We start from the raw sequence: 53,542 nt of genomic DNA, 5'->3' as shown, positions 1-53,542 counted from the left end.
TTTAATTTTAGATATTCCTTATTAGGACAAATATTAGCGGATACGCTATATATAATTTAGACACGGCAACAAAATGAGCCGTGTGGTCCCGGTATAGAATGGTCCCTTCCTTTCCCGTGGGCGTCGTAAGAGGCGATTAAGGGAACTTAATGGTCGAGGGATGTACAGCAGCGTCCTTCTTGAAATATCACCAAAATCCTAATTGCGGTTGCTAATATGCATGCTAAACGTGGCAAAATCCCCCTTTGGCTTTGGCCCCTTTAGGCCTCTACCAGTCCTAAGTTCAACAGTCGGCAGTTAACAGTTGATGACGGTAAAAAATATATAAAAAAAATACAACCGATTTGAGAACCTCTTTCTTATTGAAGTCGGTTGAAAATTATATCAAAAAATTACAAAATTTTAACTTCCCTGATAACTTTTACCACAGATAATATAATATTTTACTAGAACTATTTATAAATTTTATTTTACTTATCAGGGTACAGAGGAATAACACCTGAGTACTCAGGAATGGCAACGCATGGGAGGTATCATGGGCGAAACAGTACACTTTGTTATGTCCATGTTAGTGCTCATGTCTATAGGCGACGGTTACCACTTTCCATCAGGTGGGCCGTCAGCTTGTTCGCCATTCTAAGTAGCATAAAAAAAAAGAAGCTAGAAATTTATCATCTATAAGGTCTTGTAATTTATTTACAGCCCATTATTTGTTTAGGGAAATTATTCACATTCTAAGGAAATTCTCGTTCGTTTCACTGGTGAGAATCTTTCTTAAAATGATTTTGATTTCCTTTTCACTCTGTATAATGCATTATAAAAAAATCTTTAAAAATAATAACAAATTTAATATTATAACACATTAGAATAGATGTATGTAATTTATAAGGATAGCGTGTATTGTACAAGGCCATCTGCACAAAACTAATCAAATTTCCACGCGAGCAAACAACGAACACAATACTATACGAAACATTAATGCCTAACGAACAATGCGATAATCGGACGCGTTAAAAATCGAGCGAAAAAACTGACGATCGAGTAAATATCGATTGTTGTGCAAACTTGCGATTCGATGCGGTTAATGGGGCGGCAGTAAACGGCACGTCATTTGCCCGGCAGCGTGTACCGCGCGTAATGATAGAGGAACACGTTCCATTTTCGAATTCTGTGTTCTATTCCAAAATCAAAAAGTGCCTTTTCGGCCATTATTCGTTTCAACATCAGGGCTGTGCATTAAGAGAAAAATGGATGTATTAAAAGAAAAATGGGACCGGTTATTGTTAGCAATAAATGATAATCGACCGTTTACCTAATTTATGATTTTTTTTTTTTATAAATACAACGACGCTTTTGAGATTTTACGTTATTGATCGGGCGGTACTTTTGCGTAAGTCAACTCATGCGCACTCAAGTGAGGTAGTTTTGTGTTATGAAATGTTATAATAGTTTTCGGATATGATATTTCCGTTTTGAAAGAATCATAATATAAGTGGCGGCTTCTTTATTTGCCAGTGTGTACTTCCTTATTGTCGGTATGAATATATATTTGTAAAAAAAATTATAATAGGCACTTGTATGAGCTATTATGTATCCATACATACAATTTTGTGTAATATACACATCAATCCCTAATATACGATTCAAAAACTTCCTCATTGTTGGTGTAATTTAAAAAAAGTATATGTTCATAATAGGTAATTACATTAATACAGAAGAATAACAATACAGAGGAATAACACCTGAGTCCTCAAAAATGCAACGCATGGTAGGTATCACGGATGAAACAGTATACTCTGTTATGTCCATGGTACTGCTCATGTCTATAGACGACGGTTACCACTTTCCATCAGGTGGGCCGTCAACTTGTTTGCCATTCTAAGTTGCATAATTATAAACAATTAACAAACCAAATAAGTTTAATAAAAAATTTAAATACTATCTTATTCCCATTCTATTCCGTCGGTGTGTTAAGAACCGACTAAGGAAATGAGAGGGATGGGTAGCAGCGTCCTTCTTCAAAGATCTCTATATCTAAAAAGTCTGATTGCGGTTGCCAATCCGCCTGCCAAGCATGGCAACTACTGGCAAAAATCCCCTAGGGGAGGCTTATGTTCAGCAGCGGACAATTGAATGCTGATATGATGATGGTGTTGTGAATTATTATCCACATATATATATATATATATATATATATATATATATATATATATATATATATATATATATATATATATATATTTGAAATATGCAATATATAGACATTAAATAAATGAGAACACAATGATGACAATTTTGTAATCAATAATTGAAGTAAGCGGACGAAAGCACCTAGATACCAGATAGCTTGAACCCTTCGACTCAGTAAAACGACCATCGACAGGGAGTTCACCCTCATGCCCTAGAGACTAGATGGTCGCGTACAATGCGGTTTTAGAGATGTTTTCTCCACGAACACTCAAGAGACTACGGGATGGGGTTCTTCAAAAGGGGGGTAAAGAGGTTCCTTCAGGGTCGACAACGCGCGCGTAATACTTCTGGTATTGCAGGTGTTCATAGGCTACGGTAACTACTTACCATCAGGTGGGCCGTATGCTTGTTTGCCACCTCAGTGGTATAAAAACAAGTAATAATCAAGCGACATTGGAAAAATAATTTTATTTTTCTCTTGAGGAAATCGATAGAGAAAGAGAAACATATAATTGGATATAAGGAAATAATTTTTACTAGCAAAAGAATAAAAAAAAAATGCTTACAATTAATTTGATTAATACTAAGCAAAAACGAAATAATCAATATTATAATTAATAGTTAACACAGTAACAGCACTATAAAATAAAAAAATAAAAAAAAAAACAAAATGGCGGCGGCTTTTAATTACCCAAAGAAACTATAAAAGAAAAACAACATCTATAAAGCCGTCTATTAAGAAATTTCAAAACACCTTTTTATTGAGATACGATCAATCTAGTCATAGATATATTATATCTCGATACATATTAATCAAACGGAATGCGCCGCGGCACGTCCGAGTTGAAAAAACATATGTATCTAACAAACAAAAACAAAATGGTATTAAGTAGACAGCAAAAAAAAAGTTCATTGAGTAAGCCTCAGTTTGGACAGCCCTGGCTTTCGAGGAAGAACATAACGCTGATCAACTGCCAAGCCAAATTCATCACTATTAATCTGCATATAGAGTTCAAAATTGGAATTGTGGTTTTGGTGATTTAATACAATTTAGAATTGTGAGCAGTTAAGGAGCGGCAACACCAAGGCTTTTCTTACACCTGTTAAGGACGGTTGGTTCTTTAAATCCTTTAGATATTTTTGTACTGCATTCTTACGGACACATTCTTCTTGTTTATTTTAAATATGATTTTCGAACGTGATATCTAAGGCTGTGTTCATAGCATGAACGATGAGTGGGCGAAATTAAAATAATAAATATTCTCAACATTATATAAATAGAAGAGGAAATGGATATGAAAAACGAAAGAGATAGAAAATGTATCGACAATGTAGGATTTAATTTTTTTTTCTGTAATTATTACATATGTATTGAAATTATTATTGGAAGAAGATATTGCTTCGAACTGTACCATCTTCATTTATATAATTAGACTTAATATTCGATTTTTAAAAAGTCCACAAAATACGATAATTAATTATTTTTTCTATAACAAATTAACGGCGACTGTATAAATGTAGCCTTATAGTGAGAGAAAGAAATTAAATTTGATTAAAATGATGCAGCGATTTCATTACAATGAATGCAGGAGAAGTGCTTCCGACCGTACTAGAGTACGAGTGGTACAGTCAACGGCAATATTAACTAACCATATGAACAACTGATACTATTGGACATCGTCTATATCTTCTATACTTATCATAAATCTATAGAGAGGTCAATTCTGTACACGAAATATATTTCCAAAATAACTATCAGGGGGTGATTAGTGATCGATACTGATGCCAAAAATGCAATTAGTAAATTTTCTGCCTGTCTGTCTGTATGTTCGTTATAGAAACAAAAACTACTCGACGGATTTTAACGAAACTTGTTTTTTTTTTTACAACACGGGGAGCAAACGAGCATGCGGGTCACCTGATGGTAAGTGACTACCGCCACCCATGATCACCCACAACACTAACGGCATTGCAGGTATACTGCCGGCCTTTTAAAAAGGAATATACTCTTTTCTTGAAGGTTATGTTGTCGTATCGGTTCGGAAATACTGCTGCTGGAAGTTGATTCCAAAGAGTGGTTGTGCGCGGGAGAAAGTGTCTTGAAAAACGCATATTGTACGGTACATTGTAAATGATATTATTATTTTTAGCTATTAAGAATCCGTACTAATTTTTTAATTTAATAATGGATAATTTAATATATTAAATAACAAATATATTAAATATAATAATAATAGTATTAAAACAAGGTCATTTGTAAAAGCAAACTATACCAGAAATATTGAAAAATGGCGTTTTTTATACTCGCTCCAAAAATGGTACAGCAGCGTGCATTGGCGTCGGTGTGTCTGGCTTGATAGAGTTAAACTGGTTTTATAATACACAATACAATTTCTATTGCTTATGGCTGCTTTTAATAGCCATTTTGAATTTTTTTTCTTTCATTATTTCCTATTTTGAAAATCCGGAATTTTAGGTTGCACAAAAAAAGATAAAAAAAAACCTAGTTTAGACATAATACACAGACCAATGCATCGTCATTTACTCTCTTTGTTACGTACGGTAGCGTTGACTGGTAGGGGGGAGGGGGAGGGGCAGAAAGAGATTGTTAACAATGGAGTTTGACTGCCCCATTGCTAGCAATATGCCCTATTAGGTCGACCTCCACGTGGTTCCCCCTGGAAACCATCGTGAACAATTCTTGTTGAATTCGTCACGATAGTTTAACTGACCTGCTTCATCCTCACTTATCATCCTTCACTGGTGCTCTGCCGGTGTATACCGTTAGCACGGGTGGGGGTTACCATTCCATTATCACCCATTAAAAAAAACGGTTGACTGGTAGAGAATGCCACCAGGCATTAAGTCCACCCTGTTGACATATTTTAATGTGTCCAAAAATATAAATAAATAAATACTTTCATAAGAATTATTAATAATTATATATCATATATTTATATAATATTCATAAGAAATATCATAAAATTTTATACTAAATTTATATAAGACTATGGGGTCAATTCTGATGCGCCATTTCTCTAAACCTATCCCTTTTTTTTTTTTATCGAGGGGAAAATCTTCAGAAAGAGACCCACCGCCAGCGGGATGACGATGGATACTGTGGGATTCTTACCCACTAAAAACCACCTCGGTATTCCTCCCAGCGCCGTGTGCCGATGACGAGGGCTCGCGATTTGCAGTCGTCCGCGTCACCCTTGACGGGGCCTCTCCGAGTGGTGCGCCGGGAATACGCAGCGCACCGACTCTAAGATCTCCTGTCTCTCGGGGGCTTTGGATGATTCCAAACCTATCCCTTAAGCTAACATTTTAATTTGATAATCCTACCTCCTAAAATCTTTATTCTCTGATTGTTATTTTTTTTTCCTATCTTAGTGATTGATTATTGATCACCTTGCCTTTGTTTGCTAATTTATATCCAATTTGACTGATTGTTATTTAAACTTTTAAATATTATATAACTATGTGTGTATATGTATTTTCATGTGTTCGTATTGCAACTTTTGTGTTCTCCGTTTGTATGTATTATCATAAAATGTTTCATGCCAAGCAGGGGTCCTGGTGCCTTGTGATACGGGTTCTTTGGATACCCAGTTCAGGCTCCAGTTCTCTACAACTTTGATGTATCTATGGTATTATTTTAAATGTTTCATTGTACTCAAAAAAGTTGTGAGATAAATAAATAAATAAACATTAAACATAATTTACCGAAATTACTATTTTATGGACCATCACAAACGCTAAAATTATTATAATTTTTACATGAATCTATTAGAAAATTAATTTATATTGGTCCTTACGGTAAAGATGTCGCTGTGATATCAAATTTAAATTTAAATTGTAGAAATAAATTTAAAATTTTGCACTATAGAAACTATTACTACTGTAATTTTTTTTTTGTGAGTGGTAAAATTACATACATACATACATACATATCTGTCACGCCTGTCTCCCATTAGGGTAGGCAGAAACAATGGAACGCCAAATGCTTCGATTCAAACAAACCTCTTTCGCTTTAAAATTATTATTATTATTATGTCATTTTAAATAAATTGGCCATAATTATGTACATAATTTGTCTGCTAAAAACAAGTTAAAAGTTAAAACAATAAAATACAGTCGATTACTGTATGTTGTATTAATTAAAGGATTATAGGTAAGTATATAAAAATGTAGTGTCGTATCAAGAGGTGAAGAGACTAGCTGAAAATCGTAGTGAGTGGCAAGAGCTCCGCCGACAAGAGCGCAGCTCCTGAATAGGATAGATAGATAGATAGATATATAAAAATGCCATGTGGTCCCGGCATAAAATAGGCTAGCCTTTCCTTTCCCGTGGGTGTCGTAAGAGGCGACTAAGAGAACTTAATGGTCAAGGGATGAGCAGCAGCGTTCCAGTTAAAACATCTCCACAGCCTAATTGCGGTTACCAGTTCGCCTGCCAAGCGTGGCAACTACTGGCAAAAACCCCCAAGGGAGAGGCTTATATTCAATATTGGACAAATAACGGCTAATACAACAATATGAAATTTATAAAGAGTGGCTTATAAAATATTAGAAGAGCAGATTCCGAAAATATTTGATAGTTCTTATTTCTCAAATTATGTATGTATATAATAATCATACAATAATAGATAATGCACATATTTTTAATTAAAATGTGTTAATTAAAATTCAAAATCCTATCTTTGACTTTTGAAAAAATAACATATAAACAAAAAAAACCGTTAAGAACGTATTCAAATAGACACTTGATAAAAACTCTTTACAAATCAACTGTAATAGTGTTTTATTAATAAAAAAAAATAAAATAAATAAACAAAACGTCCTATTACGCCTTCGTGCAGTGACGAAACACAAATTAAAATGCCATCCAAATAAACAGTAGGTAACAGTGCAGTAATTATAAAAGGTGAATCCGAACAACCGATTTCGAGGTCGACAATTTATCTGACACTCTAACAGTTGAATTTAAATAACGAATCTTTCATCACTACCATTACAAATTTATCAATTGCGTTTAATAATTTCTTATATTTAGTTAATAAGGTTCAATTTTGCTTATATTTGAGTTACACCAACTTTGTACAGCCACTGTACACGTCAAGCGTCTTTTAAATGTAAGACCATTAAATTGTAATAAGTAGAAGAAGTGGTTCCTTATAAAACCACGTGCCACTCAAAATGAATGTGTAACTACCGGTTGTAATACAATTATTAGAAATAATTCTACAATTAATGTCCGAAATTGTATGTTGAGTACGTTTCGCTTTGATGGCACTTGAAACGGTCTTGTGATTGGGAGTCAAGATATTTTTTGTTATTAGAAATCATAGTTTTAAGAGCCTCTTAACTTGAAGTTTTAGAATGTAGTGGATGAAATAATTAACTTTTGAAAATCGATGAACGAGTTAATATTATTTCAAAAAATATCTAATCTACATCGTCATTTCAGCCATTCACTGCTTACTGCTGAATGCAGTGAATAGGCCTAAAACAAAAAGAATATCTTAAGCTACAAGCATTGTTCGACATTCTGCAACATATTTAAGATGATATTGTCTTGAGAGAGTTTCCTTTAGGCGCTTACCCAATACTCGATGGTCGAGGGATGGGCAGCAGCGTCTCTCAGCATCACCAAAAGCATAACTACGTTTGCCAATCTGCCTGCAGAGCACGTCAACTATTGGCAAATCCCCCTTTATGGCAGCAAGTCTACGTTTAGCAGAGGACAGTTAACAGTAGATATGATGATGATGATTTACCTATATAATACCTTAAAACTACGATACTAAGGTTATATTTACAATGAAAAATTCTGAACTCTCTAAAAGATCTTCCTATAAAAATTGTCAGTATATATGTACCCATTGTTGTACATAAAACTTTGAATGCTTGTCGCAGAACAAAATTCTATAGTAGCTAATTTCACAGCCAGATTGAAACCGTCAAAGGCGAATTAAAATCCTATTCTTATCTGACCACAATCGCGTAAGACAAGAGTGTCTAATTCTATAAAAGCAAAGGGTGATTTACAATAGATAAACAATACACGGCCCGCAAGTTTTTACTGTTGTTCAAATAGGAAGTTAAACGATAATATACTCTATGTCGTTAAGAATTAGAAGTTTAATTTCTGTATCTTAAAACTCGATATTTAGTATAGCAGTAACGTCAGTTAATTTTTCTGCTCTAATGCCTTTTCTGTACGGAGTAATACAATTTCAATTTGGGGTTCCTGATTTGGGATTACCTCGTTCTCACGCTTGAAGGACATAAATTTCGATTCTCGATATGTGAGAATCGATTGAAGGTCATATATTAGAATCGAAGCAATCAAATTATCATTATTCAAATTTCAACAGTTTCGTGGGATTATTAGTTGAATAAATGAGCGACAACTAAAATAAGTTATAACATTCTTCTTGATTCTATGTAACTATTTTATTTATGATATAATGAACACAAATATTATTAACATATTTGTCTTTTGCTGAATTTATTTCCTTTAATATAATCGTATGCAAAATAAAAGTCATTAGATATTTTTTTTATTTCTAATTCACTAGATGGAGCAATGACCTCAAATATTTTGCAGTAAGTCAGTGAATCAGATATGAGTCAGAAGTTTAATCTTGAATAAGGTTTATATTCAACAGGAAGGGAGGATATCATAATCATTTTGAATTGCAAAGAAAGAATAATTTCATGACAAAAATAATATCCAGAGTAAACTGTGATTGCAACGGGATTCACGTGATTTTATATCAGGCTTTCTTAAAGTGGGGTCCACGGATGGCTTCGGAGTCCATAGCATGTGTATCAGATGTTCGTAGTAGGTCAGTTAACTGTAAAAATATTTATTAGAAAATTGTCTAGTAAATTCGACGAGACGCATCGTCGTCGTCAGGCGACCATTTCATTACAATCTATTGAAACTACCAATAAAAGGTTTTTAATAAAAAAATCTTTTTTTATTCCTAAATTTAAGACCTAACTAAAATGATATTTGACGGGGGTTTGTGGAATTGTTTAAATTGTGAAAGTGGTCCGTGACTGCAAAAAGTTTAAGTTTTGTGCGAATAAAGTCATATAAAATTATATGAATTAAATCCTATTTCCATCTTCTTTCATCTCTTTAGAAAATTATAGGCTTCACCCAAAAGTTTTTTGCTTGAAATTAGTGTAGACTATTCTTTAGGTTTAAAGTTGTTTAAAAGTTTATATTTGGCTTTGGTTTTTAGGTCTTAATTGGAAATTAATTACAGTAATTTTTTTTATATTACTATGTGTGTGTGTGTGTGTGTGTGTGTGACTAGTCTGATGGTAAACGAGGTTACCGTTGCCTATAGATGCGTAACACCTTCAGAAACTTTATTGAAGTATCCCATTCACTGTGCGTAACTATTTCGGTTCTAGGGTTCTCGTTGACAAAAGGTGGTTATAGGAATCAAATATGAAAGAGTTCTTCAGAACATAATCTGTTATACAGGCGATAGAACACGCATAGCGAAGCAGTCTCGCTTTGAACTAAAGGGTTCAAGACTACCTGTTAACTTGACATCATATACAATTCTCATAGCATACCACTGAATTATGTCAAGACGTCTAAACTGAACTCTTGCCCATAAGTGAGAACAGTACTCCATACCATATGTGGTCGGTCTTGTGACTTATAATAGCAGTCCAAATAATTGTCGATATGAACCGTAATTACTTCATCTTATTGATTGATTAATGAATAAAATTGATTAAATTAATAAATACTATTTGTTAATAATTTTTTATTCACTGTCAAGAAATTTAAAAATAGATTTTACCTATACAATTAGTATAATAGGTACAATTTTTAAACTATTTGACTTTGAACAATTTCCTGAATGGAACTAAAGGACATGTAGGCATCTCCGTACATGTTTAATGTTGGCCTGAGTATAATACATGATGTTTGCGTAACAGAAGCCAATCACCAATATACAGAAGCCGACAAGCACGTTAAACAAATAAGAGCCAGAATTCTTACTCGTCTACAAAGACCCAGGGTATTCAAGTGGCTGCACCGACCAGATAAATAACAATGGTGGGCACAAACCAATTATCACGCACAGCTTGAGTCGGACTTGCATAGCGAACAATAGAATATGTGGCCAATGGCAATGTGGACCGTAATGGTCAAGCTTTGTTTCAATATGCAGGCAATAATACTACACAATTAGTCCATGTACTTTCTTTAACAGCAACAGCTGTAGCAAAGAAACAACTGCTTTATTAAGATTCTTTAAAAGATGTTGTATGTGTACCAGATGGATTATTATTGTCCAGTGCCCCGGGCGACGTTCGTTAACGCACCAATTTAGAGACAATTCCTGTTTGGCGAATTCTGATGCACAATACCTCATAACAATTGATTCAGATAACAATGGTGTTATTGTCATAAATAGCCAATAGGTATGAAAATGACGGGTTGCAAACGGCTTTGTCGAGGCCGAACTTTTAGCCTTTATGAACAGTTCTTTGTTCGTTGTATCCTCGGGGAGACGAGACAACATCCCAATGCCACCGTGGAACTTATAAACGTTATGATATGAATGGATAATATGCGAGCCATCATTGTGGCCATTGTGGGATAACAATGCCAACAAAACGAGGCCTTGAAATTGTACAATTAAGAGATTAGATACTTGGCCAGCGAGCTTGTAGATTTGGATATGAACAGAACTTATAAAGTTTTTTCGGTGATAGGACAAAATTAATTGGGCAGTTTGAGTTTAGGTTTTAACTTTATAAATCTACAGTTGATTAAATAAAATTAAGAGTGTTCGAAGTCAGCAAAACAAATAACTAAAACCTGTGAATAGTATGAGTAAAACTGTTTTTATTTATAAAGAATAATAATACTGTATTGAATCTTACAAAATTTAAACCAAAATTGACTAATGTTAAAATTTCAACCAAAACAATCAAGAGACAGTAATAAATTGTACAATAATTGCATCTGAAAAGTCTATTAAGGATGCATAAAACAGACGCTAAAAACAAGGTATCTACCAAACATTTTAGTTGAAACGCCGCGAGCCCAGCTTGCCGCCATTGTACAATGAACAGAATAAAAGACAAAAAAAAAAGGAAGAAAAAAATGTGTCGTTTTCTGTTTGAACAATGTGGCATGTCACCGGCAGCCATGTTGAATTCTGAGACGCGTGAGTCCAGTGATCTTTGAAATCCACTTTGAGAAATATAATTGCTGACTTTTTATGAATCGCGCAGACAATTTAAAGTTTGTTGTAACATCACATTAACAGTTAAAAGTACCTATTAAGATTAGAAAAAAATGTAATTATCATAGTAAGCAAGACTGCACAAAAGTCGATTGCTTGGGTACCTCTGTCCCATTCGTGTTTCAACCGTGAAGCAGTTGTGTTTGCATGGCTGCGTTTCGATTTGAAGGGTGGGGATATGGCGTGAATTTACTGGGTACAGAGGAATAACGTCTGAGTCCTCAGGAATGGCAACGCATGAGGGGTATCATGGGCGAAACAGTATACTCTGTTATGTCCATGGTACTGCTCATGTCTATAGGCGACGGTTACCACTTTCCATCAGGTGGGCCGTCAGCTTGTTTGCCATTCTAAGTTGTATAAAAAAAAACATTCAATATATCAATTCTAGAAGTTTAGAAGTAGAAGAAGAAGTTTCCGACAAATGTCTAAACTTCATCTAAATGTTTTCTTCAGTGTGAGTATCATACTTGTGTGCTTTAATTCTCATTGTCTAATCTAGATATGTTTTGGGATATCTAAATATCCTAAAACATGTCTTTATGTAACAAAGAGTAGATCCCACTTTCATTTAAATTTCAAAATTCTTATTTACAAATTTCACAATGTAATCATACATAATAAAGGTATCCATAAGTTACAATGACCGTTTACCATCAGACTGGCTTTTTGCTTGTTTGCCACCTTTGTGGTATAAAAAAAATAAGGATGTTATTATAGACTCAGTATTCTTTAAAGCAAGTAAAAGTGAAACATCAACAATTTTATCTGGTTTACATAGTTCTGTCTCGTTTAGAATTTTATGACTATCACCAGAGACTGTCATTTATATCACCCAATTCATTTGTTCTATCCGATTAATCGACGAACCGTATATAATCCGATGTATTCGCTCCAAATCGAATGACTCGTGAATTTTCCACCTAATCTACCGATTTCGCAGACAGCATTGATCGTTTCTTACGTTTACATTCGTGGAAATAGGACTTCTGTTTCGATGTTGATCTGTAGCGATTTACACGGGAGACTGGCGAAGTGTACGTAGAAAGTCAGAAATCACAATATTTTTTTTTTATATCAATTAATTTTATTCATTTGGGAATAACTTCTGGAATGAAACAGTAATATGGATCTGAGTACATGTTCTATCTATACTTATAATAAATGTATAGAGAGGTCAATTCTGTACATGAAATATATTAACTTCCGTCGCGTGTGCAGCTAATGGCCACTTTTTTAAATGTAAAAATGTACACCTGTGCGACGCCGGGACGGGCTAGTCTGAAATAAGATAAGTCCTTACTAATATCATAAATAGGAAAGTGCGTTTGTGTGTTGTGGTAATTGTTGTAAATTTTAGAATACAAGTACTATTTGGGATAGAGAAGGACAGGGGCTACGATTTATATTTATCCTGATTAATCGATAGTCCGCTTAAATAGACGTAGTCGCGTGTAAATCTTATTATATTATAAATAAATCGATTTCAGATTTATTACAAAACAAGTACACATATATAAAAAGATGTAATTCGTATATGGTATATATGTTTTTTTAAAGAAGATATTGTATGAATTTAGATCTAATGGAACTATGTATTATATATATATATATATATATATATATATATATATATATATATATATATATATATATATATATATATATATATATATTATTTTAAACTGTTTTAACCGCTACTCGATATATTTCCAATTAATCAAACAATAGGTACAATGAATGTAAAACTCGAGATGGCGGTAGCTTCTTTACCTAGAATAACATTCTGTATTGTGTCGCCATATTGAATTCTTGGATTGCGTACGCGATCTTTTGTGATACATTTTTTTCTTTGCTTATTTTTTCTTTCAATGACAAAGAGATTTGATACGTTGACGGATTCCTTTTGTGAATGGGTTTTATTTTAGAATTTTTAACACCTGAATCTCGTATCCCTTTTGGGCTGAATGGTAAACGGCTGATTGATTTTGTTCTATTGTTGTGCGTTCTTCAAGAGGTAAGATAGCCCGGATGTGAGTTTTTATTACATTTTTTATTACGCCTAAATATAATATTTAATGATATTTAGGTAGTCAGCAAATAATATCAATAGTAACATTAATCAAATATTAGACGGGCGTTTCTATATTCTATATACGAATAAGCCGTATGGTTCCAGCATAGAACGAGCCACTCCTTCTTCTGCCGTGGGTGGTGTAAAAGGTGACTCGGGGAACTTAAAGGGCAAGGGATGGACAGCAGCGCCCATTTAAAAACTTCATTAAAGTCTGCGGTTGCCAATCCGCCTGCCTAGCATGGTAATAAGGATAGGTCTATTTTCAGTGGGTAGATAACAGCTGATGTAATGATGATGATCATACGCTGGTCTCTCTCTCTTTTCATTCAAGAGTTTCCTCTTGTCGGTGCAACTAATTCATGCATCTTCTTCGAGCCAGTTCTATCGCAGGCTATATCCCTGGTCATCGTGCTTTAATTCTTAGTAAATTTGTCACGATGAGCTAATTAATCTACATCCTCACCTCTCATCCTATTGGGGTTTTGTCAGTAGTGTCATGCTTGGCAAGCAGGTTGGCAATCGCAATTAGGCTTTGGTGATGTTAAAAGAGCACTGCTGCTCAATCCTTGCAAATTAAGTACCTTAAGTCGTCTTTTACGACACTCACTGGAAAAGGAGTGGTTTACTCTATGCAAGAACATTATGAACAATTACTGTAGTTATTCGACCGTAAACACTATGTAATCAGGGCTTTACAATGTTTCGTAATCCAACCGCTCAATCATCGCGGTTTAGTGCCATTTTTAATTATGATTCCAATCGGATGCTTTCGTGTTCATCGAAACCTAATTAATAATAATAATAGATAATTAATTATGTGCACATCCTAAGCATTACTGAATGTAAACTAAGAAAGAATTAATGAATTTTATACTAATAGCTCGACTGGTTTCATAAGACTTCGCATTATCTATATACCTACTCTTCTTGCATCTTCTGGTTTCATAAGGCTTCGCATTATTTATTTACTTACTCTTCTTGCATCTTCTAGTTTCATAAGACTTCGCATTATATATATACTTACTCTTCTTGCATCTTCTAGTTTCATAAGACTTCGCATTATATATATACTTACTCTTCTTGCATCTTCTAGTTTCATAAGACTTCGCATTATATATATACTTACTCTTCTTGCATCTTCTGGTTTTATAAGACTTCGCATTATCTCTATCCTTATTCTTCTTGCATCTTCTGGTTTCATAAGACTTCGCATTATATATATACTTACTCTTCTTGCATCTTCTGGTTTCATAAGACTTCGCATTATACATATACTTACCTACTCTTCTTGCATCTTCTAGTCTCATAAGAATTCGCATTTTCCATGTACTTACTCTTCTTGCATCTCCTGGTTTTATAAGACTTCGCATTATCTATATCCTTACTCTTCTTGCATCTTCTGGTTTCATAAGATTCGCATTATCTAAATTGTTTACTTACTCTTGTATCTTCTTTTTTTTTCATTGCTAACTCTTTGAAAATATTTTTTCTGTCGTAAGAGGTAACTAAGGGAGGGCGAAGGATGGGCAGCAGTGCACCTTGTAAAACATCTCTAAAAGCCTAACTGCGTTTGCCAACCCGTCTGCTAAGCGTGACCACTTCTGGCAATACTTCCCTTATGGGAAAGGTTTCTGTCCAGCGGTGGACAGTTAATGGCTGAAATAATAATAATAAATATAATCTAAAAAAATACTTCTCATAAATAAGTACATGCCACCCCTTAATTTAGAAGAGATTAAAAAAACTTAAAATTCTAAATTTTAACGCCCATTTCCTACAAAATTCTTGGTTACGCCCATTTTTCTCATGATTACACATATTGTTTTGTATTTAACTCGATACACGGTCTCGTCGCGAATTATCACAGCGTGACGGTACTACTGAGGGTTGTCACCTATCGACAGCGTCAAACCAGCACTCGGCAAGTGTTGAGGGGTGGCGGACTCCCGCTGGTAAGAGCTCAGTGAGAAATTGTGATACATTAATACATGTATTGAGAATTAGTTTACTGTAATAAATGACTAATGAATACGATTTAATTTCAATATAATATATAATAATAACGAGAGGGTATTTTGGCTTAGAGGTTAATACTGACATGTGGAAATAAGATCGCGCATTTGATCTTAGTTGATATTAAAACGTATGTAATTTTTAAATTTATATGCTTTAGAAAAAGTCTATACTTGACTTTGATTTGAATCAAACAGAACTTTTACATAGACCTGAGGTTACACTTTTTTTTATTGTTAGGGAGGTAAACGATCAGTCGCTTCACAGTGTGCAAAGTGGCTACCGTCGCCTATGTACACTTGCAATACGAGAGGAGTTGATTTTGCGTTGCCGATCTTTTAAATGTTTGTAGGCACGTTTTTTTTTAAATTCCTCATATTAAATGGTAAAAGGAAAACTGAAGACAGGAGTTTATTCCACAATCTAGGTATACGAGATAGATATGAACTGAGTGAATGGACAGCAGTAAAATGCCATGCACCCAAGTAATTCCAAATTATTTTTAATTTATACAGTACACTAAACTTACCAGAGGGAGACTTTATACAAAAGTCGATTGCTTGGGCACCTCTGTCCCATTCGCGTTTCAACCGTGAAGCAGCTGTGTTTGCATGGCTGTGTTTCGGTTTGAAGGGTGGGATATGGCATGAATTTACTAGGTACAGAGGAATAACACCTGAGTCCTCAGGAATGGCAACGCATGGGAGGTATCATGGGTGAAACAGTATACTCTGTTATGTCCATGGTACTGCTCATGTCTATAGGTGATGGTTACCATTTTATATCAGGTGGACCGTCAGCTTGTTTGCCATTCTAAGTTGTATAAAAAAAAAATCACCTGCAATTTCTTCAGTGTTGCGGATGTGTATGGTCAGTGGTAGTCATTTATCATTAGGCGAGCCGTATGCTGATATGCCTGCTATGTTATAAAACGGTCTTTAATTTGATGGATGTGATGATATGGGAGTTATTATTATCATTCCAATATGTCTGCAAAACATCTCATTGTCTATTGGTGCACGTATTTTTTTTATATATTAAGAGTGTAATTTATACGTAAATATTATGTTAGTATAATTTTAAAAATAACAATATTTTTTATTCAAATAAATTACAGGTATTTCTGTGGATGTAGATGGCTCAGGAATGTTCCTTATAGCAGTCTATTCAGCAATGGACAGTAATTGGCTGAAATGATAATAGAAAAACTTGACAACAATAATTTTTGAAGTCACTTGTTTCCTCCTATAGTTATACATAGATTCAAATAGTCTCACATTGAGAATTAATTATACATTTGCATCTATTGCGTGGTTATTTAGCTAGCATAGCTCCGCGTGTTGAAGACATAACACTCACACCCGAGTAATTTAATAATTATCATTTCCTAAATTGACCTGATCGAGAATTGAACCTGGAACCTCGTTTACGTCAAACACTTAGCCATTGTAGAAGAGTGTAAATTGTTATTATTTTTATACACATTTATTCAAACTTATTTCCCCAGATTACTGCACTGATGAGCCACACCCCTTAGCACCAGGGCGCCGCCTGAGACCTGACCTGGTGAGAGCTAGTCGAAGGCGGAGCGACCCTGCTGAGTTCACCGCCCACTTACCTTCGGGAATCGTAAGAACTTGAATTCACACGATTCGTTTCAAATGTGTTCCTTTCTCAAAGAGCTCAGGAGCAATAAAATGGGTGTAACTTTGCATTTGCAAACTCAATGTTATTGTATTTATTAATTCTAAATAAGTAGGCACCGAAATATTTTTATCATGTGAAGCAAATTTTGAATATTTTGGTTGAGTTATTTTAATATATCAACAATTTTGATATAGTTCCCATTTTATTCTAAAATAAAATTTGTAAAATAAAACTTTTTTTATACAACTTAGAATGCCAAACAAGCTGACGGCCCACCTGATGGAAAGTAGTAACCGTCGCCTATAGACATAACCAGTACCATGGAAATAACAGAGTCTACTGTTTCGCCCATGATACCCCCCATAGGTTACTTAATTATCCTTAGGTTCTAATATTGTACATTAGTGTACACGTACGCACGTTGTTATGTAGTCCTGGCATAGAATGGACGATCCCTTTCTTTTCCGTGATTATTGCAGACTAAGGTAATTTAATGGTCAAGCGATGGGCAGCAGCATCCCTTTGGAAACATCACCAAAAGCCTGACTACCAAGAACGCGACTATTGGCAAATCCCCCTTATGGATGAAGCCTGTGTTCAGCGGTGGTGATGACAACACACCTACTTACAGTATTATGTTCTGTATATTGTATATTATGTACTGTGTATTGTGGTAGAAAATGACTTAATCTAATTTTTATCCTGATCCAAAGTGAACCAAATTACAGATAAAAATTTTAATTTTAGTTTATTTGTTTTCAAGTCATCATCATCACCATCATTTTAACAGACTTTAACTGTCCACTGCTGAAAATAAGCTTCCCTCTTGGGAGATTTTGTCAGTCGTTGCCACGCTTGACAGGCGAATTGACAACTGCGGCTAGTTATTAGAGATGTTTTAAGACGAACGCTGCTCGCACTCTTTTAGTTGCATTTTACGACCCCCACGGGAATGGAAGGGGTGACCTATTCTATGCCGGGACCACACGGCCAACGACTAACATAGGCTATATATTATTAAAAAAAAATCTATTTACCTACACAAAGCCGGGTAACTAATATGTAATAAAGTGACAATTCATGTTTGAAATTACTTCATTACCACAGAACACTTTATTTTGTTTTCACAATAAAAATACCATAACAAAAATAATCTCTCAACAAATGTTACTATAATCTCTTCACTACGAAATATAGTCAGCAACAAGAATAATCCTCTCTAAACCCATCAAACTGACACATTAAAAGTCCCATACACTCCCGAAATGGACGTAACATTAAAATTATACACCCTTTTATAATAAAAAAAAAAACATATTTCAGTCATAAAATTAGCATAAAGCATAATTAGGTGTATTATAAAATAGTTTGCACGGTGGGCACTATTTCAATTCAAGATGCCATAGACAAAATACCGCGCAGGGCCATAGACACCCCACTTATGGACAATACATCATGTTTACATTGTGCATGAATGTATAATTAATTGAGAAATATTGCTGCGGTCATGAGAAAATGTGACCGGTTGGGAATACATTTTTAGAAGTTGCAATTGTAAGAAAGATTTTATTATTATGTTTTATTTCCTTTTTAGTGAAAGAAAAAATATAGTTTTTTTTTTTTTAAATCTACCATACCAGATTTTAAGATAATTATAATATCAGCAAGCTTAAGTAGCAATGGGCTGGTCACATAGCTCAAAGAACAGACAACCGATAAGGAAGAAAGGTTCTTGAGTGGCAACCCCGGGCAGACGCAGTGTAGGACAAGACATGTAGGAGTGACGACCTCAAATGCATTGCAGGGAGTCAGTGGAAGCAGGTGACTCAGGCCCTCTAGACAAGTAGCAAGAGAATTCATACATGGAATCGACATCGCTATCGAGTCCGTGAGATAGAATGAGATAGCAATGTCGGATGTCAACTCATGGCTAGCGAGGGGAAAGGGATTGTTAGTTATGGAGACTGAGAATCCCATTGCTAGCAATATACCCAACCAGGTCGACCTACTCGCGGTTCCCCCTGGAAACTATCATGGTTAATTCCTGATGAATTCATCATGATGGGCTAACTGGCCTGTTTTCATTCTCACCTATCACCCTTCACTGGTGCTCCGCCAGCGTATCCCGTTAGCGCAGGCGGGGTTACCATACCATTTTTACCCATCAAAAAAATGTCATGGCTAGCTATGTCCATTCCATCGACGGATTCGTTTGCCATTTATTATTTTGTCTAGAGGCCCAGGAATGTTCCTTATTGCAGTCTATAAGGGAGGCCTATGTCCAGCAGTGGACGGATAATGGCTGAAATGATGATGAAGGTATGGTATAGTATTGAAGTAATGCTATTGAAAGACGATACTCTGAGAACGCGAACTAAAAAGCGCACGCCATAACACGACCACTCGATAAATAACAAGAGCGATCGCAATCAAAACACAACAACGGCCACAAATCGTACATTACAATTGCGCGATCATACCAATACGTCACACCTTCACGGTTCGCTGGATGGGTCCAAACAGCGCGACGAAATCCTGAGTTACGGGCCGGCCGTCCTCTACATTACAAAGGACAATCAATAACAATTTCAGAGGACACACGATCCCGTCGTAATGGGGACTTAAGGACTAGATCTTGGCGTTTTTAAACGATCGGACAGTCGCTCGACTTGATATATGAAATGATATTATGTTATACAGAAAATTGATTGATAGTGTTTTATTTATATAATTTATTTGTTGAACTTTAATACACTTAGATAAATTATGAAAAAAATTGGACACGATATCGTTTCGGAGCGTTATGTATCAGACTGTGGACAGAAGTAACAGAAGATATAAACTGTGTAATGTTATAAGCAAATGAATGATAAAAAAATGAATAATAGTTCATCACCATCTTCATCATCATATCAGCCGTTGTCTGTCCACTGCTGAACATAGTCCTCCCCCATAGACTGCCATAAAAATGTATATGACAAAAGAAGTGCCTGAGCCGTCAGCATCCATTGATTTCCTGCAATGTCTTTGAGGTCGTTACTCTATTCAGCGGGAGGTCGTCCTACACTGTGTTTGCCCATATGGGGTCGCCCTATCAACCATTTACTGTCCACTGCTGTAGATATGCCACCGCAAAAGGATTTTGCCAGTAGTTGCTACGCTTAGCAGGCGGGTTGGCAACCGCAGTTAGGTTTTGGTGATGTTTTAAGAGGGACGCTGTTGCCGATTTCTCGACCATTAAATTTTCTTAGTCGCCTCTTATGATACTTACGAGAAATAATAACTAGCAGGTACATTATTAAAAAAAAAAGTAAAAACTGTCCTACAATTAATATTGATCTGAACGACAACAAGTAGGTTTTGTCCACAAAAAAATATATTAACTTTAATCCTGACAAATTTAATATGGAACTAACACGGGCCAGAATCATGTCGATTGCAAATGAATTATTAAAATCGGTTAAGAATTGAAGTATAAAAACACAATAAGAGTAAACCAGAGGGAGACTTTGTACAAAAGTCGATTGCTCGGGTACCTCTGTCCCATTCGTGTTTCAACCGTGAAACAGTTGTGTTTGCATGGCTGTGTTTCGGTTTGAAGGGTGGGATATGGCGTGAATTTACTTGGTACTGAGGAATAACACCTGAGTTCTCAGGAATGGCAACGCATGGGGGGTATCATGGGCGAAACAGTATACTTTGTTATGTTCATGGTACTGCTCATGTCTATAGGCGACGGTTACCCCTTTCCATCAGGTGGGCCGTCAGCTTGTTTGCCATTCTAAGTTGTATAAAAAAATCATTGAAAGTCCTCTTTGGCCTTTACTTTATTTATTGTAAAAATAGATCAAGCTTTCAAAAATTGTATATCTTAAAATTTCAATAAATCATTTATATTCTCAGCGTATTTTGATAAAATGAACTGTGGCATTATGATAATGTATACACTCCTTTATAAATTGAAATTTAATTCTATAAACGTGAACTATAATCCGCTAATGTTAAGGACAGTTTCACATTGGAAAATTTATTAGTTTTAAAGCATAGTGCACACCAGTAAGTTTGATTTGGATTAGTGTTTTAGTCGATCATGCACGGGCTTTAATGACCATGTAATTTTAAACATAGAACATTTAAATAAATACACATAACGCTAACAGAGATTTAAAAGAGTAATTGTTGAGTTTCTTACAGGCTCTTCTCAACAGATAACAACTTTACGAACCCTGCATTAGATTTTAAAAAATAAAGATTTAAAAGTGCTTTGAATTTAATTTGTGATCTACGAAATAATAGAAATAATTTGTATTTGTCATTATTTATTAATAATTATGCAAAATGAAACATATGTATTTATTAATCTTTTTAAGGGCCTTTTATCGTATAAAGATCATACATTATATTATTAATGCCTTGACCTTTATCTACTTAGTTATTTTACATGCCAAGACGAAGGGAATCTTTGTCATAGTAACACAGAAATTAAAGATTTTGCAATTTTTGAATGTGAATCTGTGGGTATAATTAAAAACAAAATATGTTAACCAATATGTTGTGTTTAAATTATATATTTATACTTTATTGTACACAAAACATTACAAACATATTATATATATATATATATATATATATATATATATATATACAACAGTCAAGTTTAACTCTGTAAAAGTTCTCTTCCAGCAAATCCTGAGTGGAAAGGAGTATTAATTACCAATTATATTTCTGTTAAAGTTTTCCTTTCTATTTTATATATGTTACATTCGAATATTTGTTTGTCATTCCTTCAATTATTTCTTCATCACTTCATCTGGAAGTTTTGTTCAGGGGGCGTATAGTTCTTTGCATCACAGTGTCTTGCCTCACACGGTGTGATGCACGTAGAGCGTGTGAAGACGTCGGTACAGGCAGGGATGGGAGCGAAGATAAGTTTAAATTAATTACTGAATTAGTCAAGATGAGGTCATCATCATCATATGAGGTTTTAAGTGTGCACTGCTGAACATAAGCCTTTCCTTAAGGGAGTTTTACCAGTAGTTGCCATGCTTGGCAGGTGGATTGCCAACCGCACCTTTAGAGATGTTTTAAGAGGGACGCTTCTGCCTATCCCTCGCCCTCCCTTAGTCGCCTCTTACGACACCCACGAGAAAGGAAGGCCTATTCTTTGCCGGAACCACACGGGCAAAATGAAGTAGTAGAACAAATTTCCTAGTTAAGCAAGTTGCAAACAGCAGTAAACTTTAAACTAGAGGGAGACTTTGTACAAAAGTCGTTTGCTTGCGTACCTCTGTGTCATTCGTGTTTCAACCGTGAAGTAGTTGTGTTTGCATAGCTATATTTCGGTTTGAAAGGTGAGATATGGCAGTGAATTTACAGGGTACAGAGGAATAACACTTGAGTCCTCAGGAATGGCAATGCATGAGGGGTATCTTAGGCAAAACAGTATACTCTGTTATGTCCATGGTATTGCACATGTCTATAGGCGACGGTTACCACTTTCTATCAGGTGGGTCAGCTTGTTTGCCATTCTAAATTGTATATAAAAAAATCACCACTATGTTAAGGGAAAACTAAATTAGACATGGAACTGAGCTTGAATGAAACTATCTTTATACCTTAATGACTCTATTAATTATCGTAAGAATTAGCATATATACATAGTATTTTAACATTAAGAACCTGAGTAAACGTAATCAGAAGAAAACCTAGTCGCATGCATAATTTGAAATTACAACCACAGCATGTTATCCATACAGTCGGTGTATATCTATCGGTTCAACACGTACAATATGGACATCCCTGTAGCACAGCACAGCACCCCAGGTACCTCTGTAAATCAGGATTAGCCGCGGAGGCCAACGATACTCATTTGTGGGTTATTTATAAAGTAAATCCGTACGCCGGCTCGAGGTCACACCGTATGGAAAAACGACGATTTGTTAAGAATTTTTATCATTTTTACGACAGTGTCCTTTGAACGGTGCACATTTTTGTTTTTATAGCTTCACGGATGATAGTAATATATGTTTCAGACAGTGGTAATAATATAATGACTTAAGCCTTGGTATTGTATGTGTTATTGATTAGAATTGATGGTTATATAAATAATTTGTAATATATATATATATATATATATATATATATATATATATATATATATATATATATATATATATATATATATATATATATATATATATATATATATATCCTATACTAATAGTCCAAAGGAACAATATGTCAACATATTTAATAATTTTAAACGGCATGTATTATGTAATATTAACATCAAATTTCTGTTTCGTTCGTCCCCGGAATTTCGGAAATTATTTCATGGTAGGCCCTCTGTTCAGTCACATCGTAACAATTTCATTAAGAATTCACTACGATAGTTTCCAGAGAGAAATGCGTGGAAGTCGACCCGATAAGATATATTGCAAATAATAGAGGCAACATCTCTATTACTGTAACCGTTAAATGTTATTTATAAACACAAAAAGCAACATGAGCGTCGCAGTAAAATGTACAAAAAAGAAGTAAGAAAATATAATAATGATATTTATACTATTGTTATATTTAAATACAATTAAAGTAGTTATAGAGAAAAAACTTTACCAATCTTAACATTCACAATATACCAACAGAAGTAGCCTGAAGGGGGAATTACAGAGACAATAAGAGACATATGGTCGAACAGTTATCAGCAGCGGTCTATTGTGCTTTAAATGTGAAAATTACACATTACCTCATACTTTGTAAAACACATGGAACAAGTTAAAAGCGAACTGTTTCTTCGCCCCATATAAATAGTCGCATTACGCCATCGTACATTTATTATTTCAAGATATTTCTAACTGATATGACCTTATCCTAGCGCAGGCGGCGTCAAAATTCCATTTATATTTATGTAAAAAAAATGGCTGTATGCAAAATGATAAAAAATATATTATCACTTGGACCACCCCGTGCCCTGAAGCCGTACACATGACTCCATGTTCAGACCAACCATTTCCAATTCATTTCACAGACAGTCAGTTGAGAATGTATTGTGGAATGTGTAAAAATTACGCATCTTATTGTCATAATTGTAATAATGAAATTATTGTAACTATAGTAATCTATTTATTGTAATGCTATTGATTTAATTTTTAAATAGAATTACCATTAAATGATAATTTACAGTTATTAAAGTGGTTGGTCACTGAACAAAATTGGACACGAAATACTAGGTGGCGCTAGAATCGAGTCTTGTGGTTATTGTTGATTATTTTGTAATTAAAGATAAAATGAGGCTAAATTTATAAATTGGCGAGTGATTTTATATATTTTTTACTGATATAATAATAATTTATAACAATTTTTGTCTTTATTCTCTTATATTGTACAACTTTGTAAAAAACACATACTGGCACGGCTTATAATGGAGCTGTCAGACCCCATTACTAACAATCCCTTTCTCTCCATTTGTTTCCCCTTGGGATCTTAATGGTTCAAACAATCGTTACAAAATTTGGTATACATAGGATGGAGAAGGTACTATTTAAGTGGACGTCATGGGATCTCGCGGTAGATCACCAACGCGATGGACTGACCTCATCAAAACGGCCACACAGCAGTCTATTGTGGAATGTTCCCGTTCGGCTGTGAGCAGAAGTAGATGGAGACGCATTACGAGGACCTCGATCGCGAAGGAGGGCCTCGTCGACGATCCACTATCATCATAAAAACCACGACCACTCTGTCAAGAGTGTACGACTGAAGAGAGAGAATGGGATCTAATAGCAAATGGGATTTAAAAATCCCTTTCCCTCCGTAGGTAAAGAGTTGGCTTTATGTCTGGGAGAATCGACGACTGAACAAAATAAGTTCTCAACTGGCAACCACGTATAGACAAATGCGGCGTAGGGAGAGCCTCCAATTTTTTTTATATAACATGAAATGGAAAGTGTAATTATCAACTTCCAGCAGCAGTTTTTCTGAACCGATACGACAACATAACCTTCAAGAAAAGAGCATATTCCTTTTTGAAAGGCCGGCAGCACACCTGCAATGCCATTGGTATTATGGGTGATCATGGGCGGCGGTAGTTACCATCTTGCAAACAAACTTGCACCATGCAAACAAGCATGCAGCTTACCATCAGGTGAGCTGCATGCTTGTTTGCCCCCTGTGTTATAAAAAAAAATATTAGGTGAAGTAACAACCTCAAACCTAACAAATATCCTAGCAGATTGACCTCCAAGCGGTTGTCCCTGGAAACAACCTCAACATGTGTTGCGGGATGCAGGTGGCTCACGACCATTCCTTATGAGGGTAATCCAGGGGTCGGCAACCTTTTGAGTCGGAAGAGTAAAAAATTACAATTTTCAAAATTTAAAAATTTGTAACGAGCCACGATATTTTTTCTTGCCAACCATAAATAGTACTTGCATACAGGGTGGGATATGGCGTGAATTTACTGGGTACAGAGGAATAACACCTGAGTCCTCAGGAATGGCAACGCATGGGGGTATCATGGGTGAAACAGTATACCCTGTTATGTCCATGGTACTGCTCATGTTTATAGGCGACGGTTACTACCTTCCATCAGGTGGGCCGTTAGCTTGATTGCCATTCTAAATTGTATAAAAAAAAACTTGCATAAATAAAGTTTGATGCCTAATCCATGTTAATCGATTCAGAAATATATATATTTTTTTATAAAATAAATAATAATTGCGTATGGAACTAAAGAACTAGAGCTTCGCATACAAAGAGTCGCATGTGGCTTGCGAGCCGCAGGTTGCCGACCCCTGGAAAAATATATTGAATTAAACAGTGTGTTTGTACAGCATTAGAAAATTAACAGTTGAAACATTAATGAAGATAATTTCATTAATAAATTTGAACAAAATGAAGTTTTTTGCGAAAGTCACAACCATTGTGCGACTAATGTCCATTCGGGCCCACATTTTGCGCATGTCTGCCCCCATTTCGTCCCGTTGAGTTGGCGGCCGAGGCGGCGTTTCGCTCGAATCGCTCCATTGTCGCACGACAAGTAGTTTCAGAAAAATATACCACCCTGTTACTGGTACTAATTTGGACAGGGACGTATTCGAAATTTATTTTATGTTACTCAGTACACATAGTCAATTAAACCTCACCATTTTGGTTTCTAATAGGATTTGACCACATCAAATAGTCGAGATTTACGTTCACCACAACAGCAACAGTTCGCCGAGTTCCCGACAAAGTATGGGTCACCCCCTTCCTTTTCTGTGAGTGTCGTAAGAAGTGATTCAATTAAAAACATTAAATATAGCTCATTCTCTTTTCGGAATAGGTCATAGATTTGGACTACATATTATTACAGAGTAAACCTTGAATATTTTTCATTGGTATATACTATACTTAAAAAAAATTGCTATTTTTTGTTTTATTAAATGGCCACAATAATAATCTTATTACCTAAATACGACCCTGCATCTCAAGGTGCAACCCGTTGCAAAAACTGCTAGAAATTGTCCAAAAATTTCTAAACGTGATCAGCGCATTGTGCACGCACACCCGCCACAATGGCCAACAATGCGCCCATCCTTAGCTACTCTTTTATTTGTAACAATACTACTTTGCTAGACAACAATACTGTTGCCATATTTCCAGTAAGACTTCAAACCATCTCAACACATAATGAAATTACACTTTATGTCAATACTTTAAGATTTAAAATAAAAGAACTACATTTGTGCACTTGTGTCGTTGCATTGGCAGAATATAAAATTGGCATCTCGTATGTTTGGCATAGTGTCATTGTTACCTATACCTATTGTGGTTATTGTTCCCGTTCATTGTTGGACAGGATCAATGCGTAACATTTTAATATTATACGAAATTATAAATGTTTTTCGTGTATTTTTCAACTTAACTGCACATAAATTGTGTAGAGTAGCAGCAATTTTTATTTTTTTCTAATCTTAAATTATTTTTGATAGAAATAATCATAAAACAAATTGAGATACTCACTTACCATTGTATATACGTTATCTATGTGTTGACTCTTTGATAGATAAGTTCGACTTTGCTCACATCGTTTCCAATTGTTTTTATTACAGTAAGTTTAAGTACAATGAAGAATATTTAATATTGCAATAAAAGTTTAAAATATATTTGATATTGTTCCAAAAAAATATTAATTCACTCTTGCACTACCTACCCACTTTTATCTATTCTCAATTAACCAAAGGTTGTTTGTAAGAGATTGCCCTAGCGTTAAAAACACCTTTTGTATCTTAATGTATGTATATATTTTAATCTGTACTTTATGGTACTGTATTTCACTTGAATTTTCTAATTGTCATTGTATATTTTTATGGTGTTGGTGCAATAAAGAATTAAATAAATAAAATTTATAATTTACTCTCTTATTAATAAAAACAGAAACAAACAAACCTATTCTAGCTATTGAAGTACTTTGTCGTTGACTTTCAAATTGAGAATTTGGCGCAAAAAAGAAATAATATACTTCATTAGTTGAAATAGGTTTATAAGACGTTTGATGTTTTTACGAATAAAGGGGTGATTTTTTAATATGAATTTAATTTTAATATGAATTATTAAACTAGACAGATGCCTAGGATGCACCTAGATGTCTGACTACGTAAGTAAACAGTGCCTAAATAAAGTTAGAAATTTTATAAATACGAAAGTTTGCGGTGATGACTGTACGTTTATGATTTATAAAGATAGAATAGTTCCTTTAATTCTTATATAATTGTTAAGACAGAGGTATGTACCAAACAAATAAAGTCACAGATTACAGCTAACTTAATATTATCTAGGCAAAAGCGGGATGATTTAAACTTGTACAAACATAATAAAAAAAAAGATATTTTTAAAATGAACAATTTAATAATAGGGACTCAATATATTTTCCTGTTCCACCTACAAATAAAATTTATTGCAATTCGACACTGTCTCCACATGCCTTTCATAATTTATCCGGGCATTCATACAAACAAATGCAAACTGTAGCGCGGCACGTCGTATCCGGCCAGTCTTCACAATCTTATCCATTTTATGGGACTTTTTGTCCCATCCCCGTATCACACCACTATCCCGCAAATTCGATTGTTTACTAACTTTTAGTGCAGTATTGAGTAGCAAGTCTGTTCTTGCATTTTGAAAGGAGAATCTTTTAATTTGTTCACATTTGCAGCAAAAGGTTTGTATCCGGTCAATTCGTGGATATTGTACAATTGAAATTATAGGATGTGAAGTGGAAGTAAAGGTGTCTACTAACGGACTTAGATACTTCAATAACAATTTGACAAAAGCTATTGAAGGAACGAGGTACATTTAAATTAATTCCTCAACATTTGAGGTACAATGTTGAAAAGATTGGACAGAGCTCATAATAGCTTAAATTTCATGCTATTAATATTTCATCTGTTGCCAATACTATAAAAAATTTTAACAGATTCGTGTAAACTTCGTATGAATTTTATATCTTTCTTTATTAATTGAATCTTTTATTAAGGTTGCCAGATATTTCTCTTTAACTCTTATATTTATATATAGCACTTATTTTATAAAATAAAATATTACTAAATTAAAAAATAATGTTTTTGAAAACTGATTTCAAATCGTCAATAAATTGTTTAATGTAAATAAGCAAAGAAGTAATATCTATTAAATTAGAATATACTAATATCGGTAGTACGTTAGGTTTCATAAATACAAAAGTGTTTAATATATATATATATATATATATATATATATATATATACAATGTATGATAATGAATAGTAATTAGTACCAAAATTAGGTTCCAAAAACATACGAACTATCAAAGTAATAAATAAACAACAAATATTGTGCACCGCACTACCCGCTGACTTTTTTTTTTTTAATGGATGATGAATGGAGTGGTAACCCCGCCTGCGCTAACGGTATACGCTGGCGGAGCACCAGTGAGGGATGATACTGAAAGTTACTGAGAATGAAAAAGGCAGGTCAGTCAGCCCATCGTGATGAATACACCTGGAACTCAGCACGATGGTTTCCAGGACCCGCTGACATTGATGCTCCTTTCAACTTTGAGTGTTGCTGGAAGAGAACTCTATCAGAGTTAAGCTCGCCTTTGTACATTTAATTACCTCTGTCATATTTTCATGTATAATTAGTGTGTGTTAAGTATTAAATTTTGTTCATGCAACAGTTAATAGTTGTAGTGATACACAAGCGAGTTGGTTAAACACTAATTTATTCATTTAAACAATAAACAGAACAGATTGTTACCGGCCAGTACTTACAATATTATTAGTGGCCAAAGTGTACCAGAGGGAGACTTTGTACAAAAGTCAATTGCTTGGGTATCTCTGTCCCATTCGTGTTTCTATCGTGAAGCAGCTGTGTTTGCATGGCTGTGTTTCCGTTTGAAGGGTGGGATATAACGTGAATTTACTGGGTACAGAAGAATAACATCTGAGTCCTCAGGAATGGCAACGTATGGGGGTATCATGGGCGAAACAGTATACTCTGTTATGTCCATGGTACTGCTCATGTCTATAGGCGACGGTTACCACTTTCCATCAGGTGGGCCGTCAGCTTGTTTGCTATTCTAAGTTGTATAAAAAAAAACATTTCTCCACCTACGATTAAATTCATCATCACAATTATAATAACCAGCATTACTGTTACAATTTCTGTTACACCGGAAACTGTGACAATTAACTCGTAGATAGTAGTCGACGTTACATCTTACAAAGCGGTATTATAATATTCACCAGACAGTAAGGCACCAAGATTATCTTATTGTTATACAACTTTTTCATTAACATCCACATTTTTTCTTCATTCTTCATCACTTACTTTACGTTTCATTGTATCTTTTCGAGTATAAACTTGTATTGTTGTGTTGAAACTTCTTAAGGCGGATTATGTTTGTTTGAATTGGATCTCTGTTAGTACAGTTAGGACTTTGAGTTACCGACTTGGTTTGTGTTGCTTGGTAGCTTTATACATCAAGTATTTACATAACATTCAAATAGCTGTTAAAGTAGGAAATAAAGGAATAGTTAATTTCTTATTTTAATGGGTACAATTACATATTAATATTTTAAGTTCTTTAAGAATTTCTTGCTTCCTTGTTCCCGTAGATATATGATCTCGGTGTTTTCAAGGCAATGGTGTATCTTTACATTGCCATCATTTTCGATCAAATAAACAGTCTAAGCGCAACCCATTTAAAAGAAAGAAAGTTCTCTACTGTTCTGTTATTCAATATAAAATAAATGAACAAAGTTCTAAAAATTATTTTAATTAGTTTTATTGTTTTTTTAAATTAGTTCACATTAACATTCACTAACACTTACATTATAAAACAATACGTTATTAAGTACTCAAATTTAAGTTAGTTTTTATAACTATTTCATTAATTTATTTTAATAATTTTTTATTTGATATAAGTTAGGATTTAGATTTATTTTAATGGCTACTTAAAAATTAATGAGTATATTTTATTTGCATTGTACAATATAGGAAATAAGCTAGACAATAAAATACGGTCTTACTGCTGAAAGCAATCTTTTCAAGACAGCCTTAGAGTAACAGACTTATTATTGTATACCTAAGTAGCCATAATAATATTGTATAATTATGGAAGTTTGAAATAACAAAAACAAATAATATTAATAATAAATTGATTATTGTTATTAATAATAATATAAATATAATTGTAATAGTAATTAATTATATTATTCTAGTAAAATAATTTAATATAATTATTGTGAATAAATATGTGTGATGTATTTAATTCAATTTAAAATAAATATATCGTCATAGTCGTAGAATACTGACGGATCTATATATGTAATCTTTGTCAGGTCCGTCAGTATTCTACGACTATGACGATATCAGCTCTTGAAATAATATCTCATGTTTGTACTACCCTAGTTTCGGTTTCGTTGCCATGTACATAAATTAATATAGTAACACGAAATAAAAATCCAACAATAGGCCACGATGTATCACGATGTATAAATATTTTAATAAAATAGTTTAATAATATTATTGTGGACAAATATGTGTGGTGTATTTAATTAAATTTAAAATAAATATATCAGTTCCTGAAATAATAGCTCATGTTTGTACTACCCTAGTTTCGGTTTCGTTGCCATGTACATAAATTGATATAGTAACACAAAATAAAAATCCAACAATAGGCCACGATGTATCCCAAATGAGAGCCACTTCAGTCAATGTATTTAGATGAAGCCGTGCGTATCATCCCTAGGTACTAGTCGCACGATAAAATTAATTGATTAAACCGACCACAATGGAGCCTGCACACATGAGATGATGTCAATGAGGTCCCAGGTTCGAATCCTGGATTAGCCGGTGCTTGCCGCGTTCAATTATTTGCTCGCATTCATATTGTCGGGATATTGGTTGATCCGGGATGAAAGTAGAGCTGTTTAATGTATAATGAATAGAAATAATTTGTTCGTGTGTGAAGTTTATTGGCCTTTATATGAAAACTTGTAACACGATTGAAATAGGTGATTTTTTGAAAAAATATTTTATTACAGTCAAAACATGTAGATTTTTCTGTCACTTACCATCGGGTGGGCCGCATGCTCATTTGGCTCCTATTTAAAAAAAATAATCCAAGAAGGTACCTCTGTCCCATTCGTGTTTCAACCGTGAAGCAGTTGCATGGTTGTGTTTCGGTTTGAAGGGTGGGATATGGCGTGAATTTACTGGGTACAGAGGAATAACATCTGAGTCCTCAGGAATGGCAACGCATGGGGGGGTGTCATGAGCGAAACAGTATACTCTGTTATGTCCATGATACTGCTCGTTTGCCATTCTAAGTCGTGTAAAAAAAAGGTTTTCAATTCAGTTATATTTTTTTAATGTTTTTATGTCATTACTATGTCAGTTTTAAACCGATTTGAAAAATTCTTCTTTTATTTGAAAGGATATACTTAATTTACAGATTGGTCCTTTAGAAATTTTATCAAAATCTGTTTAGTAGTTAAATTTTCAAATTGAAATAACTAGTTATGTCACAATTGAAGTCAAATTTTGTTTTGTAGGATACAATGTTTAATCATATAGGTACTATATAGATATATGTACTAAAACACTAACTCTAATGTGAATTCATAAAACCTCCTAATAAGAGCTACTCTAATTAAAGGCAGGTAATATATAGTAATATCTTATATTAGAGTTAAAATATATGTACATATATTGACCTATTAACAGATATATTAAATATCGGTTAGCCAATATATAATAGTGAAAAAAAGCACCCGCATGTAAAGAATATAGATATCCTAATGATATGGGCGATATTTACCAGAGGGAGACTTTGTACAAAAGTCAATTGCTTGGGTACTTCTGTCCCATTCGTGTTTCTACCGTGAAGCAGTTGTGTTTGCATGGCTGTGTTTCGGTTTGAAGGGTGGGATATGGCGTGAATTTACAGGGTACAGAGGAATAACACCTGAGTCCTCAGGAGTGGCAACGCATGGGGGGTATCATGGGCGAAACAGTATACTCTGTCCATGGTACTGCTCATGTCTATAGGCGACGGTTACCACTTTCCATCAGGTGAGCCGTCAACTTTCATTTCAACCATTATAAGTTGTATAAAAGAAAAAGATATCGCAATGGCTGGTCATCAATGTCCAGAAGAACTCAATATATAGATAGCGGACATTTTTTTTGTTGGATGAAAATAGTATGGTAACCCCGCCTGCGCTAACGGGATACGCTGGCGGAGCACCAGTGAAGGGTGATAGATGAGAATGAAAACAGGCCAGTTAGCCCATCATGATGAATCCATCAGGAATTAATCATGATAGTTTCCAGGGGGAACCGCGAGGAGGTCTACCTGGTTGGGTATATTGCTAGCAATGGGATTTTTAGTCTCCATTACTAACAATCCCTTTTTCTCCGATATCGGACTTTACCCATCTATAACTCTAATATTTTGATTGGTGGGGGGGGGGGCAATTTGATAGTTAAGGCGGGGGGGGGGGGCAAATAAAAAATGTACTCGAAGCGATTTTAACCTTCTTGCTCCATGCCATTTAAATGCAATGCTATGAATAGATATCGGCGCCAAATTTAACAAAAAAAGTAAATAAAAAAAGATGCTGTATATATTTATTTGGTATAATTTCGTTTGACGTTATCAAAACATTAACTGGGTGATTAGAATCGTCAAGTAAACTTTGTCGGGAAAAATTATGTATGGAGGCCTAAACATTTTAGAAATGTTCAAGTGGGGCATGGCAGAAAGAGGTTGAGAAACACTGGTCTAAACACTAATTTATGTCTAAAGCAATGTATTCCATTAAGTCTTATTGGATTTAATTTTAATATAAAATTTTAATAGGACCAATAGATGGCAAATTTAGATAGATACATACATAAACACTTTAAGTCATTTATGACTTACATAGATTAACAAATGAATTCATACAAATATTTTTTTTTTTTTTTTTTTAATATAAAACAAAATCTGTTGAAGAGCGACGCGTGATCGTGAAGTATTATGTTAACTAGATTTACATTTTTGAGAAATTAATTCAAAATTATAATAAACAATATGGCATTGTTACTGAAAAATAAGATAGAATAGATAAATCTCTAAAGAAAATTTGAATATTGCTAATTTTTTTTTATACAATTTAAAATGGCAAACAAGCTGACGGTCCACCTGATGGAAAGTGGTAACCGTCGCCTATAGACATGAGCAGTACGATGGACATAGAGTATACTGTTTCGTCCATGCGTTGCCATTCCTGAGGACTCAGGTGTTATTCCTCTGTACCCTGTAAATTCACGTCATATCCCACCCTACAAACCGAAACACAGCCATACAAACACAACTGCTTCACGGTTGAAACACGAATGGGACGGAGGTACCCAAGCAATCGACTTTTGTACAAAGTCTCCCTCCGTATGTATCATTCTCTCCCAGTTAACCTTAGGTAAAACAGAAATGCTAATAATAAAAGGCTGCAACACGCTTATTCATCGTCATCACATCAGCATTTACTGTCCACTGCTGAACGTAGGCCTCCCCTTTGGAGGGTTTTGCCAGTAGTCGCCATGCTTGGCAAGCGGATTGGCAATCACAGTTAGACTTTAGAGATGTATTAAAAGGGACACTGCTGCCCATCTTTCGCTCTCCTGTAATCGACAATATCCACGGGAAAGGAAGTTAAATTATTTTCAATTTAAAATAATTTAACTGCAATTCTTGCAAAACTTGCAAATAAAAATTATTATTATTATTATTAATTCTCTTTTTTTTTTGGTATTCTATTATTAATTCAATTAGTCACTACTTAGCAATTTCGTTGATGCAGTGTTGACCTACAGGTTGGTAGTTTCAATTTTGTGAGGTCTGTGGGTGTGAATTTAATATATTCTATTATATTATATTACATATATTGTTGTAAATATTTGTAATAATTAAGATGAAATAATAATGATTATATTTTGAACAGGCAATGTTGAATCCCAGTACGCTATTGTCCACGGACAGTCTTTGGATCTCTCTGAACAACAATTAGTTGACTGTGTCCGCAATACGGATTGTGAGAGGGGATTATTAATTTCATCTGGAGTAATGTATTTTGAAAAGGTTACTACATAGAAATTAACTGCAAGCTATTAATATTTATTGAACTGCAGCGTCATATTTATTTTTTACAAAATATTTGTTCTGCAATTATTATATTTTATCATCATCATCATCATCATCATATCAGCCTTTAACTGTCCACTGCTGAACATAAGCCTACCCCTTGATGGGTTTTGCCAGTAGTTTCCACGCTTGGCAGGCGGATTGGCAATCGCAGTTAAGCTTTAGAGATGTTTTAAGAGGGACGCTGCTGCCCATCTTTCGCCCTCCCTTAGTTGGCTCTTACCACACTCATGGGAAAGGAAGGGGTAGCTTATTTTATGCCAGGACCATACGGTCAATTATCATATTTAAATGTATTAAAATTTATATTAGAAACACCTTATACATGAATATATATATATATATATATATATATATATATATATATATATATATATATATGTATATAGTCCACCTGATGAAAAGTGATAATCGTCAAGTAAATACTAGAATAGAGCCATAGACATAACGGTGTATACTGCGTCGTTCATACCCTTCATGCGTTGTCATTCCTGAGAACTAAGATGTTATGCTTCTGTACTCTGTAAATTCACTGCCATATCCCTTCAAATCGAAACAGAGCGACGCAAACGCAACTGCTTTACACAGAAACACGGATGAGACAAAGATACCCAAGCAAATGACTTTTCTGCAGTCACCCTATGATATATTTAAATTAAATCGTATTTATTAATCATTTATTCTCATCAATTCTCAATACTTGTTTTAATATATCACAATTTCTCATCCTCGGTCTTTTATCATTAATTTTTATATATTTAGTATTTATAAAACTGTATTTTAAAGTTCCAAAATTTTATGTAATTTTAGGAAATAAAAGTTAGTTATTCTTTTTTGTATATCTTTTTCTGAATTCTAATTATTACAGGTACTTGATGAATGGTGTCGAGCCAGAAGGTGATTATCCTTACACAGCGTCTAAGGCGTCGTGTAAGTTCGATCCCGGTAAAGCTAATGTAAGAGTCACTAGTTGTATAGAACTAAAGGGCATTGATGAGAATACATTAGCAAGTTATTTGCAGCAAAAAGGCCCAATTTCCGTTGGTAAGTCAAGCATATTTCTTTAATTTTAACACTTATTTTTCGATAAATATGGCAACACAGAGAGAATGACTTATATCGACAACAAGCTGACGGCCCACTTGATGTAAAGTGGTAACCGTCGCCTATAGACATGAGCAGTACCATGGACATAACAGAGTATACTGTTTCGCCCATGATACCCCTGCCACTCCTGAGGACTCAGGTGTTATTCCTCTGTACCCAGTAAATTCACGCCATATCCCACCCTTCAAACCGAAACATAGCCATGCAAACACAACTGCTTCACGGTTGAAACACGAATGGGACAGAGGTACCCAAGCAATCGACTTTTGTACAAAGTCTCCCTTTGGTAAACTTAGTCATTAGCGGGGTTCTGCGAGCAGCACTGTACGACCAGCGCGCTGTTTGTTGCTGCGGGCATGCAGTTGCCGACACAAAGAATTACAATATTAATTAATCTTTTTATTTTTTTATTATTTTCAGCGGTCGACGCAACTGATTTCCAAACCTATACTGCTGGTGTTCTGCAAAGTTGTCGAACATATAGTAGTCCCAAACTTCATGCGGTTCTTCTAGTTGGATATGGAAATGGTATGCAGATTTAATATAAATTATTATATATTATATGTTTTAACAATAAATTATAACTACTTTATATATTTTAGGGAAAAAAATTCAAAGGTATTTACAGAGTTAAATTCCAAAAATATTATTTCACAAAGAGTGGCTTCAAATATTTATAAACGTTGTATCGAGCCAGCACTAAAAAAAAATTTTTTTTTTATACAACTTAGAATGGCAAACAAGCTGACGGCCCACCTGATGGAAAGTGGTAACCGTCGCCTATAGACATGAGCAGTACCATGGATATAACATTATTATATTTATATTCATGTTGCTTCGCAAATAAGCGATTTTAATGGTATGGCTCCCTATTGAGGTTTTTCAAGGGATTACAACATGGCATTTTTCAAAATAGGGTTAAGAAAATTCTTCAGGGTTTGTTGGTTTGTGCACGTAATACCCCTGGTATTGCAAGCGCTCATAGGCTACGGTAACCGTTTGCAATCAGGTGGGCCGTATTCTTGTTTGCCACCTCTTAATATAAAAAAAGAAAGTAATTCACATGTAGTCATAAAAAATTGTTAATGCAAGCAATGCACTTTACATTCAGCAATTAGCGATTCGTTTAAGCGATTTATTGTTTTCTTATACAATTATAGAGAACGGTGAACCAATATGGATAATAAAGAACTCGTGGGGATCAACTTGGGGCAATGGTGGTTACATCAAAATCAAGAGGGGACTCAACTCTTGTGGCCTGCTCAATTACCAATTAATAATTTCCCATGTTGCATGATCTATTTATTATTCTTTTCTCATAGAACAATAAAAGATTTCTGTATTGTTCATAATATTTTTTTTTTGTATTTCTAGAGGTCGATAATATACAGCAATATCTATGTATTCTAGTTTTTTCTATTGATGATAATGGAATGGTAATCCCACCTGTACTATTGGTATACGCTGGCAGGAAACCGATAAGCAATGATAGGTGAGAATGATGTCAGATCAGTTATTCCATCGTGACAATTTCCACAGGAATTAAATGGTTTCCAGAGGGAACCGTGTGGAGGATGTATTTTAGTTACGATAACTATTCATTGGCCCAATAAGATATATATTAAATATCAGTTATCCAATATATAGATACCAGAGCAGTATCGATATTACCCATCCCTACTTGTTTTCTTTCTTCTTCTAGTGTTGTTCTTATATACTATATTTTAAACATAATAAAATATTTATATCAGATATGTTAGCCGTTTTTATTTTTACTGTATTATTGTAATATTTTTTTATTTATTATAATAGATAAGCCCTCGATATCCCTACATTAAGAACAGGGCAAAGTACATATATGGCATTAATTCAAATTCAATTTATAAATAAAAATCGGTAAAAAAACTTTTAAGTTAAACGGTTTTATTTTATGTGCACTGAAAACTACAAAATAAATAAATAGTTACTTACCTATCAACCTACGTAGGTGATCTCGGTCATTAATATCTCTGATGGTAGTGGTTGTCATAACATGAACCATGTCAGCGGCCGAAAGGCAGTTCATGAGAGAACACTAACACCAGGGTTTGCTTGGTAGGTAAACTAAGCAGCCCACACTATAACAAGTAGGTATTTTGACCTTCTAGTTCAGAAATATTTTAGTACTAGGCAGAATAGCTTTTAGGCATATTAGACTAAAATAAAAACGTGGGGCCCATTAACTATTTCTGTATTACTTTCTACTATACTAAGTGTGGATTACATCGACTTATTATAATCGTCATCATCATCATCCTAGCGGTTTATCCCGGTCGCATCCGAAACCTCATAGCTCCGGAGTCCAGGGTCCGCTGAATCGACTTACTATAATCGTAACTGGAGGTTTTGACCATCAATAACCAGCCGTTACGGCTTCACCAGCGAACGCCGAGCTCATGATCTACCAAAGTATAAGATATGCTCTGCTATAGGTATGATTTCAGAGGGGCCCCACGTTTTTATTTTAGTCTAATATGCCTAAAAGCTATTCTGCCTAGTACTAAAATATTTCTGAACTAGAAGGTACGTAGGTTGATAGGTAAGTAACTATTTATTTATTTTGTAGTTTTCAGTGCACATAAAATAAAACCGTTTAACTTAAAAGTTTTTTTACCGATTTTTATTTTCTTGTTTTTAGTATTTAGTGAAATTGTTTACCGAATATTCCTCATTCTATTTAATTCATTCAGTGCATCATTATTACATGGTTTCTTACCTGATAATTTAGTACAATCTAATTCCTCAATACATAGCCCTTCCAGAGACTTGACTCGACTTAGAGCCACGTAAGCTTGTCCTTCCTCAAACCATTTTGAGCCCAAATATACTACTGCATGGTCGACGGTGCTGCCCTGCATTTTATGGACGGTGAATGCTCATGACAAAACTAAGGGCAACATCCTTTTTTCAGCCGTACCATAATTGAATTTTGCTGGAAACTGTATGGCTTTAGGGTAAATAACGTGCATGTCGTCTGTGCCAAAGTCAATTAAAACTGATGATATATCTGTTTCGTACATTTGGGTTCGACGGAACTGAGGCCAAAAAATTTCTGTAATGTGGCCTATAGCGTCATTTACCAATCCTTTTGTAACGTCAATGTTGGACCGCAACATTACTTTTGCACCTACAAATATTTCAAATACTGATGGTAAGCCTCCAGTCTTATTTATATTTGTTGGTATTTTTTGTTTATTGTTACCATGTTGTTCCCACGATTAAGGGGCATTTTGACGGTCGACCCCCCCCCCCCCCCCGCAGTCCAGTAAAGGGGCAAGGCTTAATATACAACAAGATGCGCCCAATCTTGAGGGGGAAGCGCTTACGACATTACATTTTTATCCACCCTAATGCCATACAGTCCTCGGCACGTTTTAACCTATTACCTTAACTTGGGTAGTATAACTACCGCTTACTAACGAGGTATCTAAGTTTGATTTATACGATCAAAAAAAATATCGATTTGATGACAAATTCACCACTTATGTAAAAAATTATTCTAAAATTTTTAAAAAAGTTTGTATTATGGCTAAGTCTAATTATTTTAATAAACAAATTAAGCAGTCTTCTGACAAAATTAAAACCATCTGGAGCATTATAAATAAAGAAACTGGAAGATCTAAAATAGCCTGTAATCAATTTACATTAAATTATGATAATAAATTAATAACAACAACAAAAGATGTAGTTAATATTTTTGAAGATTTTTTTGCTAATATTCCGATTGATATTACATCTTCTCTGGACTCATCTCAATCTCGAGCAAAAAAATTACTAGAGACTAATATCGGTTGTTGTTCTTTAAGATTTAAATTTTCACATGTTAGCCCCTTTCATATCATAAAAATATTCAAACAGCTAAATTTAAAAAATACGGAAGACCTTTGGGGCATGTCTGTAAAAGTAGTTAGTTCTTTCATAGATATTGTTGCTCCATATCTAGCCACTATTTTTAATAAATGTATTGATAATGGCGTTTTTCCACATTTAATGAAATTTAGCAAATTAATCCCACTATTTAAATCAGGAGATAAATTTGAGCCAGGGAACTATAGACCTATATCTATTTTGCCAGTTCTAAGTAAGGTGTTTGAAAAGATAATGTTAAATCAAATGTTACATCACTTCAGGGTTAACGGACTGCTTCACAGTCAGCAATATGGTTTCACCGCCGGCAAGTCTACCACTGACGCAGGTGTTGCGCTAATGACACATATTTTCGAATCTTGGGAGAGGTCACAGGATGCACTCGGAGTTTTTTGTGACCTATCAAAGGCATTTGATTGTGTGGATCATAAAACGCTTTTGTACAAGCTCGAACATTATGGTATAAGAGATAATGATCTAAAATTAATGAGAACTTATTTAGAGGATAGGGTTCAAACTGTAGATATTGACGGTGTAAAATCTAAGGGAGCTAATATTAAGATGGGCGTTCCACAAGGGTCAATCTTAGGCCCCTTTCTCTTTTTAATCTACATAAATGACCTTCCCTTTATGGTAGAGAAAATTGCAGATATAGTGCTGTTTGCGGATGATACTTCGTTAGTGTTTAAAATTGGACGTCAAAGTAATCAATTAGACGATGTAAATTGTGCTATGTCTGCAATATTAAATTGGTTTACATGTAATAACCTATTATTAAATTCCAGCAAAACAAAGTGTATAAAATTTACACTTCCTAATGTAAGACTAATAAATACACAGTTATTGCTTAATGACGAAATAGTAAATTTTGTTAATGATACAGTTTTTTTAGGTATAACAGTGGACTCGAAATTACAATGGGGGCCCCATATTTCAAAATTGGCCAGTAGACTCAGTTCTGCTGCATATGCAATTAGAAGAATTAGGCAATTAACAGACGTGGCGACGGCTAAACTTGTATATTTTAGTTATTTCCATAGCATAATGTCTTATGGCATACTGCTGTGGGGTAAAGCAGCCGATATAAATACTATATTTGTTTTACAAAAGAGAGCCATACGTTCTATTTATGGTATGGGTTCAAGAGAGTCATTACGTCAGTGCTTTAAAGACTCAAATATCCTCACAGTTACTTCACAATACATTTATGAAAATATTATGTATACACGGAAGAACTTAGCGAGTTTTAAAAAACTCAAAGACTGTACAAGTAGAAACTTACGCAATATAAATAAGCTTATTTTACCTAAATGCCGTCTGCACAAAATCAGTAATTCATTCTATGGTAATTGCATAAGATTTTATAATAAACTGCCGGAATCTGCATTAAATCTGACAGAGAGGCAATTCAAATCTTATATTAAACAATTTTTATGTAAGAAAGCCTATTACAGGATAGACGAATTCATAGATGACAACATATCAAGTAAATAATTAGTTTATTAGCATACAACGTTATAATTTTTTTTTCTCATTGCTTTCTTGATTTAATTGATTAATTTTAGAAATATGAAAGCGTAGCGGTTTTTTGTATTAATTGCCGCATGCATTCTTATGTAAAATGTGAATACTATAACTATCAGATGGCAATTGTGAGTAGCTTTGACGTGGTCTAGTGTTTTGAGTAGTCATGCTCACTAAAATGTCCAGACTTGTGGCGGCGTGGTGGGCCGGGTCATTGGGCTCCCTAAAATATGGTCGAGCGCAGTGATGGCTGGCTCATCCGTCATACTCGTGAACGGGTGCTGCTTGTAGGGACTGGTCTGCTCTAATCACTATGACTGATTTCCTCTTATTAATTGTTTAACCAGTTGGTTATGTATTCAATTTTTTTTTCTTTTTGAGTATTTAATTGAATTAGTGCTAATTGGTGGTTTGTATTCACACAATTAAACTTAAAAATGTAAAATAATAATAAAATTATTTAAAAGAGCATCACGCAAGTTTCTTGCTCGTTCTTCTTGTGATGAGACAGCTTTCCGAACGAGCGGTAAATTAAAAAAAATGTAATGACTTTTCAAAAGTGCTTCAATGTAAGTTTATTTGAATAAATGATTTCTATTCTATTCTATTCTATTCTATTCCTATTTTTTTTATCTGCCCCTCTAACGTCACACAATCTTAAGTTTAATAAAAATAATCACAACTAATTTAAAGCAATTGTAAATAGGCTATTCGCGAGTCTACAAGCTTCGTCTAAGACCACATCATCACCATCCATCTGGTGAGATGTGTGTTTAGTGTCTGAGTGTCGAGTGTCGAGTGTCCGAGTGTCTAGTGTCTGGGTGTCTGAGAGTCTAGTGTCTGAGTGTCTTGTATCCGAATGTCTAGTGTCTGTATGTCTAGTGTCTGGGTGTCTGATTGTCTAGTGTCTGAGTGTCGAGTGTCTGAGTGTCTAGTGTCTGAGTGTCTGAGTGTCTGAGTGTCTGAGTGTCTGAGTGTCTGAGTGTCTAGTGTCTAGAGTGTCGAGTGTCTGAGTGTCTAGTGTCTGAGTGTCTGAGTGTTGAGTGTCGAGTGTCGAGTGTCGAGTGTCAAGTGTCGAGTGTCGAGTGTCGAGTGTCGAGTGTCGAGTGTCTAGTGTTAGAGTGTCTAGTGTCTGGGTGTCTGAGTGTCGAGTGTCTGAGTGTCTAGTGTCTAGTGTCTAGTGTTTAGTGTCTAAGTGTCAAGTGTCGAGTGTCGAGTGTCGAGTGTCGAGTGTCGAGTGTCCGAGTGTCTAGTGTCTGGGTGTCTGAGAGTCTAGTGTCTGAGTGTCTTGTATCCGAATGTCTAGTGTCTGTATGTCTAGTGTCTGGGTGTCTGATTGTCTAGTGTCTGAGTGTCTAGTGTCTGAGTGTCTAGTGTCTGAGTGTCTAGTGTCTGAGTATCCGAGTGTCTGAGTGTCTGAGTGTCTGAGTGTCTAGTGTCGAGTGTCTGAGTGTCTAGTGTCTAGTGTCTAGTGTCTGAGTGTCTGAGTGTTGAGTGTCGAGTGTCGAGTGTCGAGTGTCGAGTGTCTAGTGTCTGGGTGTCTGAGTGTCAAGTGTCTGAGAGTCTAGTGTCTGAGTGTCTTGTATCCGAGTGTCTAGTGTCTGAGTGTCTAGTGTCTGGGTGTCTGAGTGTCAAGTGTCTGAGAGTCTAGTGTCTGAGTGTCTTGTATCCGATTGTCTAGTGTCTGAGTGTCTAGTGTCTGGGTGTCTGAGTGTCCAGTGTCTAAGTGTCGAGTGTCGAGTGTCGAGTGTCGAGTGTCGAGTGTCGAGTGTCGAGTGTCAAGTGTCGAGTGTCGAGTTTCGAGTGTCTAGTATCTGAGTGTCTAGTATCTGAGTGTCTAGTGTCTGAGTGTCTAGTGTCTGGGTGTCTGAGTGTCAAGTGTCTGAGAGTCTAGTGTCTGAGTGTCTTGTATCCGAAAATTGGAGTGTCTAGTGTCTAGTGTTTAGTGTCGCAGTGTAGTCCTATTATTTGATACCCATATTGTGGTGTCGAGTGTCGATATATATACTATATATATATACTATCTGAGTGTCTAGTGTCTGAGTGTCTAGTGTCTGGGTGTCTGAGTGTCAAGTGTCTGAGAGTCTAGTGTCTGAGTGTCTTGTATCCGAAAATCGGAGTGTCTAGTGTCTAGTGTTTAGTATCTGAGTGTCGAGTGTCAAGTGTCGAGTGTCGAGTGTCTAGTGTCTGAGTGTCGAGTGTCTTGTATCCGAATGTCTAGTGTCTGTATGTCTAGTGTCTGGGTGTCTGAGTGTCAAGTGTCTGAGAGTCTAGTGTCTGAGTGTCTTGTATCCGAAAATCGGAGTGTCTAGTGTCTAGTGTTTAGTGTCTAAGTGTCGAGTGCCGAGTGTCAAGTGTCTGAGTGTCGTGTCTGAGTCGAGTGTCTGAGTGTCTAGTGTCTAGTGTTTAGTGTCTAAGTGTCGAGTGCCGAGTGTCAAGTGTCGAGTGTCGAGTGTCGAGTGTCGAGTGTCCGAGTGTCTAGTGTCTGGGTGTCTGAGAGTCTAGTGTCTGAGTGTCTTGTATCCGAATGTCTAGTGTCTGTATGTCTAGTGTCTGGGTGTCTGATTGTCTAGTGTCTGAGTGTCTAGTGTCTGAGTGTCTAGTGTCTAGTGTCTGAGTGTCTAGTGTCTGAGTGTCTGAGTGTCTGAGTGTCTAGTGTCGAGTGTCTGAGTGTCTAGTGTCTGAGTGTCTGAGTGTTGAGTGTCGAGTGTCGAGTGTCGAGTGTCAAGTGTCGAGTGTCGAGTGTCGAGTGTCGAGTGTCTAGTGTCTGGGTGTCTGAGTGTCAAGTGTCTGAGAGTCTAGTGTCTGAGTGTCTTGTATCCGAGTGTCTAGTGTCTGAGTGTCTAGTGTCTGGGTGTCTGAGTGTCAAGTGTCTGAGAGTCTAGTGTCTGAGTGTCTTGTATCCGAGTGTCGGAGTGTCTAGTGTCTAGTGTTTAGTATCTGAGTGTCGAGTGTCTAGTGTCTGAGTGTCGAGTGTCTGAGTGTCGAGTGTCTGAGTGTCTAGTGTCTAGTGTTTAGTGTCTAAGTGTCGAGTGCCGAGTGTCAAGTGTCTGAGTGTCGAGTGCCGAGTGTCAAGTATCTGAGTGTCGAGTGTCTGAGTGTCTAGTGTCTAGTGTTTAGTGTCTAAGTGTCGAGTGCCGAGTGTCAAGTGTCGAGTGTCGAGTGTCGAGTGTCGAGTGTCGAGTGTCTAGTGTCTGAGTGTCTAACGTCTGGGTGTCTGAGTGTCAAGTGTCTGAGAGTCTAGTGTCTGAGTGTCTTGTATCCGAGTGTCTAGTGTCTGAGTGTCTAGTGTCTGGGTGTCTGAGTGTCCAGTGTCTAAGTGTCGAGTGTCGAGTGTCGAGTGTCGAGTGTCGAGTGTCGAGTGTCAAGTGTCGAGTGTCGAGTTTAGAGTGTCTAGTATCTGAGTGTCTAGTATCTGAGTGTCTAGTATCTGAGTGTCTAGTGTCTGAGTGTCTAGTGTCTGGGTGTCTGAGTGTCAAGTGTCTGAGAGTCTAGTGTCTGAGTGTCTTGTATCCGAAAATCGGAGTGTCTAGTGTCTAGTGTTTAGTGTCGCAGTGTAGTCCTATTATTTGATACCCATATTGTGGTGTCGAGTGTCGAGTTTCGAGTGTCTAGTATCTGAGTGTCTAGTGTCTGAGTGTCTAGTGTCTGGGTGTCTGAGTGTCAAGTGTCTGAGAGTCTAGTGTCTGAGTGTCTTGTATCCGAAAATCGGAGTGTCTAGTGTCTAGTGTTTAGTATCTGAGTGTCGAGTGTCAAGTGTCGAGTGTCGAGTGTCGAGTGTCGAGTGTCGAGTGTCGAGTGTCTAGTGTCTGAGTGTCGAGTGTCTAGTGTCGAGTGTCTAGTGTCTGAGTGTCTAGTGTCCGAGTGTCTAGTGTCTGAGTGTCTTGTATCCGAGTGTCTAGTGTCTGAGTGTCTAGTGTCCGAGTGTCTAGTGTCTGAGTGTCTTGTATCCGAGTGTCTAGTGTCTGTGTGTCTAGGGTCTGGGTGTCTGAGTGTCTAGTGTCTGAGGGTCTAGCGTCTGAGTGTCTAGTGTCCGAGTGTCTAGTCTCTGGGTGTCGCAGTGTAGTCCTATTATTTGATACCCATATTGTGGTGGTTGTGGAAAAATATGTACCTAGTCCGCCATATTGGAACGGCGTCCATCTTGAATTTTAAATTTTGACATAATCATCGTGTTTTACTAGTGTAGCCCTTTCATTTGATACCCATATTGAGGGGGTTAAGGAAAAATATGTAATCCGCCATTTTGTATCGGCGGCCATCTTAGATTTATAATGTTATGGATTTTATTATATTGTATTGTCATCTAAATTAAATGTGTGTACCAAATTTCAGATCAATCTGACAACGGGAAGGTGCTTAAATTCCAATTTCTAATTTTGACCCAAATAAATAAATACCGTACAGGTTGAGCTAAATAAAACCGTTTAAATACTTTTTTTATACAACTTAGAATGACAAACAAGCTGACGGCCCACCTGATGGAAAGTGGTAACCGTCGCCTATAGACATGAGCAGTACTAGGGACATAACAGAGTATCCTATTTTGCCCATAATACCCCCCATGCGTTGCCATTCCTGAGGACTCAGATATTATTTCTCTGTACCCTGTAAATTTACGCCATATCTCTGCCTTCAAACCGAAACACAGCCATGCAAACACAACTGCTTCACGGTAGAAACACGAATGGGACAGAGGTACCCAAGCAATCGACTTTTATACAAAGTCTCCCTCTGGTAAAATATACTATATATAAATATAATATAATATACTATACCATGTGTATTTTAAATACGAAATATAAAATATTTTTAAGTCATGTATTTGTTAATGTAAATAGAATAGAACTACTCCTAGTCGAACTCATTAATCAGTAAACGTTTTCTTGAATAAATATGAGATTTTTAAATATATTCTCAGACAAACAATTGCTTGTTGGGGAATGAATAAAACCTGCTAAAGAAATCAATCTTTAGTAGGAACTAACGTGCGTTCTTTCATACATACCTAACCCCAAGAGACTACAGCATGGGGTTCTTCAAAAGGGGGGTAAAGAGGTTTCTTCAGGGTCGGCAACGCGCGCGTAATACCTCTGGTATTGCAGGCGTTCATAGGCTACGGTAACCGCTTACCATCAGGTGGGCCGTATGCTTGTTTGCCACCTCAGTGGTATAAAAAAAGATCTGCGTTCTTTCATCATCTTCAGACAAAATATTAGATTGCTACTCGAAGCCTAGTGTTAACCGTCCGGCACCCAAACTGAACGGTTATCACGAGGCTTAAGAACGTTTTAACCTTTTTAGACCTTTGAAATAGTATTCAGTTCCCAGATTTATTTCTTTAAACAATGTTGCTAATTTCTATTTTAGTCATGTATTAAGAAAATATCTAGATCAATATAAATGTTGGAAACATCCCGAAATCCGTATAACTAGATGGTGACGTAGTATATTTAACTGCTACTCCATCGAGGTTATCAAATATGAATAATATTACATTATTTATTTACTATATATAATTTATTGACTCTTTTTTACAATATTTAGATGTAAATAAATTTCAAAACAAAGTACATACGTTATTAGCGTGACAAATAAACCAACACCATTAATTTTAAATATGAAAGTGCATGTCAAGTGATTTTTACATTACTCCACTACAGAGGAGACGATTTGATGCTTTAACATACCACAAGAGTTTACGCCCCGAAGTAGCCTGAAATATCCTTCTTCGCCGTGATTTGGGCCCCAAGAGTTTTTGAAGGTCCAAAACGGTTTATCCTTTTCTGAAAAAGTAAATTGTAGTTAAATATTATGAGCATGCCATGCGAAAGAATGTTAGGTCCTGATGAAGATATTGAATAAGGACTTGAATGAACAAGAAGATCGAAGAAAAAATGGCTGCAATGTTGAAAAAGGTAATATGCATAAAAGAGGATCTCTTATTTTTTACGCAGTACGATAACTGATAGGGATAAATATTTTACTGAACCGACGTTTCGACGTAGATTGCACCACGTTGTGGTCACGACAGGACTGAAGTGAGCGGCGTCTTCGTCTGGAAGCTACCGTGATACCATAAGTGCAGTGTGGTGTGAGGGTAGCTTTAGATAATAATGGCGACAGTGTGAGGGTACGCGAAGAGACCGCGTGAGCTGCCAGACAAAGATGTCAATCAGTTCAGTACTGTCGTGACCACGACGTAGTGTAATCCACGTCGAAACGTCGGCAATAAAGAAGCAGGTATTTAAGTACTATTTAACTGTAAAAGCTTTTACATCGCGTTATGTCCCGATTGTGTATTCAAAATATATGGAAACAAGGCGAAAGTTTAAAATAAAAATAATATAAATTATAAATTTGGAAATAATATGTAATAAAAAATAATAATTACAATACGCACCTACACCGTAGCCAACTAAAAGTACACCGTGGTTGGGTTGAGTTGTTTTACATGTAAGTATTCCGCCCGTGTAATGTTGAATATCAGATGCATCTAAGCCTGCAGAGAAAATATCATATTTAATTAAAAAATTAAAGTTTAGGTACAGTTTTTTTTTTTTATTTAAATAGACTTATTTACAACTTCTTATAAATGGTCACTTTTTTAAGATTTTACCGTTGAGTTCGGAATGTTGTTATCTGCTGAGAAAAATCAATTTACTCATAAGTACAAAATAATGTACATTTTTATTTATTTCAATATATATATATATATATACTAATATAATTAAACTGTAATTAGATGACATCTGTGCATGGGAGATGTTTAAGAAAAATTGATATAAGAGATAAATAAGACCAAGAAGAAGTCAGAACAATAATTTAGTTTAGAAATTTAGTCTCTCTGTATGTTTGTTCCAGCATCAAATTCAATATGATATTTTTCCCTATTTTGAAGTAAAATTTTGTAATCAGTCGTAATAGTATATATGAGTGGAGCATTTATAATCAACATTACCAATAGAAAGTGGTGCGGTGTTAGCCAATATATTCCTCAGGTCATCTTCTGATTCGAAAGATTCTGTATACTCCCTGCAATCGGATACTTTCACTTTCACATGCTGTCCATTATATTGGCATCTCTGTTGTTTGCCCACATATTGATAATCCCTTTCCAACATTGCACCTGCTTTTTCAAGATACCTTAAAAATAAATTTATCGTAAGCAATGCATTATATCACAGCTTGAAGAACCAACAAGTAAAGCGAAGCGACCTCCCCCCCCCGCTAGCCGGAGTGACGACCTCAAATGCATTGCAGGGAGTCAATGGATGCAGGTGGCTTAGGACCGTTGCTTATGGCGGTCCATAGGGGAGGCCTATGTCTAGCAGTGGACGGATAATAGCTGAATCGATGATGATGAATCGATGATTAAGTATGTCGACTTTATTTGCGTATCTTTGAGGTTGCTATGCTACTTTCGGACTCAAGAGTCAACCAAACATAGTAAGGAAACTTTGAAGATAAATATGATTCCTATAAATTATTATAATTTTTAGAGTAAATAACAAGCTGTCGATCCGCCTGATGGGAAGCAATAATTGACACTAATAAATATGGTCTGCCCCATGAACATCACAGAAAGCACTGTGATGATTATGGTACCTCTTATGTGTTTCGTACTTCAAGACTATGACCTTATGCCTTCGGTTCCTGTAATTATTATATAGTGCAGTTCCAAAGAAATTTTCTCCCACGAACGCTCTGTCTGTGGAATAAGATCCTTGCCAAGGTTTTCCCTAGAGACTCCAGTATAGGATTCTTCAAAAAGGATACATTAAGGTTTCTTCAGGGTCGGCAATGCGTACGTGAGACCCCTAGTGTTGCAAGCGTCCATAGACTGTAGTGATCATTTACTATCAGACAGGCTATATGCCTGTTTGACATCTTTGTGGTACAAAAAAGACAAAAAATTACTATAATGTTTTAGCCTTCGAATTGAAACAGAAACTTGCTTCGCGATAATATCAATGGGATAGATTTATTTTTCTTTCACAGATTCCGTCAGTTCAAGACAGATCTACTTATCAATTTCCCTTTAACATACATATTACAATTTTCTGATTTACATTACTTTATGTTCTTTTTATACAACTTAGAATGGCATACAAGCTGACGGCCCACCTGATGGAAAGTTGTAACCGTCGTCTATAGACATGAGCAGTACTATGGACATAACAGAATATACTGTTTCGCCCATGATACTCCCCATACGTTGCCGATCCTGAGGATTCAGGTGTTATTCCTCTATACCCTATAAATTCACTGCCAAATCCCACCCTTCAAACCGAAACATTGCCATGCAAACACAACTGTTTCACGGTAGAAACACGAATGGGACAGAGGTGTCCAAGCAAACGACTTTTATACAAAATCTCCCTGTGGTCCATCTTTTTAATATCTTACTGGATAGCTCTCGACATAATTCCACCGTCGCATCCTTTATTAGTTTGGTCACAGTCGACCAGCTGTTGTTCAGATAGTTCGATCTGTTTCTTATGTTTGATGGCATAGACACTTTCTACATTCCCTGAAACATATATATATATATATATATATATATATATATATATATATATATATATATATATATATATATATATATATATATATATATATATATATATATATATGTCTTATAATAAATTCTTTATTGCATACAAAATATCGTTACAAACTGTGGTAGAGAGAGAGAGAGGGAAGTCTTGTAATAGACATTCTGTTATGCTTATTAATATTTATATTGATTATTAAAAATCGCCTTTATAGCTAAAAAATACAAGATATCTTATAGATAACCTGACTTAAATCATCATTATATCAGCTTTAAACTGTCTTCCTTTAGGAGAGGTTTGACAGTAGTTGCTACGCGGATTGACACCCGCAGTTAGGCTTTAGCCCTTAAAAGCCTGATTTTTTAAATCAAATAAAAAAAAAAACATAAGTGTACGAAAGTGTCGTGTATCAAAACGATATTTTTATATATTTATTTTGAAAAAAACATTTGGTATTATTTTTGATACTTTAGGCATTACGGTAATCAAAATATTTAAATTTATTTAACAATGAAACAATGCAAACCCCGGTATCAAATTTGAAACTTCAGGCATTTAAGGGTTAGAGATGTTTTAAGAGAGACACTGTTGGCCATCCCTGGCCTATTTTATACTCGGACCACACAGCAAGGCAAAGCAAGGCAAAATCATCATGTATACTATTAATTATATTTTTTTATGCAACTTAAAATAGTAAATAAGCTGACGGTCCACCCAATGAAAAGTGGTAACCGTCGCCGACATGAGCAGTACCATGGACATAACAGAGTATACTGTATCGCCCATGATACCTCTCGTGCGTTGCCATTCCTGAGGACTCAGGTGTTATTCCTCTGTACCTTGTAAATTCACTGCCATATCCCACCCTTCAATCCGAAATGAGGATATCCCTTCAAACCGAAACACAGCCATGCAAACACAACTGCTTCACGGTAGAAGCACGAATGGGACCGAGGTGCCGAAGCAAACGTCTTTTGTACAAAGTCTCCCACTGGTATCTGATAATTATATTAATTGTCTTACCAATTGCACTAAACGCCCAGCAAGACCCACATCCACCTTGGCTTTTTACTCTTGTCACCACGTTTTTCTCTCTCCAATCAAACGAATCGGGCGCAGTTGGTAAATCGGTGTACTGATATTGTTTACATTTTTTGTCATTTATTGTAGTATTTAAGCACGTTGCAAACTGTCTGAATTCTTCTGCAGTTAAATCGATAAACTGTGTGATCCCTTAAAAGAGAAATTGTTTTAATTATTTGATTATTAACAATTTACGTTCAATTTTGAAAGCAATGATTCTCGTTAGTAATTTCAAAAATGTTATAGGCATTCAATGTTGTTGACCTTTTTATTATGTTCCAACTGTAGAGCGATTATAATGATTCTTTTTGTTTTCACAGAACTGTAATCAAACTTTTTTAACATTCAATTATAAACGATTCGTTTTTAATAGAAATGTTGGATGTTATGTTAAAATTATTAAAATAAAAATCAACGAAATATATTTTGCATATATTTTAGTAATCTTTATTAATTGAAATCAATTTTATATAAATAATAATACTAAGTGTAATTCATAACATCAATAATATTGATAAATTCGTGCAAGAAATTCAACCTGGTAACAATCTGAAAAAACTGATTTGTAAAATAAGTTTTTTCAGATTCAATTTACATCATCATATATATCAGCCTTTAACTGTCCACTGCTGAACATAACCCTCTCCCTAGGAGGTTTTGCCAGTAGTTGCCACACTTGCCAGACATATTGGCAATCGCAATTAAGCTTTGGAGATATTTTAAGAGAAACGTTGCTGCCCATTCCTCGCCCTTCCTTAGTCGCTTTTTATGACAACCACAGGAGAGGGAGGGTTCGCCTAATCTATGCCGAGATCATATGACATTCAATGGCATGTTACATTTATATGAAAGCTAAAATTATAATAATAAAATCTTATTAAACAATAAATACAACTATATGTAGGTATTTGTATTACATATTTGTATATTTATGTAATATTTGTTTATTGTATTCATGTATGTATATTTATATAATCATAATGTGCAGTAGTTCTCTATTGTATGTGTTGTAATTTATTCACCGCGTAATAAAATTTCTGTTTTGCCAAAGGTTGACTGGGAGAGAAAATATAGTATCAAGTCCGCCTTTTGTACCAGACATTTTTTGTAATGTGGTCAATAAAGAATAAATAAATAAAAAAATTAAATAAAAAAAAAAAAGATACATACCAAAAACAGCAAGAGATTGCTCTGCATTTTTCTCGTTAATAATTTGCAGATTTTCTTTAAAGACGTTTAGTTTCTTTTGCTTCTCCTCTTTACTTGTATACTGCTTGTCATATGTCTGCATAAATTGATCAAACAACGTTTCGGCTTGGTTCACATCGTATAATATTTTATCTGGTAACTTCGATACTGCTAAAGCACTTCCTCCATATAAAAATAATATAGTAAGTACCAACATTGTATTTCAATAGGGTTTGTGATTACATACTTAGATTGATTCATTTATATACTGTGTTCAAACTGACCGTTTTTGTTATCAACTTTAAAAATATTTGCGTGCTATAAAAATAACGCAATGTATGCATACTCCAAATTATTTAGATAACATAAAGAATTAAATCATTTTGTTTATGAACAATTTTAAAATTACATGCCAAGAATTTTTAAATTGTAAACTTATTTAGTTTACAATTTAAAAATTCTTGGCATGATCTCACAAATTGAGTCATTTTATTTTTGCTTCTAAAACTGTGGAACAAATTAATTTACATTTCAACGCCTGTTGCTGCTTTCATAAATTAACTATTCTACAATAACCCTTTATTATTACAATTCTACTATTAGCATGAAAGAAAGAAAGAAAGAATTTATTTAAAAAATCAATGCGACTCACACAGTAGCATACAAAACAAGAACAAAACAAACAAAAATAAAACAATAGTATAGATACAACATAAAAAGCACGAGTGTCTCCCCAAAAAATAATATTGCTTACTGTTACTTAATGATAATTTATTTTCTATATCACGAATTAAGTTTGAAATATATCAAAATATTTTGTTTGACATATAATCTTATATATAAAATTCTCGTGTCCGTGACACCGTTTGTTACCAAACTCCTCCGAAACGGCTTTACCGATTTTTATGAAATTTTGTGTGCATATTGGGTAGGTCTGAGAATCGGCATACATCTATTTTTTATACCCGTCAATGATAAGGGTGACCCTCCTCAATTTTTTTTTTTTACAAATTTTTTCATTTTTATTTTATTATGATTTAGCATTGAAAAATACATACTACTTAAAATTTTCATCGTTTTACAATCAACCCCTGTATTTTAATTCCGATTTTATATTTCACAATAAGTGGTAAAACAACGTTGACGGGGTCAGCTAGTTTAATATAAAATTTACAATAATGGACTTGATTTGATTAATAATTGTAATAACCCTTGTTCTGTTTGTAAGCCTATATTAATATAAACTTAT

At 35.1% G+C, this 53,542-nt stretch overlaps 2 protein-coding genes across 2 annotated transcripts; one reads left to right on the top strand and one right to left on the bottom strand.

Moving 5' to 3' along the window:
* The first annotated feature begins 23,009 nt into the window (after positions 1-23,009).
* Positions 23,010-37,331, top strand: LOC128202385 (pro-cathepsin H-like). The gene is made up of 5 exons (XM_052902563.1): positions 23,010-23,043; positions 34,728-34,851; positions 35,796-35,971; positions 36,455-36,562; positions 37,195-37,331. The coding sequence occupies exons 1-5, from the start codon at positions 23,010-23,012 to the stop codon at positions 37,329-37,331; spliced, it is 579 nt and encodes a 192-aa protein (XP_052758523.1).
* Positions 37,332-46,992: 9,661 nt separating this feature from the next.
* LOC113513681 (uncharacterized) lies at positions 46,993-52,551 on the bottom strand. The gene is made up of 6 exons (XM_026897669.3): positions 52,276-52,551; positions 51,046-51,255; positions 49,874-49,997; positions 48,426-48,610; positions 47,868-47,966; positions 46,993-47,250 (listed from the first exon to the last, which is right to left on the bottom strand). Exons 1-6 carry the CDS (start codon positions 52,508-52,510, stop codon positions 47,114-47,116), a joined length of 990 nt encoding a protein of 329 aa, XP_026753470.2. The 5' UTR covers positions 52,511-52,551; the 3' UTR covers positions 46,993-47,113.
* Positions 52,552-53,542: the final 991 nt, after the last annotated feature.

This window comes from Galleria mellonella, unplaced genomic scaffold, assembly GCF_026898425.1.
Source record: "Galleria mellonella isolate WM207_F2 unplaced genomic scaffold, CSIRO_AGI_GalMel_v1 utg93, whole genome shotgun sequence".
Taxonomy (NCBI): Eukaryota; Metazoa; Arthropoda; class Insecta; order Lepidoptera; family Pyralidae; genus Galleria; species Galleria mellonella.
This window is presented reverse-complemented; position numbering and strand designations above follow the sequence as displayed.

Bases quoted from the DNA above. Each gene is read 5' to 3' on its own strand.
- LOC128202385 (XM_052902563.1), top strand. From the start codon at position 23,010: ATGGACATCCCTGTAGCACAGCACAGCACCCCAG. The intron at 35,972-36,454 runs GTAAGTCAAGCA...TATTATTTTCAG, and splicing joins AAAAGGCCCAATTTCCGTTG to CGGTCGACGCAACTGATTTC. The intron at 36,563-37,194 runs GTATGCAGATTT...ATACAATTATAG, and splicing joins TCTAGTTGGATATGGAAATG to AGAACGGTGAACCAATATGG.
- LOC113513681 (XM_026897669.3), bottom strand. From the start codon at position 52,510: ATGTTGGTACTTACTATATTATTTTTATATGGAGGAAGTGCTTTAGCA. The intron at 51,256-52,275 runs GTATGTATCTTT...TTCTCTTTTAAG, and splicing joins GCAATCTCTTGCTGTTTTTG to GGATCACACAGTTTATCGAT. The intron at 47,967-48,425 runs GTAATGTTGATT...TTTTCTCTGCAG, and splicing joins CACCGCACCACTTTCTATTG to GCTTAGATGCATCTGATATT.